The sequence below is a fragment of the Camelus bactrianus genome, chromosome 7 (genome assembly GCF_048773025.1).
Source record: "Camelus bactrianus isolate YW-2024 breed Bactrian camel chromosome 7, ASM4877302v1, whole genome shotgun sequence".
Classification (NCBI taxonomy): domain Eukaryota; kingdom Metazoa; phylum Chordata; class Mammalia; order Artiodactyla; family Camelidae; genus Camelus; species Camelus bactrianus.
In genome coordinates, this window is record NC_133545.1 from 91,234,262 (window position 1) to 91,293,492 (window position 59,231).

Sequence of the window (59,231 nt, forward strand, 5' to 3'; positions counted from 1 at the left end):
ATCAGATTCTTCCAGTCCTGTAAATGGGTTCCGTGGCCCCAGCCCCGGGAGAGCTGGTCATAAGGGCCATATCGTGAGGGGTGGGATGGGAAGGCAAGGTCTAAGAGCTGGCATCACTGAGATTCCACACTCGCTAAACACAGACCCCAGAGCCTAATTGTTGTCAGGTTCTGTTCTGGATTTGAGAGTGTGTTCAGACATCATTCTTGCCCTTCAGGGGTCACTGCCTGGGTGGAAGTAACCTTTACATAAATCTGGGGAGGATGACAATTAAGTAGATGGGCTGTTATGATTCTCAGTGTGCCCAGGCTCGCTCTTCCAGGCACTCGTGGGACTAACGAGAGTCATGTTATTCACTCATACACTGATTTATTACCCTTGAATTGATCATTTGTCCCACAGTAAGTGAAACAAGCGATGAGGAACCTGAGTTTTGTCCCCTTTCCTAGCACTGATTGTATCTGTCAGTCAGGCGCCCTGCGTATGCATTGTGAAATGGTGGTATTTCTTGCCCAATGGGACTGCACTGTCAGTTCTGAGAATCAGGGGAGACACGTGGGTAGGACAGCACACTGACACATATGGCACCCCCCCCACCCCATGAGACAGCATTGTCGATGCTCAGGTGACCCGATGTAGACCCGCGGTGCTAAATCTGAGCATGTTTAGTGATCTTGGTGGCTATGAAAATACAGACTGCCGGTCCCTAATTCTGGAGACTCTGAGGGTGTGCACCCCAGAATTCTGCATTTTAAGAAGCACTTTAACTAATTCTGATGAAGATGATCTGAGTGTCCCACTGAGAAACACTGGTGTGCGATGCACCAGTATTGAGGATTCTCAGGGAGCGATGTTTTTTCAGGATGGTCCAAGGGCCCTCACGAGACTTTTGCCTTGGGTGTAATTGTATGTGTTCGAAAGTGATGTCTCTCACTTCCAGTGCTTGTCAGCATGCTCTGTGCAGGGATTTGCTCTCAGCAGATATCAAAAACTATAAGTCTTCAGGTCACCGAGCTAGAGTGTGGGCGATCTTTTATTTTGGTTTTCTTTATTGCAATGCGGAGTCTCCCGAGAAGAGATTCAGACTGAACAGCTTTGTGTCGGACTTTGGAAGACCGCTGGTGCCCAAGGGGTTCTCTGGCAGCACAATGACGAATCTAGGTCCCTCTTTCACTGCTACGTCAATGAAGTGGACCGCATGGACAAGGCCAAAGCTGGTATCCCAACCACAGCCCTTGACAGTGATGTTCGGCTCCAGGAAGCCATCAGATGCAGCAGGTGGCCAGAGAAGGAGCCTAACGGGCTCATGAAATGTGACACCCCCAGCTTCATCAACACGGACCAGAACTCTTCCTTTGGGGAAGATGATCTCCTGATTTTGGAACCACCGATTGTTCTAGAAAATAAGCCAGTTGCCCAGACCTCACACAAAGACTTGAATTGGAAATGTGCTTTGTCAAGTGTTTCTCTGAAGATGTGAAGTCTGTCTTTGTATGGCAGGAAGTCCCCTTTCACAAAATTGTATGTGTTTGTGTCTGAGAGAGAGAAATGGAGACAGACAGAAAGACGGAGACAGAAGAGAGCCCCCTCAGAAGAGAGCTAGTTAAGGTGAGTTTTTGTGCCTTAGTAAACATTTGGGGTTTTGGGGGGAACAAAGTATTTACACTGTCTCATTCTCCTCGTTGGAAACCTTGGCCCCGTCCTCAGTGTCAGCGGCCTTGAACGGGGTTGCCATGGTGCTTTTCATCTGGCACCGCCACTTCCACGCTCTGCCTTTAGCACGTTGCTTTGCCTCCCAGGGCTGCCACCCTTTAAACTGTAATGTGAGGAGTCTGGAGTAGATGATCCATCCCAGCTCTGCTGTTTTGCAAATTTCTGATTTCGTATTCGGATGAGGCTGGGATACACCCAGAGCAGCATAAACCAGGCCCTACCTCCTGTCTCTTGCTGGGGCATCCCTCAGGTCTGTGCCTTCTACTCAAGCCTTTACTGAGCCCAGCTTTTGTCAGGAGCCCAAGTGCCTACCGGGATGGCAGGAGACCTGTCTCTCCTGGTCACGGTGGCAGACATTTCTATTGGTTGTGCTGAAACAGCTCTTCTGAGATCCTCCGGCCACCCTTGCTCCAACCTGAGGACAGACCTACCGTTCCTTTCCTAGGAGGAGGATCAATCCATGGTGCATTTTATGACAATCCTGTCCCCAGGAATGCACGGAAGGTTATCAGCTGAGTGAGGGGAAGTGCCTCTGTGTCTCTGTGTCCCTGTATCTCTGTCTGCTCACAGTGCCCTGCCACCGGCTACTGAACAAGAAAAGTGCTATTCACCATGCTGTGTCTTTTGCAGATGTGTAGGTGATGGTCTTGTGGCTCATGTGTGGGCTTTGTGCTGGGATGGTGAAGGGCTTATAAATACCTCATCAACATGTATTCGAGATGGCCTGGTGCCACACAGACTTGATTCATGAAGGCATCAAGCCTGCACACTGGTTTGGAAACAACTTGGTTTTGATCAGTCACACTGCATGCATGACTCACTGCTGATCTCTGGGTGGTTTTTTCATTTTAGATTTATTCACCCAGTGTCTTGCTTAAGCTGAAAAATACATTTATTTCACTAGAATATTCTCAGATTCTTTGTTTTCACACATCCAGTTGTTTAATTCCTTTAAAAATCATTTTGTGTTTATAATGCCTCCTAATATCTATCATCTCTAGGTTCCCAGTGGCCTGAGCCATGCACCAGATTTGATGTAGGAACTGTTCCACCAAAAGAAATCCCTTTGCCATAATATCTTTTGAGGAAAATATTATTCTTTAAGGCTCTAACAGTAAATCGTAGAACAAAGCATGGAACATTTATTGTAGTTAATACATGTTCATGCAAAAAGAAATGATATTTTCATTAAACAATGTTGATTTTAATAACTTTTACTAATGTGAATATTATTACTCATAATTTAAGTAACCAAATAAAACCACAGTTATTTATTATGAAGTTTGAAAACTATTTACACTGTCTCTCAATTAGAGGTAGCTTTATTAGAAGACTGAAGGGTATTTAAAAGATGGAAAAATACCCATGATGACACCATCATTTTTATTAACTAAATATCAAGAACTGTGCAGGGTTAAGATTGAACCCTCTGCAAGCTCTCAAGTTAGCATGAGGTAGTTTGTGGATGCTGCCAGAAGACAGGAGACTCCCCCAGGTTCAGAGACAAAGAACTTCTTGCCAGCACAGCAGGCAGCTTGGGGTTCATGTTCATGTTGGTTCCTGAGTTTCTTTCCTTTTGCTGTTCTAACAAAGGACCACAGACTCAGTGGCTTAAAGCAATACACATTCATCATCTCACTGTTCTTTTGTGCAGAAGTGCAAAGTCATTGTCAGTGGGCTTAAACCAACGTGTGGCCAAGGCTACGTTCCACACCGAGGCTCTAGGGAGGGATTCGTCTTCCTACCTTTCCCAGCTTGCAGAGGTGTTCACACTCCTTGGCCCAGGGCCCTGTGTCACTGTGACCTCTGCTGCCACTTTACATCTCTGTCTCTGACTATATAGATATAAAGGAAGAGTCTTCGACATCTGGTATGGACCCTTTTTCCTAAATGGACATTGTATCTCTATTTATGTGCAGATTAAAACCCCTTCCCTCCAGGGTGTGGTGGCATCAGCTCACAAGATTACCACTCTGGGCTTTAAGTGTCCTCTTTGTATTGACACCTGGGAACTTCTCTTTCCATAGTTAGCTCTCTGTTACATTTGTTGTTGTATTTTACCCGGCATTACTGAAAGTTTTACTTAAAATGGATCCTAATTAGCTCTGTTTACCTGTTTCCAGAGCTGAAGGCTTCAGTTCTAGATTATCTGTTTGATTTCTCTTAAAAATACATTCCAGTATATTTCTCTGGTGAAAGTCTTTACCCTGTTGTCTATTCTCCCATAATTTCCTTATTTTCTTGAATATATTAAAAGTATTTTATAGCCTTTATTGGTAACTCTGATGCCTACATCACCTGGGGGTTTGCATCCTTTGTCTAATGTTTCTTATTCTCATATTATCCGTTATATAGTCTTGACATGTTGCATGTCTTGAAATTCTTTATTACATGGCAGACATTGCAAATGAAAAATCCATATGTTATTTTCCGTGAGAGGTTTTCTACCTTCCTTTTAGGCAAACAGGGTGAGGGACTGATCATGTCGCTCCAATCAGGCGCTGAGGTGGATCAGGACTGAAGTGCCTTTTTTCTTAAAACAGCTTTGAGGTATACTTGGCAAAGTAATTTTCACACGTATAAAGTGTACAGCTAATACGTTTTGACATAAGTATATCCCCAAGAAACCATGACCACATTCAAGAGAGTGAACATACCCATCACCCACAAAGCTTCTCTCCTGCCATTTGTTGTCCCTCCCTCCCTCCCCATCTCTTCCCCTGGAAACCATTGATCTGCTTTCCATCACAACATATTGGTCTGCATTTTCAAGATCCTTGTATGAATGGATTAATGCAGTATCTACTCTATGTTGTCTGACTTCTTTCATTCAGTGTAATTATTTTGAGAGTCATCTGTGTTGCTGTATTAATAGCTTATTTTTCTTATAGCAGAGTATTGTTTAGTGCTGAGTTTTTACTGAAGAGTTTGTTGTGAGCAGTGTTTGGATAGACCATCATTTGTTTCTCCATTTACTTCTTGATGGATGCATGGGTTATTTACAACTTGAGCTATTATAAATAAAATTGCAGTGAATATTTGGTTACAAGTCTTTATATGGACATATGCTTTTCTTTTCTAAAGCACCACATGAGGAATATCTGGGTTATATGGTAGATAGGTATTTACCTTTTTTAAAGAAACTGTTAAAGACTTTTCCAAAATGGTTGTACTATTGTAAATTCCTTGTGGTGTGTATCAGCTCTGGTTGCTCTACTTCCTTACCAGCACTTTGTAAGGTCGGTCTTTCTAATCGTATTCATTCTTGTATGTATGTGTACTAGTATCTCACTGTGGTTTTTGAAAGCATTTCTCTAATGACTAATGGCATCTTTAATCAGCATCTTTTCATATGCTTATTATCCATCTGGATATCTTTACTGAAGTGTGTTTTCTGGCCTCATTCATTCATTCAGGTGTTTGCATTATTATTGAGTTTTGAGACCTCTTTATTCTGGATCAGATACAAAGAGAGACCTTTATCAGATATATGATCTGCAAATAGCTTCTGTCTAAGGCTTGTCTTTTCATTTGCTTAGCAGTGTTTAGAACAGCTTTGAAGAGTCTTCATTTTGATAAAGTTCACTCTATCAGTTTCTTTTTAAAATAGATTATACTTTTGGTGTCATAGCAAAGAAATATTTGCCAAACCCAAGGTCATAAAGCTTAAGCCTATGTTTTTCTCCTAGCTGTTTTATAGTTTTAGATTTCCTATTAAGATCTATGATCCATTGTGATTTAATTTTTGTATATTTTGTGAGGTGTGGATCAAAGTTCATTTTTTTTTTTTTTGCATATCACTATCTAATTCTTCCAGCACTACTTGTTGAAAAGATCCTTTCTCCACTGCATCCTTTTTGAGAATCAATTGTCTATATAAGTGTTGGTTTAGTTCTGAACATTCTATTCTGCTCCATTATTCTATTTTCCTGTTTTACACCAACACCATACTTTCTGATTACTGTAGTTTAAAAAAAAAAAAAAAAAGGCTGAAAATCAGATAGTGCAAGTCTTCCAACTTTGTTTTTCTTGTTCAAAATTGTTTTGGATATTTGGGATCCTTTGAATTTTTATATGAATTTTAGAATCAGTTTTAAAATTCCTTACATCCTGTTCTGCCAAATTTCCACCCATGTCTTTGGCCATCTCCAAAGCCACATTTTCTGAAGAAGTCTCTCTAGATCCCAGGTGAAAGGAATTTCTGTTTCATCTGTGCTCCAATCACATTTGATAATATTTGATTACATTTATTCATATTTGGCTGGATGTACTTGTGTGATCTTTCCTGCCATATAGTAAATCTCTCAAGATTTGGAATCTTGACTTGGTTCCCTCTGTCTGCTGAGAAAACTAGTTCTATGCTTTGCAGGAGTGAGCCCTGCAGTAAGAGGTATCTGCAGCACACATCTAGCTCATTGCTTGCATATCGTCAAGGAATCCTGCCGATTTAGAATTGTTTATTGATTGTTGTCTCCAAGACGGCTCAGCCTTTTTTATTTCTATTGCTACTGCTGCAGTTTCAAAGGAAAATGGGCTAATTATTTTCCAAATATCAAAACATACTGTAATTGAGCTGTGACGCAAATTATGTGCTGCTGTTTCTTAACAACCTGCTTAGTGTTCACAGGTACCTTCACTCATGGAACTTTTGGGAGAATGTCATATCCTCAGAGATAGCAATGCTGTCTTTGGCAACCTGAGCGGTAGTATCTGAACTCACTCCTGCTGTTTTTCCAGTGCCCCCTCTAGCCCTCCTCCAGCCCTCCATGGGGGGCCTGCAGTCCTTCCCTCGAAAATCCTGTTGTTTCTCAGGAAGAATTCCCTATGAAACATATTCATGTCCTTCTTGTGGGGACATTCAGTCCAGAGACCTGACAGCAGGGGAAAATGTTTAGACTGCTTTTGGTAGAACGTAAATTCTTCCATACTTGTTAGAAGCAAATCCAATGAGGAAACTGTGTTGGCATCTAACAAATCAGGATAAATGTCTGATGAGGAAGATCAGCTTCCCCATCCCACTCAGGCGTCATGTTGATGTGACGCTCACCTTGGCTAACATTTTCTCCTGTGAGCAACGTGAAGTTCAAGACGTTATGAATGGCTTTTTGTTTTTCTTCCTTAGTCTTTCCACATTCACTGTGTCTGGTGAGATTATATGAATCCTGCTTATTTTCAGCCCAGCACTAAGCTTTTTAAAAGGATCACGTGTTTAAAAGGCTAGTGGACAATTTGTTAGAAGATTGAAATCCTTAGACTTTGGTCCTAGAGTTGAATCTTGGTTACTGGTGAATGAGAATTCCCGTTAAAATTTTAAATTCAGTGATATAAAGTTTTAAAAATAGTTAAATATTAGTCAATTTCATTAAACACTACAGCAGTTATTTACTTTTAAGCCTGTCTCTGGGGCAATTTTGCAATGATTCCCTCCCTTTATTAATTCCCTCTTTATCAGAATCCTTGAGAGGTCCCTGTCATCATTGTCAGTATCATCATCATCATCACCATCATCATGGAACTGATTCCTCTGGGAGATTCTAGGAAAATAAAGAGCTGGACGGGGTTATGTGCAGGTCAGTGTGTGCATATACAGTAAGAACAGTTGTCAGACATTAGATTCAAGATACCCATTCCATTTAGAGAAGAATGTGGTCATGAAATCCTGATGTGCTGAATGAAGGAAGCGATGGGAACAGGGTAGTCAATGGAAAGGAGGAGGAAGTGAGCGAAGCGGGGAGCATAGGTCCTTGGTTAGGTGATCAGCACATTGGTGAGAATGAGGGGAGTGTTATGGCAGAATCATGTCCCTCCCCGGCCACAGGGTAGCCACCTGTGACATGTTACTGTACATGGCAAAATGCATGACAGATATTTTAGGACAAAAATCTTAGAGGATTTCTGTCTTCTAAATTGTCTATCAGTTAGCATTTTAAACCCATGATACATTATTAAAGATTAGTGCAGGGGGACAAATAAAAAGGATTCATATAATCTCACCAGACATACTGAATGTAGAAAGGCTAAGGAAGAAAAACAAAAAGTCATTCATATGTGCCTTGAACCATAAAATGCCCATGAGAGGAAATGTTACACAAGGTGAGTGTCACAGCCACATTCATAATGCCTGAATGGGATGGGACAAGGGGATCCTGAGATGAGACAATAGGGCGAGTAGCCTGGATTGTCCAGGTGGGCTGAATGTAATCACAGGGGTCCTTGAAATGGAGGACATTTCCCAGCTGAGTTTAAAATCAGAGGGAGGTGTAGCCATAGAGCAATGTTCAGAAAGGCTGCTGACCATGAAAATGGAGGAAGTCGTGGGGCACAAGCTAAGGAAGGTGGGTGACCTCTGGAAACTGGAAAAAAACAACAACAACAAGGAAACATTCTCTTCTAGACCCTCTAGAAGGAAGGAACCCTGCTGCTACCTTGAATTTAGCCCAATGAGAACTGTGTTGGATCTCTGACCTCCACAGCCATAAGCTGATAAATCTGTGCTGGTTTAAGCTCTTAAGCTTATGGAAATTTCTTACATTGGTAAGAGGAAAATAACATAGTGAGCCGTAGTGTAACGGATTAAAGGTATAGGATGGGGTGTGGAGAGGATTCTGACATTTACAACTAAAAAACAACCAGGTGAAGTGGAAGGTGTTTTAAGGAAGACCTACCTGGCAGGGCTATTAAGCAGACTGGAGCGAGGGGAGCATTGGAGTTAGAGGAATCAATTAAATCTCTACCAGAAAAATAAGGAATAAAATGTAACAGGGCTTCAGTGATAGTGGATGTAGGAATGGAAATGGGCAGAGAGACATAAATATTACTTTGAAATTAGCTACAGGTTTGATGACTGCATGTTGGGGAGATTTAGCCGATGTGTGGACTGAATGTTTGCATCCCCTCAAAATCCATATGTCGAAACCCCATCTCCCAGGGTGATGGTATTGGGAGGTGGGGCCTTTGGGACGTGATTAGTAGGATAAATTGAGGTCATGAGAGTAGAGCCCTCATGAATGGGATTAGTGTTCTTATACAAGCCCCCAGAGTGCTTGCTTCTCTCTGCTCTCTGGGATATGAATATATTGGGAAGACAGCCATCTTCGAGCTGGCAATCCTCTCAAGGATACATTGACCTTGAAAGTCTCAGCCTCCAAACCATAAGGAATATGCTGGTTGTTTAAGCCACCCGACCCACGGTAATTTGTTACAGCACCCCAGACTGACGAAGACAGTGGAGAATGCCTCTGAGTTTGGCACTGATTGCCTGGAGAATGCTGAAACCCAGGGAAGTGGGCAGCACAGACGTTTACTCATTTAATCCTGCCAACACAGTAGGAGATAGAGTCTACATATTCCTCGCTACTTAAAAGGTAAGGAAAAAGAGGCACAAATAATAACAACGACAACAAAAACAACAATAATTTGTCCAAGATTCACACAGAACCCCCTGGAGGCAGAGTGAGAATTTATACCCAGGCAGGCTGGCCCCAGAGCCCCTGCTCATAACTAATAAGTCAGATCACCTTGCTTATGTGGATCAGTTTTTTTCAACTGTGATATGAGGGTACTGTGTCCAGTAACTTATAATTTCAAAATACTTCACTGTAACGGAATCATTAGTCACAGGCCTTACAAACCACAGAAACCTACACATACAAAAATATCTCGTTAGGTCAAGATAACCAATAACGTTTTTAAATATTATACCTGCTGGGCCTTTGCAATAAAATGTCTTTTTATAATTCTGTCTGGCTACAGAATAACTTCATAATCCTGCATGTTGCTGGTGGCTCCCATGTTGGACAGCACGGGCCTAGAGATTTTAAATTACTTGCCCAGACTCGCCCAGGAAGCTCGTGGTGGGATCCGAGCTATAGTCTGGGACTTTTCCTTCCTATCCAACAAGTCCCTCATGGAAGTTTAGAAGCTTCTCCTTTGGTGCCCAGCTGTCTATCCGTACTTATAACATCTTGTCAGGTGTTCCAGCCTGCTCCTGAACATCAGCCAGAACCCACTTCTGCTCTATTTTGTCCAGGTAATACCTTCTAGCAACTTCCATTGCCTTCTTGGCATCAGTTCTTACCTGGAAGGGTAGTGGCTAGAGGTGGAAATGTGTCCACATGACAGGTTTTTCATAAACATAGCAGGAGTGGTCAAGAGAATAAAACGTCAGGAAGATGAGTAGAAGCAGGTCATTTAATATACCAAATGGGTACTTTCAATGTGTGTGTTTCCGAGTCCAGGCTTGTTCTGCTCGTGCATTACAGGCCAATAAATCAGGAGACCAGGTTTTGGGGACAAGAAATAGCGACTTTAATTTGGAAAGCCAGCTGAGAAATGGTAGAATAATGTCCTGGGGAACCATCACCCCAAGTCAGATTTCAGGCTCTTCTTATATTAAAAATGGGAAGTGGGAATGCTTGGTTGTTGCAAACTTGGTGTATGAATTCTTTGTTGTTAGAATCCTTTGTTCTTGCAGCTCTTCACCTGGGTCACATCCGTGTAAACCTCCAACAAACAAATGTTGTTTTCTATTCTGTAACTTGTTATCTTTATGTGAATAGAAAAGTGTTAATATCCTTCAAAGTCAGAGCCTTGAGAATAGGGTCTCCTGTATATTTCAGGCTCTAGGCAACATTGTTTTACAAAAGGTGCAGAACCAACAAGACTAAGCCTAGGAAACAGGGCACAGGGTTAAAGTCAAAGGAACAGATCTAATATGGAGTCAGATTTTTTCTTTCCTATTTCAGTAGTGCCATGGAGAAGGCAGTTTGGGCAGCTTTTTGTAGGGTCCTGGAGGCTTTCTCTCTCAGCCTCTGTGTGCCTCTGTTGAAAACCCTTCATAGCTATCTGGCCTGCTGGAAAACCACTCCGCCTGTTTTGCCCTGAAGATGTGTTCTGTTTATAACTGATCTCTACTTCTTGGAAAACAACTCAATAAAAACTCAGTTGGTTTTCCACCAGCCATGGGCAGGGGTGAGGAATAGCACTTTATTATTTTATGAAAAAAAATAAAAGAAGTCTTAAAACAGCACTGGGCACATAGGAGAGAGTCAATAAATGCTTCCTGGCTGAAATCAAAAGTGATGGCTCAGTGATTCCATGGCTGCTTTATTTGCTGAGCTTGCTACTCCTTTGCTCCATTACACATTTTTTTTAACTGAAAAAGAAATACATGCATGTGGTTAAAAAATTTCAAACAGAGCACAAAAATACACAAGTGAAAGAAGTTTTCCCTCATCCTCTCTTCTTTCAGCCCTCCCTGGAGATGCCACTGTTTACAAACCTTTGTGTGTTTTCCAGATATGCTATGCACATTCCGACCTATGTATGTAAATTCCTTTAAAATATTACTTATTTTTAACTTAAAGGGATTTAAATCCTCAAGTGTCTTCTGCCCTGGTAATAGAAAAGAACAAATCTGACTCCATATTAGATCTGTTCCTTTGACTAAACCCTGTGCTCTGTCTCCTAGGCTTCATCTTGCTTGTAAAACAATGTTGCCTAGAGCCTAAAATATACAGGAGAGCCTATTTTGAATGCTCTCACCTTTAAGGATATTTAACACTTTTCCATTCATATAAAGATAACAAGTTACCTAATAGAAAATAACGTTTGTTTTGTTGGAGGTTTACAGGGATCTGACCCAGGTAGATAGCTGCAAGAACAAAGGATTCTAACAACAAAGAATTACTACATCAAGAAGATTGCAAAAACCAAGCTCGTAGGAAAGGAGCCTGAATTCTGACTTGGGGAGATGGTTTTCCAGGACATTAGTTTGCATCTAGGTCTACAGAAAGTTGCTATTTCATGCCCCAACACCTGGTCTCCCAACTTACTGGCCTGTCCTGCATTAAGGAGAATGAATTTGGACTCAGTAACACTCCTATCTTCCTAGCAAGATGGGCACTGGAATTGAGGGCAGCTATCCCACACCCAGGGACATACTGTGTGCCCTTGATGGTTCCCCGAGTGTGGGGAGTGGTTTACCCAGGAAGGATGGGGACTATGCACCAAAACTCAGGCAGTATGCTCCTTTTGGGATCTGACCTTGTACCTCCCGCTCCCCGCCAGCACAACACCTGGGACAGTGGAGGTAAGGCAGATATATTGCCTGCCTGTGTCCCAGCGTGTAAAAGGGGAATATGTACTCTTTCCAAGGTAGTTCTGAGCGACAACACCTGCGGGTGCTTGGTTCCCAGAGCAAAAGGAAACCCAGCTCCGCTTGGGGGCAATGGGTGTGATCCCCGTAGGGGTCCTGCAGAGGCCTTGGGTGGAGGGCTGTGCCAGGGAGTTAAAATACGAGCTGCGGGCCTTGAAGGGTTAGAGAAGTGTGCAGAGGCAGGACTGCTGCCTCCTTCAGGATGCCCCCAGAGTTAAAACTATTTCTCTCCATCTCTGCTACTCTCCTCCACACTCCAGATCCCTGCCTTCTCTCTGCTCCTCCTGTCCATGTCTCTCCCTCCACTTTTCCCCTTCTCCCCTCCTCCTCCCATCTTCTCCGTCCCTCCCTTCCCCAACTTCTCTTGCAGAACACAGAGAGGATCGCTGGCCCTCCTGCGCATGCGCAGTGTGTGCCAGCTGGACCGAGGGTTGGAAGCTGCAACTCCGAGCCGGGGATCGGCCCCAAAGGCTTCTCAGCTCTTTCGCCCGGTAGGACTTTGGCTCCTTCCCTGGCGCCCCGGCCACAGCTGTCCAGGGCCAAGTGTGCACTTGCCGCCTCTCGCCCCAGCCGGGCTCCCCTCAGTCCGCGGCTGGCGTCCCCTTCCCCTCTCCCGCCCGCGAGTCCTCTCCTCCCGGGCTGCCTCTCCTCGGCCGCCGGCCCGTCCCCGCCCCTGGGCTGGCTGTGTCCCGGGCGGGCGGGTTCTGCGGACCCGGACGGGGGCGGGCGGCTGGGGCTGGGGCTGGGGCTGGCCTCCGAGCGGGGCTACAGCCCGCGTCTCCCCCCCCGCTTTCCCTGACCCGCGACCCCGGGGCTGCCCTCCTCTCCCTTTCCCGCTACCTGGGGACCAGCTCAGTGGTGTGGGCGCTGCTCCCCGGGCTGAGAGCCTCCGGCTGTGAACCCCAGCTTCTCCTGTTGGAGTCGGGAAAAGGGAGCGTCAGTGCTGAGCGAGCTTCCGTCTCCTCCCTCAGTGTTTCTGCCCCAGGTAAGTACCTTGAACACTTTCACGTGTTTTGATGGCGGTGCTTGATGATGTCACTGTTTTCATAGTGAGAGGGATTACAGTGTTGAAAGCAAGGCTTGGTTCAGTTAAAAATGAGCTGAAGGCATGAGGCTGTGACATCCTCCATCCTTCCCTCTCCCAGGGTGAAACGTGTGGCCGTCTTTCTTAAAAAGATAGTTACAGTCCCTAACTAGCCCAGCCCAGCTAGGGTGTGTTAACAGGAACAGCACCACCAGAGGAGTTGGAGACTCAGGGACTTTGCAGTCCTAAAGAGCTCCTGGCAAAATTTGGTTTGTTTTGGTTTTTTTGTTCTTCTTAAATTGTGGGGCAGACTAGTAGTATAGAGGGAAAAATAATTGTCAAGAAATATTTTTTCATTTAACATCTTTATTGTGATATTGTTCACACACCATGAAGTCCACCCACTTAAATGCTACAATTCAGCAGCTTTAGCATATTCACAGTGGTGCAACCATTAATATTCCAGAACGTTTTCATCACTTCAGAAAGACCAGTGGAAATGAATGACCTATCCACCCCTTCCCAGTGCTGGTTCTAAAGAAGTTTCTTGGTTGTTCCTGACCATAAATTATCTTGTTACCCATAAAAACTCTGGTAGGAAATCTAAACAGAATTGTATTGAATCTGTCTATCAAAGCAAGAAGAATTAATGTCTTTATGGCATAAATTTCTTCTACCCATGAATATATCTCGGACCCTATATTTTCATATTTCCAGAGCCTGGCCCATGGGAAGTCCTCTTTAATTGTTGGGTTTGTGAATGATGAGATTCTATACATCGTTAGTTGCAACTGAAGCCTTTCACAGAAGAGAAAATAAACTCACTGAAGCCAAGTGACTCTCTGATGGTCAGAAAGAGTGACAGCCAGTGCTGGAGTGACCCAGTGGACTTGGTGTTTGTAACCAGATTTCTCTAGCACCTACAGCTAAGGGGATCAGAGTATTCTTTTATTTTTTCTAAATGGCGTTGCTTTTATTTTTACTTATTTTTTAAAATTACTTTTTATTGAAGTGTAGTCAATTTAGAATGTTAGTTTCAGATGTACAGCAGAGATTCAGTTATAAACATATGCATATGTTTCTACATATGTTTTAGATTGTTTTTAGTACAACTCATTACAAGAAATTGAATATAGTTCCCTGTGCTATATAGTAGGTCCTTGTCATTTATTTTATATTTATTAATGTGTATCTGTTAATCCCCCTTTTCCTGCCTGCTAACCACAGTTTGCTTTCTATGTCCATGAGTCTATTTCTAGCAGCACCGTATTTGCTAGTAATATATGCTGGTTGGCTGCTTTCAGTTTCAGTAATTCCACCTTATCTGTGGGCATTTTCCTTCTGGTGGGCCTGTGTGTGGTTTGCACACGTGATATAAGAGTTGTGTATTTGGGAGAACTCCAGGCCTCATGTAGTGCCTGGTACAGAGTGCCCACTGAGCTGATGCTTGAACTGGGAAAAAAACATAGTAAACGTTGGAATTTCCACTATGGTTGAGACTTCCAGGTTTCCATAACCTGTTTAGCCCACCTTAATGTTGGCTGCACCCATACTGGGTAATTTGGTGGAACTTCATGGTATGGTGGTGTAGAGACGGGGCCTCGTATGCTTCTTCTCTTTCCGTTTTCTAAGACTCATTCTCCTGGGCCTTCCAGATCCTCCCCCAGAAGTGCCCAAGGCTGGCTTGGTGCTGCGCTGAGGCAATATTTGTTAATAAGACCCTTTCCTCATCTCTTCTGAGCCTCCGTTTCCTTCTCTGCACAATGAAGACTTAGACTAGAAAAGTGCTTTTCAGTTTCTTTTAAGCCATGTTTCCTTTGAGAAACCGAATATACAAATCTCTCCTCCCATTCAACATACAGATTTTGACACATCCTCCAAGGAATGACATAGCTCTTTGTGGAAAATTGAAGTGATTGTGATTCCAGGTGGCACAGAAAAGACTCTTCAGACATTTATTGCAGGGAGAGGGCAGGAAAGGGGCAGTATATCCCACTTTCTAGTGTGAGCACTGGAACAGGGGCTTGGGTTTAAATACAGTGTCTGACGTGGGCTCAGTCTAATCTTTTTTTTTTTTTTGCCTCTCTCTAATCTTGCACAATGTGATAAACCTCTCTCCCTCAGTTTCTTAATGCATCAAGTTGGGGTGATAATAGTTTAAGTCTTTTGTGAAACATTATACACATAAGACATTTGTTTCTCGGTAGAAACAAAACCTGCGAGAGAATCAGGGATTTTTTAAAAAAAAAAAAATCTTGTCCACAGCACTCTGTCTGTGTCTATTTTGAAGTTCCTTGAGGGTGAGTGTTGGGTCTAAAGTCCATCGTGGGACAGGTGGCCCATGGGTCTGTGTGCCGCAGATTGCCCCCTCCTCCCCAGTCCTCTTCCTCTCAGTCCAGGATGAAGTTCCCTAGTAGATTTACACAGAGATCTTGTGGAAATGGCTTTTCATTTTATTGTTTCATGAAGAAGGGCTGCCATCATGATCTCTGTAGTCTGCTTTTGGTGACCTGAAGGCTATGCAATTACGTTTTTCTATTTAATAAATAGAAAAATATTACAAGTACAAAATTAGACCTACGGTGGTGGCAGGGGCTCTTGAAAGTGGGGACCATTAGCTTTGTTAGTTTCAGGTGCAGGGGCCTCTGGCCATGAGGACACATCATCGTGCTCTGAAGTTTGAGGGACCAGTGGGCTCAGTGGCAATATTTACTGAGTGTATCTCATGGGCTGGGCATTGACCTATTTGTACTGTGTGTTCCTTATTTGAGACAGTGAGCTCATTTAACCTCAATAGCCTCTTTAATAAATTAGACTTTTTATTTTGAGATATAATGTAGATTCCCATGTAGTTGTAAGAGATAATATGGAGAGGGCCTACGGACTTTTTGCCCAAGTTTCTTTAAAGGTTCCATCTTGCAAAGTTGGGATACAATTCAGTAATGACTCACTAACCCTTTGAGGTTTGTGTTATTGCCCTCATTTCTATTCATGATTAATCTGGGGTTAAGAGGAGCACACAGGCCTGCCCAGGTCACACATGGTTAGTGTAGAGTCGGGTGAAACGTGGGCTTGGGATTTCCAGGCAGTACCATCATGATGCTCTGTGGCAGGGAGCAGCATTCACTTTGCTTGTCCATTCATTCAACAAGCATTTATTGAGTAAACTCTGTGGGTCAGATGCTATCATAGGTTTATCTGATTCTTCAGCAGTATGGAGAATCCGGTAATGTTTCCTTCTTTTTTTTTAATCTGAGAAAATTAGCTCTGAGATGTTATAAACCGCCCAAAGGAAATATAGCTCATAAATGAGGGATAGTAAATTTGTACAGTTCCTTCTTCTTATGCAGGTGGTACCCTTGGCATTTTACACTTGTAAACTTCCATAATCCAGATATATTCTTGTAAGGCAAGTATTATTTGTTTAATTGAAGTATACTCATGTTTACAATGTTGTGTCAATTGCAAGGTGTTTTTTTTTTTTTTCTTGAATTTGGAATTCAAAAAATATTTTTTGAGGGGGGTAAATAGGTTTATTTATTTGTTTCATTTTTTTTTTAAATGATGTACTGAGGATTCAACCCAGGACCTCATACATGCTAAGCATTTGCTCTACCACTGAACTGTACACTCCTCCCCAAAGCAAGTTTTCTTATCAAGTATTCTGCAGCTTAGGAGTTCAAATAAATTGGAGTTGAAATCCAGGAATTTTGATCCTACTGTGTTTCTTTGCATTATATCCTGCTGAGGGGTGTGGAAGCAGTTCCTTTATTCATTCCTTTATTCAGCAGTTTTGAGCACTGACCTTGCATCAGAGCCTGGCTAGGTGCTTGGAAACAGAAAACAAGAAATGACCCTTTTCTGCAGAGGGCGGAGGCCTAGACCAAAAGCTGCGTAATGTGATCTGAGCTGCGGTAGCCATGTGCAGACGCTGAGGACAAACTGTACCCCCGGCTTTGCTTGGGCTTCCCCTGCCTTCTGACTTGTACACACCAGGTCACCGCAACCCAGTGAGGCCCGCAGCCCGCAGCACAGTATGTACCTCGGTCTCCTCTTCCCTCTCGTCAGGGCCTGCAACATGAACATCCCTGACTACGTGCAGTGTGCTGAGGACCACCAGACTCTCCCCGTGGTGGTCCAACCCGTGGGGATCATCTCAGAGCAGAATTTGTTATGCATCTATAAGCGAATCTCCTTGGTGAGGCAGATCAGCCCGTGCGGCTCGCAGTGGGCACTCTGTATCCACTAAAGTCACCACTATGCGCCCGAGAATGGGTGGAGCGACTTCCAGACCCACCACAAGGTCGTGGGCCTTGTCACCATTACCGACTGCCTCTTGGCCAAGACCTTCGAGAAGCTCCACGTGCAGAGGAGCTGTATGGCACCACGCTCTATGACTCTCGGCTCTTTGTCTTTGTGCTGCATGGGGAGGTGGCCGAGCAGCCGCGCATGAACGTGGCCGTCAATTTACGAGGACTGCAGGGTGGTGGAGAAGAGGATCGAGGACTTCACTGAGTCTCTCTTCATCATGCTCAAGTCCAAGTGGCTGGACGTTGCATCCGACAAGTCTGGGGACAAGATCCTCCTGCTCTACATCCTGTTTGAGAATGAGGACTTCGTGGGACTGGACACAGAGAACAGGAAAGTCTACCTGGATGCCCGGCCACCCTGGCTATGTGAAGGGTTGCTTCCCTACATCCAGAAAGGGATCAGCAAGGAGGAGGGCTGTCTTGTAGCCAAGGCGTGAGGGAGGAGCAACCCGCCGGTTTTCAGACGTTTAAAAGTGAATCCGCCTTTGTTTCGGAGAGATTCTTTTAGGGTTATTATGGACACTTACTCCCGCTTTTCAGCCAATTACCCTGGTGTGACCCCTGGAGTTGCTGTCCAATAGATTAGCCAAAGCCACTGATGCTAGGAGAGCTGGGGAGGAGGCTGCTCTGAGCTGAGATGTGCTCTAGGTCAAATGCACATCAGACGCTGAGACTTGTCTAGTAAATAGAACGTAAACTATCTTGTTACTTTCTTTATTGATTACATGTCAAAATGATAGTATTTTACATACAGTAGAATAAGTAAGATATGTTCTTAAAATCAGTTTCTAGGGGTTTTTTTGGGGGGGTTACCTCTTTAAATGTGGCAACTGGGAAACTTTCTTTACATGGCTCACATTTCATTCCTGTTGGACAGCCTCTCCTGGGACAGTCTCATCCCTGTGCTTATAGATGTCATGCTGAATCCTGAGATGCAGAATGAGGCGCTGGTTGAGCTGGGGGTGGAGCCAGTGTCTCCTGCTTCCCAGGTCCAGCACCTGCACGGCTCAGGCCCTCTCTCCCTGCCTGACAACCACCATGCCAATTGAGGACAACGGAAACACTGCCAGGGGCTTCCAAATGAACTCCTTACGCAGGGAAAGGCATGTCACGGAGTATGGGGCACAGCAGGGAAAGATTCGTCCTCACTTTGTCCCTGTGATTAGGTCAACGGACCCACTTTGCCTTGGAAGTGCAGACGAGTTCTTCTGGGCTGCCTACCCCCCCACCTTCTGCTCTGTTTCCCTGTGTATCTATTGAGATATCCCTCGAGAAGAAGAGGGTGAGATGCCTTTGCCGAGAGGTGGTCCCCATTTGCTGGGGAGATTGTGGGAATCTGTGTCCCCCCGGCCTACGGCCTCGGGCCTTGACTCTGGAGAGGGCTTATGGCGGTCCCACAGGTGACGGTCGGAGGACCTGGCACGTGCTGCCGGGCCCGAAGTGGAGGAGGTGTTCTGCGATTCTCTGTGAGTCTAAAATCAGATTCTACTTTCTGGTTGTTGGTAAGTTGGAGGAGAAGATGCCAGAGAATTGATAAAAAGATAGTCCAGACCAGTCCTGTGAGTGACAGGCACAGGGGACCCGAGTCCCACCTGCTTGTGGTGCCTGGCGGGCTCTGGATGAATTTTCACTTCCTCCCCGGACATACCTCTATGGCTTAAGGAAGGGACGAGGCATATCGTGGCCATGACCTGTACTTGTCCTCGCAGGGCCCTGTGATCTACATGGCTTTCTCCCCTTCTGCTTCTTGTAGATGAGCTGGCAGATGTAGTGGTCTGGGCAAAGCCGAGGGCACAGATGCCAGCACCGTGCCACTCCCAGGCTGGCTCCATTCCCGTCACCTGTCACCTCCTGCTCAGTCCCCAGGCGTCAGTGAATGTAGGTGCATCGGTGCAACGTAAGCAGGGACCACATTATCCCCCTGGACAGAATGGTGGGTGAGCAGTGGAAACCTGGAGCCCTGCCCCAGCCCCCTGGCCAGTGCCTCCTCTTTTGTCACAGGAATCACTTGTGATATGTTTGCTCAGCAACTGCTTGGCTCTGATTCTGCAGACCCACCAGAGAATGCCAGCTTGTTTTTGCTTTTTGAAGTGTGTCCTTGGGATTTGGCGGAGTAGCTGGTTGTGTGCTTAGCCCATAGTGGTTGACACTGTCACCATTGTTTACCCAGAACCTCGTTTACCAGGCATGGCTCTCGGCATCAAAATACAGCAGCGCATTAAACCTCCCTCCTGGTGGGTCTGTCTGTTTTGGTACCGTAAGGGCTCAGCCAGCATCTGAACGTCAGTGAGATAACGCGGCCAGTGAGCTCGGGTCAAGTACGCTCTCCTCCAGTCACTTTTACTCCATTGTTGCTTTTACTATTCCTCAGTCGTTACTTTTTTTAAACAATGCTTTCGTGCAGGAACAGAGCCTAATTCTCTCCTGTTACTCTTGGTGGGAGTGAGTAAAATTGTCCAGCTTGAAATGCGACCACATTTTGTAGCTCAAAAGCTGTCTACACGCATCTAGGTGAAGTTTAGGTTTGGGGCGCTGACCACGTTGGGGTCCCCAGGCAGCGCCGCTCGCCTCAGGCCCCTGCCTTCCCTGGAACAATAGGTGAGGGTGGGTCTCACCGTCCCCTCGTCCCTGTCCTCACCAAACTCACCTAAATTCTTGTAATTGCTGTCAGTTATTTTTGTTCTCATGTGTTTCTAATTTTCGCTGTTCCTCTTTTCCTTTTTCTATTTCCCTTTCTATCTTGTACCGCCCTGTGAGCATGTTGTTGCGTCTGAAAAGTGGACTGTGCACACCCTGCATTGGAAATAGCCAGATTGTCCTCCGTGATGTCCCCATCGCTTTAAAAAGCAAAAACCTTAACAGTTGCCTTGATCCATATATTATCCTAGTCATCTTTTTATTTTCTAGTTTTTTGGAATGTTTGCTTTGTTAGCACATCACCCACTGGGGTTTGATACCTGTTAAAATCCTTGCTTTGAGGAACCAGTTTGGTCCTCCTTATGTTTGGTGACAAATGCGCACTTATTAAATTTGTTTGATTGTTTTGAAGAAGTGAGATGCGAATTGATTTAGGCGGCTGCTGAGGGATTTTTTTCATGGAGTATTTAAACTTGGAAAGTCAAAATCTGCAGCATCTTCCTTGATTCTGTCTTTCACACAAACGTGTTTGGCACGCGGTTCCGGGCTGTCGCTGTGTGACGTGCGTGACGGAGATTCCTGGCCGGTGGTCACTGGTGAGAAAGTGGCAGGCTCGGAGATGAGCAGCTGCAGGGGATGCTGTTGGAGGAAGCAGTCACCGGTTTTATGTTTTTTTTGTTTTTTGTTTTTGCATTCACCTTCCCCGTGCCATTTACTTTACTTTGCCTTCATAGAGAGGCAGGAGCGGGTCTAAACTCCATGCCACTCTTATTTTCCCTTTACGAGGCTGGTTTTTCTGAGTATCAGAACAACATGGCCTTCTCCTAAGTAGCTGGCTCACTTGGATCTGGTGGACACAGGGACCGCTAAAGGGGACCGTAGCTTCCTCTCTGCTCCAGCCAGTGGGCATTCAGAGTCGGGTCTGTGGTTTGCCTCAGCAGCCATGCAGGCCTCCCTGTACCAGCCTTTACTATTAACCCATGTTGGCAGTAAATAGCTGACTCCGTGTCTGTTGCAGCTGACGTCCACCACTGACGGCCGTGTCGTTAGTTTGCGGTAGTGAGTCTCCAACACCCCAGTCAGCCGTGAAGTGACCTTGCATTCTCACCCACACCCTGGTTCATCTCACCCGGGGAAAGGGTTTGGCCACCACCGTCATGCTGGCCATGAGACCTTGTTTCTCCTTTCATGCCCTGGTCCAATTGTGGACACTTCATCCTTCACTGACTTGGTCTCGCTTGAGACAGGCCAGACTTTCTGAAAGAGTCCATCACATTCTGGGGGGGAACAGAACAGAAGGAAGAGTAGCAAGTAGGTGTCTAGGCAATCTGGGTTGGCAAATGCAGGCTGGGATCTGTGAAGGCTGGGCTGTGCCTTGGACACAGGCCTTTCCCGTGGCTCCCGATAGCCCAGGGGTCGGAGTGAGAACAGCCTTGCCTGGGTTCCCCCATCCTCATCTGCTCACTGGCAGGTGTGTCTGCTAACTAGGAACTGCCCCAAACCTCGGGCCCTTCAAAGTTCAGACCACAGGAGAACCTTGAGTCCCTTCTCCTGGGCCTCCTTTGTGAGAATCCAGTGCCTTCTGAGATGACCAGCGGCAGGAGATGCCTCCCCCTCCAGGGAGCTCTCTTCGGAGGACTGTGACGCACTGTACCTTGCTATGAGCTTGTGGGGTTCCATCCGTGGTCCTTGCAGAACCAGACTTGAGACTGGCTTAACGATAGAAATGACAGGAGTGATTCCAGGGCAGGGCCGGGGGGAGGAACAGGGGAAATTGAATGTGACCTCAAACACCTAGGTGGGTTCTGGGTCTGTTACTAAAATCGGGAGCCTGGGAGGTACCTGCCAGGAATCGAACTCTAGAGTAAATGGTGGACATGAGGCATTTTTAAGATTCCATTTTTCATCCAAGTTAGGACTTCAAAGAGGCACTCGGGTCTATGGCCCTGGGGCTCATGTGAAGGAGCCGGACCACAGATACACGTTGGGAGTCATCATTCTTAGCTGGTGTTCACAGCCGTGCAGGTGGATGAGCTCATCTCGAGAGGTGCAGACTGAGGCTGAGGCGGGGCAGGGCTGTGCCTGGGTTGGAGGAAATCCCAGACCATGCAGCTTTGGTGTGTCAGTCAGTGGCGTTTGGGATTTTCAGAGCAATGGCATTTATCCTTAAGGGTCCTGGGGGTGGGCAGGGCCACCCAGGAAGAAATCTGAAGGGAGGGTTGTGGCCACGCGTGCGCGTCTTGGGATGATGCAGAGGCTGCATGGTCCGGGAGAGGAACCTCCTCGGAAGCTGGAGTCGGAGTGGGGAGTGGGGAGAAGGTAGTCACACTCACCTGTGAGGGAGGGACAGAGGCCTAGGGAGTCTCCACCTTAGCGGACTCTCTTTCCCACGAACAAAAGGCCAGCAGACAGAAGATTTGAGGTGAGAAGGGACGGGCGCTGGGAGAGGAGCCAAAGTGGAGAATGGTGGTTGGACAGTTCTGGAATAGTCTCCCTGCAAAATAGAGTTAAAAAACCCAGACTCTTAAGAATATTGATAGTGACGTTGGAGGAGATAGTTCTTTTTCTGGCCTCCTAAATGTAAGGCATGTATCCGGGGATACACAGAAGAATCGGGCAGTCTGGTCCGGGGGCTTGACCCTTACCAGGGGGAACAATGCAAGTTTAAAGGGGGAGAAGGGCAGCGGAGGGAAACTAGCCAGGCCTCGTGTCAGGTACCAGTCGGCCGCACTACTTGCGTGTTGCATTCACATCCATGTCTCCCAGGTGGGCGGTGGCAGCCCCCTTTTGCAGATTGGGAAGCCTTCTCAGAGGGGTTAAGGGATTGGTCCGTTTAGCGGCTAGTCAATGCTGTAGCAGGATTCAAGCAGGGCCTTGTCAGACTTCAAGGGCATGTTCTCTCTACTAATTCCGGTACCTCCCTGTTGTACCTGGATTGGTGAATTGGGTCAGTTTTGGAGCCTTTCACAAAAAGTACGATTTAAGTGCCTCAGGACTGTTTCACAAAGCTCAGTGTTCTTTGATGGTTCAGAAGCACCGCAGTGCTTTTCGCCCCACAGAGGTAAGGTCTTACTCCTTTGACGCTGACGTGGTTGCAAATGACGTACAGGTGCAAAACCAGACTTAGCAGCTTCTGAAGGGAAACTCTCCAGTTCTCCCTTGATAGGCTTTCTTCCACGGGATGTAACCTGCTGCAGCGTAGATCTGAGCTTTCCGTATGGAGTGAGGGTTTGATATCCAAAGTTAGCAAAGAAGGGTCAGATGGAGAAAATCGACGTTAACAATTTATTTTGGGGTTTCATTAGACAAGATGCACTATCGCTTAATGGCCCATATAACGTATGTAATTGAATACAGAATATTGCATTCCTTAATTTCTAATGAGAGCTGTCTTGCAAAGTAAGGTTGTCTGCTTTGGAACTTCAGCTTAGCCACTAGGGCGCCTGTCAGTGTGTTGGTGTGATTGTATTTACACAGTGCATGTAATCTGAGCTTCCTCAGCCCCAAACACTCCAGTGCAGAATCATAGGCTGTAGCCATCACTTAGTTACACAAATACTTCTACAACTATATGATACAAAAAAAAAAAAAAAAACAGAGAGAGAGAGAGAGAGAGAGAGATTGCCTTTATCAAAGTTCCTTTGATTTTAACTGCAAACTGTTGTTGAGCAGCTCTGGTTTCCTTTGGATATGAATATGTACATTTCTTTGCATGTAACTTGGATTTTAGACTAGAACACCAACCTCTTGCTTTCCATGAGCCACAAAACTCATAGCCAAATGACATACGTATGAAATATTTTATTCTTTTCTTCTGAGACAGAATCCTTGAATCTGGGACTTGGGCTGTGATTTTGCTTTTTGCTCTTCCCACCCCTCTTGTCGTCTCACTCCTTTTTCCCACGTGGCCTCCAAGATGTCATGGTCTCCGAGGAGCAGGTGGACAAACACCAGTTGGTCGCCAAGCAGTCCTGCTGTAGAGGGAGCCCAGCCAAGAGCTAAAGGACATCATCAGAGAGGGCTTCCTTGAAGAAATGGGCTCTACATTCAGTTATGAGGACAGAGTAAGAGTCAGCCAAGAGAAGGAATCAAGAGGGTGACTCAGGTGGCAGGAGCAGCCCGGGTAGAGGCCTGGAGGCTTGTGGGGTGGGGACTCGGTGAGAGTGCACTGTGTGGTCCAGGGTGGAGGGTGCCCCTGCTTGGGAGGACCCTGGAGTGGGCCTAGGGATGGAGGGATTTGGAGGAGCTTGCTTTTTTACTAGAACTGACACAGAAGAGGCAGTGAAGTGTGTCAGCAGAAAGTGACCCTCAGGAGAGGTACTCCTGGTTTTGTTTCTGATGTTCTACAGAAAGAAGGGGTCGGGGTGGGCGAGAGCAACTCTGCCCGTCCCTTTGAGACCCACCCCTTCATTCATTTATTCATAACACATGCAATTCTGAGTGTCCAGGGGAGAGAGGGTGGACTCACAGTAGTAAGAAAAATGTATTGCTTCTTGAGAGCTTAGCAGTGTCAGAAGTTGTCTTAGCATAGAATGTTCTAGGAACACAGCAGGGGCACCTAACCCAAAGGGCAGAGGTTCGAGGGAAGGAAGGCTTCCTTGACAAACCGTCAAAATGAGCCTGGAGGCAAGTGGGAAGTAGCAGCAGGTCAGGGGGCACCTGAGGTCATTGTGGACCTGGGTACTGTGGTGAAGGTGGGCGAGCAGGGTCGGGGGTGGGGCTAGAACTCTACCAGGGAGCCTCTGAAGGGTTTGAAGTGGGGGTGATGTAATCAAATTTGTGCTTTGGGAAGGCTGTCCTGGCTGTGTGTGTGTGTGTGTGTGTGTGTGTGTGTGTGTGTGTGTGAAGCGGGGAAGAGGGGGAGAGTGCCAGCAACTGGGAGGGTCATTAGAAGACCATTGACAGGCTGGGGGGCCACCAGTGGGAGAGGGGCGTCGGGGCTGCTTGGGGACGGCAGGGGCAGTGTGGATGCCGGATTTCCTCATGGGGAGGGCTTATTAACTGTGACCCCCTAGCGGCACCTTGTGGCTGGAAGAAAACGGATGCAGCCAGGTGGACTTTTCTCTTCTTCCCTGCCTTGTGTGATGATCTTAGCTCAGCCAACATTTGGAACAGAAGAGCTAAGTTTCAGGGTATTCCAGGACTTTGATGAGCTCGTTCGAGTGAGATCTGATAGGATTTAGGCTTGTGTTGAGATCTGCATGTTCACTTAGCTAGAAACGTCCCGTCTTTTGGATTTCCATAGGGGTATTTATTCTTGATAAAGATTGCTTTCTTGGTGAGAGGAAATTTAATACAGCTGCTGTCTTTCTCAAAAAAAAATCTTATCTTTTAAGAAATTTAATATTCAAAAGAATAGCAAAATTTAAAAATGATAAAGTAAGGCTTTGGTGTAGTTTCTTTGGATTCTGAGTTAATGTAGAGTTAGAGCCTTTGCATTACTTAAATAGCACATCCTTGTCAGTATTTAAAGAGCTGTTAGTGAGCGCCCCAGGCCCCACTTCTCAAAGCATCATTAAATCTTGCTCTGAAATACTGAAGTCATAAAGTTCTTGTTGGCAGAAGCCAAACAGTTGGTTTATAATTTGCAGCATAGCACCCTTTATAAAATAATAATAGGTTCAAAATTAAGAAAGTGGAAGATAACTGATTTTTTTAAAGCTGAAATATAAACTCTCTTGTGTTAATGTTGCAACTGGAAATTTCGAAAAAAAAATCCTACTGTAATATCATCTACGTGGAATACATATATGTCTATCACGTTTGCAACGTAACTGCGCAGTGGTTTTTGAAGACAGGACCATTCCAGCTGAGATACTGGCAGTGATGCTTGCTGGTTTTCAATGGAAAACCCTAAATTTGCCTACTTAGCTTTATTCTTTTCTTTTCTGTTCTCTCTCTCTGTATCTTTTTTTTTTTTTTTTTTTTTGTAGTGAGAGGGCTCAGTAGTGCTTTGCCAGCATGATTTTGGGGCAATTTGGGGGCAGATATCGTGCACAAGCAGTGAGATATTTCCATGCATTTTACTTTCCGGACATCACCATGGAACATGTGGGGGTTTGTGCCTGCAGGCCGGGATGCTGCAGGACTCCCTGGTCCATCACCTTTATGTCTTGGAGCTGCTCCAGTCAGTGAATGACTTTCTGTGGCTTGGAGGTAAGGTGATCTGATGCAGATGATCAGATGTGTAAAAAGTACTGTTACTTGAAATAGAAAACCTATCAAAAATGGCTCTAAAATTCAGGATGAAGGAGGAGAAATGGCTGAGCTGCTTGCATGGGGAATATTCTCAGGTGACTCCCTCATTGTGTCTCCTGTCAATCCCCCCACCCAGCCCTGCACGGCAGTCATGCTGAAGCAAGCATGCACTTTCTCAGAAACACGCTGAATTTCCTTGTGCCTCTGTTTGTTGGCTTTTTTTTTTTTCAAAGCACATCTTGCCCTTTGTTTAATGCCATCCCTGCCTAGTCACCTCTTACACTCATTCTTCTGGACCTCGTCCGTACAAAGCTGCTGAATGGATGAACAGAATGTAGTATCTCCATGTAGTGGAACATTATTCAGACGTAAGAGTGAATAAAAAAGAAAAAATAAATAAAGGGGAATATGAAAAAGCCACCTGCTCTGGGAAGTCCACCCTGACTGCTCAACCCGCCCTTTTCCCTTTGAAACCCAATCACTTATGCTCCTCTCTACTCTTTTTGATAGTACTTACCACCTTCTAATAAACTTTAACACTTTCAAAAAAAAAAAAAGAGAGAGATGCTGATACCACTTCAACATGGACGAGCCTTCATAACAGCACGTTAAGTGAAAGGAAGCAGACACAAACGGCCACATATTGTTGACTTCAGTGATCTGAAATGCTCAGAATAGGCACATGCAGAGGCAGGGAGCAGGTGATGGTTGCAAGGGGATGGGTGGAGGGGGGTTGGGGAGTGACTGCTAGTGACAGGGGTGTTCTTCTGGGGTGATGAAGTGTTCTGGAAATAGATGGTGGTGAGGGCTGCACAACCGTGAGTGTGCAGAAAACTGCTGAGCGCTGTCTCTGGGAGTGCCTGTGGTTGGGGGCGGATTTATTTTGTTCTCATCCGTGAAGAGTCATCTTGTGCTGAGGCCATTCTACTCCTGTGAGTGGTGAGGCTCAGAGACTTTGCAGAGTCATGTGTTATTTTCCCCCTTGCTGAGTGTAAGCAAAAAATTTTTAAGCCTGAGGAAGTGCTCTATCTGCAGAAATGTCTTTGAGTTTTGCATGGTGTAAAAATCTTGAGAGATTTTTAATCGTTGAGGAGAGCCTGTGGGGGGAAACAGCCCGTGAAGCCTGGGTGACACTGGGAAGAGCCGCGCTTCCATCCCTGACAGGGGTGAGGATTTCACCCCCGTTCAGGCAGTGAAGGGCCCAGACCCGTGAGCGGAGTTGACAATCGTGAATATTTACGTGTATCCGCTGCTTCATCTTGGATATTAATTTCAAGCTGAGTCAGTTTGTGGCGGCAGCCTCATCCTACATCAGGAATCTATACTATCTGCTCTTTGAGGTGAAGACCTGACAGACTTGATTATTTAACAGTCTCCCTTGAATTGATATCTCAGATTCCTTTGTCAATAGTAAAACAGCAGAAATATAGACGTCCTTTTATGCCGATGTGACCTGGAGCAGGTTTAGTCTCTGTGCCTCAGTGGCCTTATCTGCGGGTGGGGAAGATGATAACAGTGCTTCCCTCAGAGGGGCTGGTGAGGGGAGAGGGAGGAGCACAAAGGGAGGACTTACACGAGATACTCATGAATGACAAAATTTAGTGCTCTCAGCCTGGTGAGGCCTCAGGGCCGAGATGGCCGAACAGAGCAGTCCTAGCCGGAGCTCGATCCGTGTTGGCAGCTGTTATGATCAGTATCACCACTGTGGGTTATCAGGCAGTTTTAAGACTTGGTAATAGGAATTCATGAGTAATGTTAAAAGATTAGACAACTCAGATCCGGTTTACATAGTTCTCAAGATTTCCTATGAGAAATGGATTTTTTTCCCCCATCTTTAATCTGAGTTGAGTCTCTAAACAACTTCTGTATTCCTCCAAATTTTATTTAATTCTCCTTTTCTTGAAAAAAAAGTCTTTAAATGGAGTTACTGGTGTCTGAACTGAGGGTCTCATGCATGCTGAGCACATACTCTCTCAAGTGAGGTATAATCTCCCCCGTGATTTTTTTAAACTTTTCTTTCTTAGTATTCAGAGATTAGAGGCCTCTAATTCTTTTTCTGGAGACATGTCCATGAACCTGTAAATCTATAATTAGTGGACAAAATTTGGTTTATTAAAAAATTCTATAAAACATTCTGCAATCCTTTCAAAAGTAAATGCTCATTGACATAAAATGTTTCTCCTTTATGGTGATTTCTAATTTTTTGTCTGCCTTAACTTATTAAAAGTAATCCTCATCATCATAATGACCAAGCTTGCTCTGAGTGGACACCTCCCTAAGGCTAAAATGCTTTCCTCATATTTTACCTCATAGCAGGTGTTTAAGGGTAGGCATCAGTGTCTCCTTTTTTGCAGCTGAGGGATTGAGAAATGGGGCAGCTTGTCCAAAATCTCACACAGCTGGCGCTGGCAGACTCAGGGCTGGAACCCAGGCTGCACAGGATGCTTTCTCAATGTCTCCTCTGATCAGCCCCGTGTTGAGTGGTTTCCCGAACTCCTGTGAGTCCATAAGTGAACAATTTTAGCGGTCTCAGTTTGATGAAGCCTTCAAAGGAGAGACACCAGTGAGAATGTGAGACAGAGTGGCATAAATTGAAATTGTACATTTTCACAAATGTTGCATTCTCAGGCAATGGCTTAAAAAGTTTATATTTTTTTATTTTAGTGCTCTGTAAACACTAAAAACAAAATATTAAAAATGATTATAGTGCAAAATAGGAGTGGGCTTTGAAAGTCCAACCATTGCTAATGATGTTGCTTGTTTTTCTCTAGTGGTGCTTATTGACAGAAAAATTTACAAAGACTGAATTGGTTCTATGTAGTCTTAGTATGGAGGAAAGTTTTGTCAGTGAATATTGTAAGTAAAATCTTTACTCTTTTCTTTCCTGATGATGAATATGTAAGTTGTTTTCATGGCTTAAGTACATTTCCTCATTTGTGAAATTTGAGTGATGCCGTTTACCTTGTTTGACTGTGAGATGTAGACGCCTTGTATACGAAGCACCCAAGAGCTGCTTAGTAAAAATATGCTGTCACAAGGACAGATAGTTTAGAAGGATCAACTCTGAATACTAAAGAGGGTGGCTTGTTTCTGATGCATATTCAATATGCATATATATGAATATATGAATATGGCTTAAAGTAACAAGGATTCAGGGTTTTGTGTGTGTGCGCAGTATGAAGGTTTAATGAAATCTGTATCATTCTAGTGAGACAGGGACTAGTTAAATCACCTTAAGCAGACGGCCTTGAAGATTATTTACACAGAATGTGTGTTGTTACAACTCAGAATTCATGTTGCCGTGTAACCATCCACTCAGACATTTAAATTCGTAGAAATCTGACCAGAACTATTAAGTTTAGAAAAATCCACATTGATTATTTTAAGGGAATAAGCTTCTTTCTTTTGTGATTAAAGAAATTTTGATTTATTTTTCTGCATGCTTAATAGGTTTTAAAATATCAAAACATTGATTTGACATGTCACTTTTTTTAATAGAATAAAGCTCATGCTGTTTTAATGTGCAAATAAAAGTTTTTGTATTTCAATACACTTGTATGATTTCCTGGCTCTTTGAGAAGTATTTTGCAAGATACTTAGATTACCTACTGTTGGAAAAATACAGACGTGACTTTTATGAATAGAGGTCTAGTACAGATCTGTTGGTTTTTGCTACAGTGCATGACATGAGGCCTAGGAGAGAGAGCTTTGCTGCTGATTGCCGGAAGGACAGATCCCAGATCTCAGTCTCCCCTCCTGTAAAATGAAGTGGCTGGACTGGATTCTTTCCTCTTCTAAGATGTGTTTCCATGAGCCTGTGTCTTTTGTTTATATTCAAGAGTATTAGCAATGTCAGATTAAATACTGAATACCCCTCCCTTCCCCGAAGCAAACTGCAGTATGTGCTACATAAGCTTTTAGTTATCTGATTCTTGTTTCTGATTCAACAAGCAATTTTTGTGTTGCATCTTTCCCGGCAACCTGGAAGGTCTTTTTAGCCATAGGAGGCGCTGTTGCACCTTCATACATTCTTAATTTTCCTGTTTGTAAAAGAAGGCTTAACAAATATTTTTTGCTTTGATTCCTTTGCTTAGTGCTTCAGAATAGCACAATGTCCATTATGTCTGTCTACCTGGAAAAATTATTCTGCTTATATCTTTGTTTTATTCTGTCATCTCGCTGTGAACATTTCAGACTTGCTGTGCAACAATGGCAAAATCGGTCTTTTATTCCAGTGTTAGCAACCAGTGAGCCGGGATTTTATAAAGCAGCTAGAAGCGGCCTCTTGAGCACCTTAAAGCTGAAAAGTGTACTGAGTTCCCTGAGTATTGACCCAGCCGCTGTGTGTCATTTGGTGGGAGGTGATTTTGTACATAGAAGAAGGGGTGTACTGATTTGACTTGGGTTTGCGTGCACACGCTGTCACTGAGCCACGTGAGCCTGAGTCAGTTTGTTCTGAGTTTCTCCCTCGTCTGTGAGATGGGGATGCTCGTATATGCTTTGCAGAATTGTGAGAATTAGAAATTATGTAAATTGTTTAGCACAGTGGGAATGTCAAAGGGCTCATAAAGTTTAGCTCCTGTTTTGTATGAAGCCATCATTTTACAGTCTTTGGCAATTACTAAGAAACAGGAAAATAAGAAAAGCTGGTTTTATGATGAAAGATATTTGAGGAGGTTCCATAGTTCCTATACCCATAATTTAGCATCAGCAAAGTCAGGACCGTTACACAGTCGCCCTGAACCAACGTTAAGCCACAGAATTTTTTGGTACTTCATATATATTGGGGCTTAAGTGGACCCAATACTTATACACATGTTTTCTCCAGCAGCCAACTGAGAGATGACACAGAAGAACAGACAGGCGATAAATGTCTCCTTTATTACTGATGAAGCCACGTTCTCCATGAAATTCAGGGCTGTGGGAAAATGCATGTCATGATACTGTGTCCCAGAATTAGAGACTCACGCAGTCCCAGGTAACTCTGGGCCACAGCGAGCCTTCCCTTAAGATGATCTGCCCCATCCTGCACAGGGCTGCCCTGCCATGGAGCTGAGCATCCCGGGTGCTTCCCAAGGGTGGCCAACACTGGAGGGAAAGGAAAGGTTTCATATGCCCTGCTTGTCTCTCCGGACTCACACCTCAATCTGTTATTGTGAAGAGTGCTAGCCGTTGGCCAGGGGTCAGGGGTGTGAAGGGGGAAGCACTCTCCATGGACCAGAGGAGTGTGGAGGAGGCATCCCTTCTCTCAGTTTAAACAGGTGGTGAGATGCAAGAGAAGGGTGCTCTCCAAGAGTTTATAAGAGGGGAAATAAGGATTTCCTTTGGGACTCAGACTAGCCATGAAACACAGAAGATGATTAGTAGGGAGACTTGTAAATCACTTTCTTATTAAATTCACATTTGTTGAGCACCAAAAATGTGCTACATTCTTTTCTGAGCGTTTTACAGAAATGAATCCTTCAATCTTCACAACAAGTGAGTAAGGGAGATTTGATTGTTATCCCAGGTTTACAATGTGGAAATTGAGGCACGGAGAGAGTAAGTAAGTTGGCCAAGGTCACAGAGCTAGTAAGTGGCAGAGCTGGTATTTAAACCCTGGCTGTCTGGTTTCTAGGCTCCCAGGGATGGGCTTTGGGTGTTTAGAGGTATCTGCATCCCTGGATCTCTGTACCTCTGTGCATCACTTAGCCCAGAAAGGACAGGGAAAGGAGAGTTACACAGGTGCTCACAGTCGTGTCTCAGCCACTGTCCACGGACAGTGCACCGTGATTGGCGTTAAATGTCTTCTGGGCAGCAGATCTGTTCGTATAACAGAAATTTAGTCCATTGAGTTAATCTAGAAACCCTTCCTGCTCTGCTTCTGTCCATGGTTTCCATGTGACTGCCTGCCCGTGATTGGGCCGTTGAGGAGAATCTGTACTCATAGTTGAACTCTGATATTTCAGTCTGGTTCGTAGTTTCACATCTCCTGTTACATTAATAAATTCAATTTCTGGTTTCTTTGCATCAGTCTCTCATGAGTTTGGTTAATGTGACATCAGTCCATGGGAGCCTAGTGTTGCTGACGGTATATTTTCTGAGCACGTTGTGGCACTTCTACCCGTGTGGACCTGGGTGGAAGATTTCCGCCTTCCGCACTTATTTTCCCGAACAGCAGGGTCCTCTCCCACCCCCGGATGTGAGGCTGGGAGCTCTCAGAGTAGGCCAGTCAGAGGCCAAGTCCACAAATCAGAAAATAATGAAGTCCTTGGAAGTGGGTTTAATAGAAAAAAAGGGCTTCCAGGTATTCCGATGGGCTGTTCGAGTCCATTTGGTGAAAAGCTATCCACTGTTACTGGTTGAGCTGCTTCTTTGCTGTTGAAAAGTCTGGATTACATGGAGGGATTTTAAAAAGCAGAAAGGTGTGATTTCATGTGGTACATCCACACCGGTGAGTAGTGATGGATGACCGCCTGTGTGAGGCATAGACAGAGTCTTACAAACTTCATAAAACAGCTTTAAAAGCTCTGCCATCTGAGTGCACTTCATATGGGGTCCAATTCATGACTGGGCATGCTGAGAGGGCAAATAATTGATAATGGCAGAAAGGACACGGAGGCATCAAAAAGGTCTCAGTCATGTTCCCTGTTTAAAGGATGTGGCACAATGTAATATATTTGAGCTGGTTCTTCACTGAACAGTTTTGAGTGTTTTCTGGGACTCCCCAGTGCACCAAGGTTCCGTGCAGCTGGGTGTCCCCTCAGTGCAGCTCTGTCAGCGCTCATCCTGGGCTGACGTGGTGTCACGGGGAGCAGGACAGTCAGCGTCCCCGGCTCCTCCGAGCTCCGTTTCTTCATCCGCAATGCTGGGTTTCTCTTCGGTGTCTACTTAGTAGGGTTGCTGAGAATCACACGTGATGGTTGTCAGGGGCGATTTGTGGTTGTCTCTGTGATTGTCATATAGTGAATATTTGATAGAAACTCTTGTTTTTTATTAAAATTATGGCTCCTAGATTGCAGTGGTTTTTAGTCTGCATTTACTCTTTTTATAAATTTATTCTTATTTTTAAATAAGCACTTATTTTTATTTATTTTTATGAAGGAACTGGGGACTGAAGCCAGCACATTGTGCATGCTAAGCAGGTGTTCTACAACTGAGTAATACAGACCCTCCTTGTCTGAACTTAAAAATAAATATTTCAATACACAAAATAGCTCTTAAACCCCATCATGGGCCTATTTTCTGTATAGACAATTGAATACATAGGCTAATTCAATAAGAATAAATGTTGTTGGGACATAATTTCTGAATCTGTTTATGTGTTTAAAAACGATCATAGGTAGTGATAAACACGAGTCTTGGATCCACTACTTAGGGTCTGTTTTGCCATCATGGGAAATTATATTTTACAGAGAAGGCTAATTGGGTCTCGTTGATATTTGGATGATTTAGCAGATGATGAAGGCTTTCAAAAGCTGACAGTTTTGTATTTTAAACTAACTACAAAGTTATCTTCTATAAATTGGAAGTCCTCAGCTTGTGAATTGCCCAGTAATTCAGTGTGTACATGTCTGTGTCTCTGTGAACGTGTGTGTGTGTGTGTGTGTGTGTGTGTGATTTCAGGAAGGTAGAAATAAGTTCCATATAGCCTTCTGATACCTTTCTCTTCCAGTTCAAGGTGTAGGCATATATTTATACAAATAAATTGATACTCTTTTGTCATTTGGCATATTGGTGGGTATAAAAGTTTCTCATACTTGTTTCAGAAGGGTTGGGGAGAATGAGCTTAGAAAATAGGAGGAGATAGAGGCAGGAAGGTTCTTTACACTTTGTGCAGGATGAGAAACAGTAGCTTTTCTTTTTTCTACTAAAGCAAACTGGCACTGAATTGTAACATACTATTACTCAGAATTGCTTTTCTGATCAGATACGAGTGCCTCAGATTTTTCAAGGCAACATGAATGATGAAATGTGTTTTAGCAATTATCTTTAAATGTAGTTTTATTTTTTAAGTAAAAGGCTATAGCCTGTTCTTTCTTCCAGCGTTACAAGAAGTTCCCATTGATCCAGGTACATGATAATTGTGCTTAGTTTCTTCGGGTTATTGTTTTGTTTTTTTTTTTAAGTGCTTGTTTCATTGTGGTGTGAATGAATGTTTAAAATTTCTGGATTTTGATGTTTAGAACATGCTGATTTATCAGAACTGTTAAAAACCTGATTGTTGTTTGGTCCTCGTTTGGTGGGGCAACCTATTGATTTCTGTTGTCTGTTAAAGAGGGAAATTCTTCCTCTAGCCTGTAGATCATTAAGTGAATGGTTTGCAGTGTGCCTTTAAAATTCTTTGAATGCATTGAGCATGTTTGTCCAGTGAATTTTGAATTGACTCATAGTAATGACTTTGTTTGATTCTGTGGCTTTTGCTCCTCTCCACATGAATTTGAATTCTCTGTTGCATTTTGTATACGTGTTCTTAACAGGGGAAGAAATTTTGCATTTTTTACATAGGTGGGTTTTCCTATCCCCTCTGAATGCCTTCTGTAATTGATACAGCGAAAATCTGTTATTTCAGTGCTTAATTATTTCATAAACTATTTTTTGGCTTAATCAGAAACAATGACAAAGAATGATAATAAAAAACATGAAAACCTTCCTTCCTTTGAAGAATAGAAATGAGGTGGTCAGGCTCACGCGTGCTTTGTACCTGACACCCGTACTTTCATGTCATTGTGTATCATGATTCGGAGATGGAGTTGCTTCAGGTTTGTAGATTTTTGTTTTAACATTTGTGTTGAATTCATTCTCTAGGCTGATGTTTCCTGTTGCGTTTGTGGAAAGTGTAGGTGAAGGGAAACAGATGCTACGTTTTGTATTCAGGAGGCCTGAGTTGCTGAAGAGTATAGAGTAGAGGGTGGGCTGAGGAACAGAGTGACACTCCCTCACCTCCAGGCTGAAATTGATGAACAATGAAATCAATTAGGTGTATCGGTATTTATTTGACCAATAGAAGTCAGAGGGCCCAGACTGTCTAGTTATGCGCAATGGAAAGTACTGAATTCACCTGCAGAATTAGGTGATTTACCAAGTAGAAGCAGCTTAGAGCAATCAGAAAAATCAGTTCTATGATGAGATATAAAAAGAATATAATATCTATTATTTCTGAAACTTTTCTATGTTAAGTTGTGTAGAGCTAAAATTAAGTTCCAAGCACCAGGAGTTAAGAGTCTGGGTGGTTCTGTGGGATCGTTATTCAGGGATGTGTCTAGACCCTGCTGGAATGGCCGAAGCTGGCAGGAAAAGACGCAGAGGCAGGATTTGTCATCCTAGGGTGTCCTCCATAATGGTTCCATGTGATAGCCCATGATTGGGTTAACAAATTTAACAGACACCAGACGCATGTCAACCTTAAGAAGAAAAAGTGTGCTTAGTAACTGCTTTCAAGCAAGCACCTGTGCATCCTCACTCCTGTCTCCTTGCCATAAAAAGCAGAGACAATGCCTTGCTTGCATATTTGAGGTTTTAGATAGCACTCTGTTCATTGCACAGCAATGACCCAGGCCCTCAGCTATAAATGCTGGGCGTGCGTGCTGTTAGATAGTCTATTATCCCCAAAACACGGACCTGGCTGGACTGGTGGTCTGCTTTGTAATGAATATCTAAAGAATTTATCTTGTTCCCCTCTCCCCATGACTCCCCTAAAGGTAAACTAAGCCTTTTTACTCATTGTGGATTCTACAATCTCTGTCTCATCCTGTCTTTCCCCAAGTTCCTGTTTACTATCACACAACTGTTAAAGACTATTTTCTTTGATTATACACAATAAATATGGGAGGATTTGAGAGGCTCTTGGAGTTGGCTCCCTACTCCCTCTCGCTTTCTTTCCTTTTTCCACAGTCTTGAGTCATTCATTCCATGTCGGTAAGACTTCTGCCAGCCAGAACCCACAGTTCCAGGTGAGAAGGATGCAGACTTTATCTCTCCTACCCGAGGGAGAGAGAGAAGAGAATTGAGATCTGCTCCCCCGTGGTCCCTTCCTGCCCCAGGGCCACTCCAGTTCACCTGCAGCCTTCTGGCCTCTGCTCTCAGGACCTCTGTCCCAAGACTGACATCAGCCTTTTTTTCCCTTGTCAATATTTCCTGTGCCTTTCAGGAGTTGGTCTCTTCTCTGCAATTCCACCCTGGCAGATGTGATGGTGGTCAGCGTGCTGGTGGGCAGTCATTTGGGGACTCCCAGGAACCATTCTGATTCTCCTGAGTCTCTCATTCGGGGTTACAAAACTGTCGAGAACCGGAGGAAGCCCATTCACGTGAGGTCAACACAGTATTACATCACTTTCTTTTTATTTTTGAATTTTCAGTGGAGAAATTATTTGTAACAAACTGTTCCAGATTTTCGGCCGCCTGCTTTCCTCACCACTATTTCCTTGTTGGCTCTGGTGCTTGTTTAAAGAACCAGGTTTCTTCTCTGGTCATTTCTAGCAGCTGGGCTTGCCGAATCCTTGATCTGCATTTGAAGCAGAATGCTTCTTCGTGATGTCAAACTGATTTTCCTTGTCATGTCTTAATATTTTGTGTACACTCAGCAACTGTTTCAAGTGAAATGCTCTTGTCCAATTTCGATTAACTCACATTTGCTGAACTCCTGCTTTCATGCTGAGGGCAGTTTCTTCTTCCTGTAATAAAATTTAGCAATTTGCATTTACTATGGGAAGGTACTGGCCCGAGGTGCTCTCGTTCTTAACAGTTTTAATAACAATTCACCCATTAAAATGTACAGTGGTTTTTACTCTATACCCAGAATTGTGCATCCCATTCAATCTTAGAACATTTTCATCCCCCCAACAGGAAGCTCCTTACGCATAAGCAGACATCCCCATCTTCCCCATCCTCCCACAGCCCCAGGGAGCCACTTTTCTCTCTCTGTGGGTTTGCCTCTGCTGGAAATTTCATGTAAATCGAGTTACTTCATGTAAGTGGAAGCATCTATTGTGACTGACTTCTTTCACACTGAGTAACGTTTTCAATATTTGTCCACGTTGTGGCCTGGGTCAGTACTCAATGCTTTGCTATTGCTGAATAATATTCCTCTGTATGGCTGGGCCCCTCTGTTTACCCATTCATCACGTGATAGGCATTTTTGTTGTTTCTGCTTTTTGGCTGTGATGAGTAATGGCTCCGTGAATATTCCTGTAGGAGTTTTTATGTGAACATTTGTTTTCAGTTCTCTTACGTGTGTGCCCAGGAAGCAAAATTGCCTGGTTATTCAGAAACCAAATGTTCAACTCTCTAAGGACCTGCCAGGCGTTTTTCCAAAGTGGCCAGGCTGTGTTACATCCTCACCAGCAACGGTTGCGTCCTCTGCATCTTCTGTGTCCTCATTAGAGCTTTTTACTCTTTTTTTGATTATAACCTATTGTAGTGAGTGTGAAGCGGTTTCTCCTAGTGGTTTTGACTTGATTTCCCTTACAGCTAATGATATTGAACATCGTTTCATTGTGCTTATTGGTCATTTGTATATTTTCCTTGATAAATGTTTTTCAGATCCTCTATTCATTTTTTAATTGAGTTGCCTTTCTATTGTTGAGTTGTAGGAGGTTCTTTTTGTTTTTGTTTTGTTTTTTTTTTTTTTTTGGTAGATACAAATTCCTTATCAGATAAATGATTTGAAAAAATTTCTGCTGTGTGTTGTTTTTTCACTTTCTGGATGGTGTCCTTTGAAGCAATGTTTTAAAATTTGATGAACTCCAATTTATCTCTGTTTTCTTTTTCCTTGTCCTTTTTCCTTGTCCTCTGTTTTCTTTTTCCTTGTCCTTTCCTTCAGTTTACCTTGTCCTTTTGGGGTAATATTTAATATCTGAGGTATTTTACTTAAACATTTATATATAAAATAACTTAATTATTAGGAGAGTTCTAGGAGACGGGTGCTGTTGTTGTCCCCAGTCTATGGATAGGAGACTGGGTTGCAGAAAATTTCACTGACTTATCAGTGTCAAAGCTACCCAGTGCTGTGGGAGTTCAGACCCTCATGTTTGTCCCCAGCGTCTGTGCTCTTCACCACCATGCTCCACTCCTTCCTGGAATCGTTAATGAAAAAGTCTTTACTTTTTTGATTTCTTGTTAGTTTTTGTTTTTCTCATTGGGGCCTCATCTCCTCATTTTCCTTAAAGAGATCAGTGTAGGTTTATTTTAGGTCTCATGTAGGCAGAAGCATTGCTATCAGTTAACTTCTTTATTACTCACTCCCCAGTGATGGCTGTTGCTAATTGACCTAATGAAGTCTTGCTTTAGTCTTTCCTTCTCATGACACTAACAACAGAGTCATGACTTACAGAATGCTTAAAGAAGAAAGTACTTGATTGATTTTATTTTGCTACCCAATCAAACCAATCAAATAAGAACCCCAGAGTTGACACAGACGGTAAGCCCTCCAGAATAGGGTCACTGTCTTCCTTGTGTTTCATTTGTTTGGTCACAGTGTCTGGATAGTGCCTTGCTGTCCAGCAGTTTTGTTAGGATACAGTGTTCGTGAATCATTGTAAGGACAGAATTTTGACAACAGACTGTGCTGTTCATTTCACGAGGGAAAAGTTAATATAGAAATACTGCTCAGATCTATTTTAAAATTAAGCTTGGAATTTTGAGAAGAGTTCAAGAAACCATACAAAGATCTTTTTCACTAATTTTAGATCTATCTTAGACACATTATGGTTACATAGCAGAGTACCTTATCAAGTAGATTTGACAAGAGGTGTGTATTATTGATTATTTGTTTTAGTTGAAATATTCTACCTGGGATAAAATATTCAGTGCCCATAAATGAACAAATATGTTTGTATTTCTATGCAACATGGGAGCAGACTTCATATGTTTCTATATAATATATATGACTGTGTGTTTTAATCTGTCTTTCAGTGTTTTTATAGTTTTTCAGCAATGTTGTAACTTTAGAATTCTTCTAAGAAAATCACCCCAGATTCTAGTGCAGTTTGTACTGTGTATCCTGTCTTATGCATGGGATTCCACTGTCCCCACAGGGAGGAATTTCCTCTTATATTGAGTTAGTATCAGAGTTAAAGGAACTGTGATTTCTAGGCCTTTGCTCTCCATGTGTTTGCAGTTGGCTGTCAATCGCGATTTTCCCTTTCTTGAGTTTTCATTGTTCAATTAGAATTTTTGAAAATAACTATTAATATGTTGCATCGATCTCCCTAGAAACTTGATGTGTTTGTGCTTTTCAGTTTTCAATTTATGAAAAATGTAAATACACACTTGTTTTTAAGTAGTCCTTTTTCACTAGATATTTGGTTACCTCTTTATAGTTAAAATATTTTTTTCCCAATGTATGAATCAGTGTGCATGTTTTAAAAGATACCTTACTTTTTATTTTTCTTATTGTAACAGTTATATTCATTGTAGAGAATTTAGAAAATACGGATAAACACATTAATAACTTAAAATGGCCTCTAATCTCACCTAGACATACAGTTGTAAGGTTTGAAATTGAGAATTACAAGTCCTCTCACATTGTTCTTCTTTTTCAAGTACGTTTTGGTTACTGAGACCCTCGAATTCCCATATGAATTGTAGCAGCAGCTAGTCAGTTTCTGCAGAGGAGACCGCAGGGATTGTGATCGAGACCACGTTGAATATACGGATCGTTCTGGGGAGCACTGCCATTCCAAAAGCGCTGTCTTCTGATCCAGCAATGTGCGTGGTTTGTCCAGGTATTTAGGTATTGTTTAATTTTTTTTTTAACAATGCTTTGAGTTTACAGAGTTATTTTACTTTGTTTTTTTTTTGCCTTTATACTGAGGACAATTGTGCCAGGTACCGGGATCAGAAGTGTATTTGAGCCCCGCCACTTGCTGCCACCATGGTCACTGCGCTCTTGCTTCACCCGCTCTACAATTTTGCACAGAATAGGACCTCAGTAACTCTCTCTCTCGAATGATTATATGCTTGTTGGATGATGCTTGAGAGTCCGTGTGATGATTTTTTTTCCCCAGCCTTTCCCCACTTCTTTACTATGCCCTTTCTCTTCCTTTCCTCCAGCCTGGGTTTCAGTTTACCTGTGGCATTGATTTTTCTTGTCTGTAGACACTTCCTTTCACTGGTTCACGATAATTTTACATGTGGGCTGTGGAAACTTGCTAGATGTCAAGAAAGAGCCAATCCATTGCATGCTAGTATTTTTAGAGTGCATTATTGTTTTATCGATTGAAATTAAATCAGGGTGACCCCCTGAGCCCTCCTGTGAGCTGTTTTTGCCATCCTACAGGTGATAATGCTCTGGCTGCTGAATGTGCCCTTTCCCCAGACTTGGTTTTGGAGTTAAGTCACCATCAGTGGAGCCCTCTCTTTAAAAGATGAAGAAAACATTTGCTCCTTCTCCCTGGTTGGGGACTTGGATGAGATGAGGTAACAGATAAAGAATGGAGCCCCACCTCATTCTAACACCCGCTCGTTCCGTTCCTTTCTCCACGGAAAAAGAGTACAATTCAACACTAAAAAGATTGATTGTGAGCAAATGAGATAGACAGGACAACCGATCATTTATTAAATATACTTTCATGCCAGAAACAAATGTATTATTCACACAAAAAGCACACAAAGCACGGTAGTACCGTGATTACCAACGTGGGTCCGAGTTCGAGTCCTGCTCTGGAGTGACCAGTCCTGTGAGATGGAGAACTGGTAGGTCGGCTTAGCCTCTCCCGGGCTTGTTTTCTGTCCTGCAGAGATGGGGCTCGCTAGGCGTCCCTCCCCCATAGAGATGCTGTAGGGTGCAAATGATGCGCATGGGCAGCCCGAGCATAGCTGCTCATTCCTCGTAAGTGAAGGAGAGCATAGCTTTTGTGGTGAAGGCTTTATAACAGCCCCGTGTGGACTTTCAGTGCTCCGAAGGAATGCCTTGTGGTTTGGAGATGGGATTCTCATTTCTGTAAATACCCAAGGATTGTGTAATTGGGCCCTGCTGATTTGAATCTATTCTTTAGAAAGTACATATTGTAGATATATTTTTCAAGCATGCATGCTTTTTTCTTTTATCATTTATTGTTCTACCCTCTCTCTTGGTGGGACTTTTCATGGAATCCAGGAAACAGCCCTAAGCCACCTGCCTCTTCACACGTCTCCGTGGCGGTTTTCTTCCCTGACTAGAAGAGGGTTCTGCATAGGGAATTTTCTTTGTTCCCCTTTTCTTGGAGTCTCTCTGTCTGTCTGCCCACCTCTCACCTGTCCAACTGTCCATTTCTCTACCCACTCATTCTTCTGACTTGTTCCAAATAGCATTTCAGGCAGCTTACAGAAGAACAGATACCAAATAAACAGGTGAGATAATGGGACCAAGTTCAGACAGTGAGGCTAGGAGGCGAGCCTGTGTGAGGGTGGCAGGCATGAGAGACACGCGTCTGCCCTGTGACTTATAAGATCGACAGCAAGAGTGTGCCTGAGGCTCCCAGCAGACACAGGTTAACAGGGTTTGTGGGAGATGCTCACTGGCTGTGAAATAAATAAGTGGCTGAGGAGAAGCCCAGCCTTTCCAGCTACTAAGGCTTAGGAGAATATTTTGAGTGTCTTCAACATCAGAGTATTTCATCTTTTCTTTTGTCAGAGTTCTACATATAGATGGTTACATTCTGTACCTGGAAATTTCTACAAAATTTCTTCCCACTTGAGTCCCATGACTCGGGAATGGGGTGGTTCTGCTCATTGACTGGGGTTGGCCAGAAACCAAAAATGACAGCTTCAAAGGAGCCTGGGATTTGTCAGTTATGTTTTGTCAGTACTGTAGAGTTCAAAAAATGCTTTCACAGTATCTCTCCATCTGAGGCGGCAGCATGCTCTCTTACCAGCATCAGGAGCTCAGGGCCATGGGATGGTGGGGGCTGACTGCTTTGCCGTCAAGACAGCTGAGCTAGTCACTGCAGGTTTGATTCTTTTACGTAAGGCCTTTCATGTTCTTTACTTGAATGTTTCAACAGGGAGTTAATTAACTGAGTTAATTAACATTTAATAAATATGATTCTTTGTTGAAAAGACAGTTATAGACAGAATACAAGCTCTGAAGCCTTTAAAAACGGTTTCATTACTGAAATTTCAGTAGGGGAGATACACAGTTTATCTTATTTATGCCTGTCTTTTAAAGTAACAAAGAAACAAGACAGAAAAGGCAGAGGATTGTTTCTGTTCTTCCTTTCTGCTTGCAGGTGCCCTCACCTCCCGTAGCATCCATCCAGACACCGGAACTGACACTGGCCGTGCTCCGAACTGCCTCAGCCCTGAAGACACAACTGACAAATAGAAGGGGACCACGCCCTGTTACAGCAGGTGCTCTCACTTTGTGGATCCTTATGTAACTGAGCGGTGTTAATCAGGATTGCCCGTTCTACATTGTGTGGCGCTGCTGCGGTGTCTCCTAGTTACTTGTTTCTGTAAGTATTCATGTATTATTCCCCACTGAGTGGTACTACACGTCTAAAAATGCTTTTTTCAGATGAAAAATAATGTGCATTTAATATAATATGTCTGAAAAAAGGGGCAAAAGATTCTATCCTGGTCCCTCTACTCAGAGATAATAATTAACAATTTAACATTTATTTTCTGTTCTTTTCGTTAGTGTGTATCATCTCTGTCATAAAAACCAGTGAGCACTCTGTCCCTGTTTACTGTTCGGAGACCTCCATTTTCCATTCGGCTTATTACATGTTTTTCTACAATATTCTATCTCCCCTGGCATGATTTTTAAAGACCAGTGTAGCATTCTGTCTTATGGAGGCATGGTCCATTTTACTTCGGACTTAAATAAACTTTTAAATTCCAAGTGTACTTAACTGAAATACTGAAAAGAGAACTGTGGTGGTAAAGGAAGGCCCCTAACTCCCTTCTCATTATTTCCTGAGAGTAAAAGCTGTTGAAAATTTGGTATATATATTTCATGACCTTTATGCCTATGAGATACATATATATACACATATGAGAAATCAATATATAGGTGTGTGTATATATGCTTTATTTAAAAATGAGACCATACTATATGTTTTTCTGCAGCTCGCTTTATTCACTCAGGGGTATATCATGGACGTCCTCCCACTCCAGACTCACCCGGCCCTTTCAGATAGATTGGAGGGGTCTCCTGATGTGCGGGTGTCGTCTCTTGTCCACGGAAACATTTGGTGGGAGACTGCTGTGGACAAGGCCCTGGACCACGGCGAAACGCCGGCTCCCTCAGCGCCCGCAGCTCGCCTTGATTTACCGCATCATTGTCTTGATGGTGGACAGTTAAGTTTTCTCCATTTTCCACTGTCAGAAAGAATGTTTGAGTTGCATCCTTCTTGTACAGAACTTCCTGTGATCTTGTATGTGTATTCCTTTAGTTAAGGCTTCTGGAAATTTAGTCCCTGGATGTGACATTTACATTCATCACAGACTCCTTTCAAGTGACTAGAAATTCCTTCTCCATTGGGGAATGAAAAAATGCACAATTACTTATGTAACCAATTCTCTATCGCTGGATATGATTTCACTTCAGTTTTTCTTCCCACCTTTGTAAACAGTGCTGTGTAAATGCCCTGATGGGTACATCTTTTTGGACTGATTTTTTTTTCCTAAAGGAAACGATTCCTAGAAGTGGAGTTGAGTCAGTGTGTATGTACGTTTTTCAGAGCTTACAAATCCATTGATATGTCATCCTCTGAAAAAGTCGCTCATGATTTGTTCTCCCACAGATGGACACTAGCTAGATTATCTTAAAAATATTTGCCAATATGATAAGCAAAAGTGCTTTTTCATTGTTTTTTTTGCATTTGATGACCAGTGAAGTTTTGAGCATTTTTCACTCATTAGTCATTTGACTTTTTTAAAATGAATGATTCCTTTTGTCCTTTGCCCACATTTAAGTGAGGGAGCTTCTTGTTGCTTTGTGACAGCTTTTTGTATGTTATGAAAATTAACTTCGTGAATTCATCAACATGTATCACAGAGCTTTTTCTTGTCATTTCTTTCCTTTCATTTTGTTCAGGAAGTTTTCTGATTTTTGTTGTGGCTCAAACTATTCTTAGGATAGTAAATGTCTTCCTTATGGGTTTTATCTTTGACATTATTCTTAGAAATACTCTCTTATAATGGAATAAATCTCTTCTGTAGGTTTTTTTTAATCTCTAAGATGGAGATTATAATAGTACATGTTATAGTGAGGAGAAGTTGAGTTAATAAGAGCAAAGAGTTGTATTTGCTGTTACTAGTACTTTTTAATATTTACATCGCTATCTGCAATTTATCTTGTGGTCATTATGACAGGAGTAGAATTTATTCTTTCCAGGTGATTCTCTGTCCCAGGACAATTATCGAATTCATAATTTTCTCTTTGATTTGAAATCCCACCTGTACAAAATACTTACATACACTAGAGTCTTTTTTGAGCTCATGGTTCCCTTCTGTCAATCTCCTTTCCTTACTCCAGCACCATATCTTACATGTTGTAAAAATTTATTTAATAACTGGCAGTCTGATTTTTTTTGATTCTTTTCTTCCATCCCAAATTTTCTTGTCAAGTATTATGACTTTATTATTCCTGAAGAATTCCAAAATATTTTGTTCAAGTTAAAAAAAATCAGATTGGAATTTTCATGGGATTTTTTAGTAAGTTTTGAATTATTCTTAGGAGAACTTACATCTTTACAAAACTGCTTTTCTCCATGCAATATGTTTATGTCTCTACATTCATACTTCTTACTTTAACCCTCAGTACAGTCCTGAAGTTTCTCCATTTAGAATATGGGCATTATTTTTGAATTTATTCCAGATTATTGTTTATGTTTTTGTTAATTTTGTAAGTGAGAATTTTTTGCTATTATATTTTTAAATGTTTAAAACTGACATTTAGAAAGGAAGATTCGGTTTGTCAATACTCACTTTGTAACTTGTCATTTAAAATTGTAAGTATTAAGTACTTGTTCCAGAATCCTTTCTTTTCTGTTTTTTAAAATTTGTTTCCAAGATTCTCAAAATGTTCATAGCTAAGTAGTATAGGTGGGGACACAGATGGAGAGAGGAAGTGTGGCTCACGAACAAACTGTGAGCACTTTCATGGCTGCCTTTAGGCTGGAGAAGCCACAGAAGAGCCCAGGTTAGACCAAGGGTGGCTTTGTATGCACTTGAAAGCCAGCTTTCCTGCCTGTATGGTGAAGCCTGGTGGGCGTGGCAGGTAGATGATCAAGGTCTGATCAAGGTCATTGGCTGCACAGAGCACTGTGTCTGTGAGAACTGGAGACCATTACCATGGGAAATGCTTGGCGCCAGGAACACTGCAGGGGAGCTGGGGAGCCTGTGTGTTAAGGATTTTCCAGCCCTGGGAGTGGGAAGATGAGACTCTGCATTCAGATCTGAGTTTGAATTCATCCTCTCTTGTTTACTGGTCCTCTGACTTTTGTCAAGTTATCTACCCGCTTTGAACTCCTGTTTTCTTGTCTCTCAAAACAGGAGAATTACAGCCTGCTGCTAGAGTGTTTGATCAGGGTAAATGATTTGTGTCTATAAGATGCCACGTACAGTCACAATCTCAGTGAGAAATGGGCTGTCGCCTCTTCTTCTGCAACTCAGTGCTCGATAAGACATCGGGGAAAAGCCAGTCCCTAATTTGTATGTGATGCAATGAGGAACAAAATTAACGTCTTGCCTTTCCCTAGCAGGATTCTTATTTCTTTGCTTCATTTACCTCTTTCCTCCTTTACTCTCCCCTTTCACCTCCTCCACCAAAAGAGACTGAGTCTGTCTCAGAACACTACATTCAAATTACTTTAAATGTTGGCTCATCCCCATGAAATTACAGTGAAATTAAAAATAATCTGTACACGTCCCAGACATGATTATATTTGATATACACACACACACACACACACACACACACACACACACACACACACACAATCAGGCTACCTCCCATTTGCTGAGGGAGAAGGACCACTTTTTCTGAGTTTTCATTCACTGAGCGTGAGAGCAAAGTCTCTTAAGCAGAAATTCGCCTGGCTTCTTGCAGGTTTTTTAAATTGGATTTCTGCTTTGTGTCCACAGAAATAGACTCCTATTAGAAGAGGGGAAGTGGAGACATAGATATTCTGCTGAGATATTGGTGTCATCATATTTGAGTTGGAAAGGACTTACGACAGCATAGAGTCGTACCTTTTTATGGGTGAGAATCCATGATAGTGTAACTTGGACAAGAACCCGGGTCTTCTGTCTTCATGTCCACGCGGATGAAGAGGCAACTGGGTGGGGGATGGCAGGGATCCTTACTTGAGTTCCGGGGTCTTGCTAGTTTCCATTGTTCAGCTGCCTTTAGTTTATGTCCATGTGGCCTCTCATGGGAAGGTCACTCTATCCTGATAGATTGAGTTTCTAATCAGCAAAAAGGTCTGGACCCACTCATGTTTCCCAGAGATTTTCTGCTGACCTGCTGACAGTTTATATACATGAGATCTTAGAAACTGCTGGATATAAAATCCTTATTGTTATCATTTGCCCTCGAGTTCCACAGGAATGGGGTGCTGTCTCAGGCTGTCTAAGGCCAGCTCTGAACAAAGATAGGGTGATAGGCTGTGCAGCTGGACACTCCCCAGTCGAATGGGATTTCCACCTTAGATTTTAGAATCAGGCAGATGAGTTCAAATCTTACCTTTACCAGTTATTAGCTTTGTGACCTTGAGGAAGAAACTTTACTTTTTTGGGGACAAATTTTCTTTATCCGTAAATAAGTTCAGTATTTATTTTAGGGTTTTTGTTTTAGAATTGAATGAGCTAATTCCCTCATTTATTCCTAAAATACTGATCACATGGTTCTATGCTGGTGACCTAGTGGTTGATTACTAAGGGACTCAGTAGTGAGAATGTGGGTGAGGCTCCCTGGATAATAGAGCTTATATTCCATGATATGCTTGTAAAAGACTGGATTGCAGTGGATTTTTAGTAAATGTCCATTCTTTTCCTAATCCCCATTGATTGTGTATATATCTTTATACTAATATATGAACAATTTTTTATTGCAATATAAGTCTTTTTGTAGTATTTAAAGTATGTAGCTATAACAAAAATACGTGAAATAAAATGATTTGACTTTTATTTTCTTTTCAATAAACAAAACAAAATAAAATAGAAAAGAAAAGAAAAAGTTTTGAAGGAGTAGAAATAATTTTATTTCCGTGTAATCGACTCCCTATGTTAGGTTTTTCGGTTGTGTTCTTAAACAGCATATAAAATTGACAGGTTTTGACTTCAGTGTTGATAGCTGGGTGAGTATAGTTTCTTTTTGTGGTTGTCTTTGATGAATTATTTGCACTAGATCATAAATAATGTGCATGTTACATATTGGAAACGAGGAAAGAGTGGAGACATACTACCTCCAATGCAGTCATTTTGTTACCGAGTCCAAACTCATTCTGCTCACCAAATGACAGGCCAATAAACTGGGAGATGAGGTGTTGGAGCAAGGAATAGTGACTTTATTTGCAAAGCTGGCAGACCCAGAAGATGGCAGACTGATGTCCTGAAGAACCATCTTCCCCAAGTCAGAATTGAGTCTCCTTTTATACTAAAAAGGGGTGGGGCTGCAGTTGGTTGTTGGAAACTTCTTGTTGTATGAATTGCTTGTCCTTTGAATCCGCTGTTCTTGCAGCTGTCCATGTGGATCAAATCATGTTGCCATTGTAATACCTCCAAAAGTAAAACAAAGTTATTCTCTATTTTGCAACTTGCCATCTCTACATAAGTGCAGATTAGTTAGCATCCTTCAAGATCACGGCCAGGAGAAGAGGCTGTCCTGGATATTTCAGTCTAAAGGCAACTTTCTTTTACAAATGGTGCAGAGATAGCAAGTCTGAGCCTAGAAAACAGGGCACAGGTTTAAAGCCAAAGGAACAGACCTAACATGGGGTCAAAATTGTTCTTTTCTATTACAATTCCCTTTTCCGCTTCATAGATAATTTTAGTAAGAAACATGAGCAATTTTGTATTTTTGCTTCTTAATAACCGATAAGTGGGCCAACTATATTTTTGTGAGCAGGGATGCTGTGCGGGCATAGGGGTCACAGCAAACTCTTGTTGGGGGTGGCCGACCCTGGAACATGTCTGATGCCCCGTGAGTGTTGGTGAGGGTCCCCTAGCCAGCGGCTCTCTTCAGGAGGCAGCATATGGGCATTGATATCTGGAGACCTCATTTTCGGCTGCAGGAAATTTTTTAGATACTGCGATTGAAAAATCACTCCAGCTGGGGATAATTAGGGAAAAAAGGAAAAGTAAAAGGGTTTGGAGTAGAGTAGAAGAGAAGGACATCAGATCACGGAGCCTGAGTGCTTGGCAGCGGGGCTTCGGGGGAGAGGGGAGCAGACGTGGGGAGGGGCCTGGCACCGGAACCAGCTCCTGCACCTGTCAACATGCCCAAGCCACATAGCTTTTAATTGGGCCACCTCTCTGGGCTGGATGTCACCCTGTGCAGAACCTTGAGAATCGAAGGTAAGGGGTGGGCAGCACTCACCTAGGGGTCACTGTAGATTTAGGTCAAGTCCACAGTGCCTTTTCTGTTCATGTGTCTTCACTTGTCCTTTATCTCAGGATCTGAGGAGGAGGAGAAAGGAACTCAGATAGAGATCCAGGAAGATATCCGACTGTGTTAAGAGAGGACAGACACAGTGACACGGGGAGCGAGGACACTTGCAGCAAAGTAAAATGACTTCACAACTATTGCTTCAGAGTTGCAGGTGTGAGAGAGCCTAAGCCTGTTTCAGAGTGCAGGGGACAAGCGGAAAGGAATGGCAAAATTTCCACTGAAAATTGAAATTTTGTTAAATAGCCTGCTACTGTTGCTTGTATCACTTGAATGAATGCAGGCATATTTCTGTGGGCATTTATAGGTTCACTCAACCCCACCAGCCCCTCTTGCCCCCATCGGGGATGGGATTTCTCAAGCACAGTGCCCCTCCTGCTTGGGTGGGCCACGCTGCGTGTCCTCGCCTGGGGCCAGGCTGCTGCAGGGCACTGAGTCCCCGAGGCGCGGCCTGGGAGACACGACAGGAATATCTCTGCTCTCGACTGAGGGCCTCCTTTTCCCCCTGCAGTGTAAGAATGCCGGTGACTGAGTTAGAAGCATGCTTCCAAGCTGTCCGTGTCCTTGCCATTCAGAAGCGGACCCTGGAAGCTTCCGAATTTCTCCAGAATGCAGTCTACATTCACCTTCGGCAGGTGAGTGTATGTCCTTACACAAGTGGAGGAATTACTGCAGTTTTCCTGGAACTTACTCACCACTAGTCCATCTGATTTTTCTGTGCTAGGATTCAGTATGGCCTGCTAAAAAATCTGGAGTCAGATTTTGAAACCCTGATGAAGAGGATTATTTATTTTATTTCACTATATGATAATCTTTTACTTTCAAAATTCAGAATTTTTGGTTCTTTCAGGCATTTTTGGGGGTGTTGGCAAAACAAATTTGCTCTTACCGTCTTTGCGACCTGTTGCTTTGTGCCTCTCACCTGTCTTCTGTCACTTGTGAGGCAGTTCCATTTGTGACCCTGTCCGTGTTGTTCATGTTATACAACATAATGTCTGTAAAAGTACAGTCCCTTTTACTCCGAAGACATTCCACAAATAACTCCTTAAATCTGGGTGTTGTTTTAAGAAGACAGAATCATTAGAACATGTAATTGCAGGTTGCTAGTGCAAAATCCCCAAATCAATAGTCTAGCTCAACATCTAAAATCTTTCTAATCTACCTTGGATTTGTATGGATAAGTGAAGCAATTTGCTAAGAATTGAACACCAGGGTTAGAATACAGGATGGTGTAGCTCAGCAGGTCCTCCTGAGCCAGCGCTGTGCCAGAGGGCGGGGCCGAGGGAGAGGGCGGGGCTTAGGGAAAGAGGAGGGCCAAGGAGGAGGGGGGTCCTGCCCTCCCTGAGCTGACAGTTTCATGGCAAACACCTTCACCATGTGAAGAACTTGGAGTTTCTTCTAAGAACACTAGGTTTGAAAAGAGTCTTAAAAGAACGGGAGTGACAAAATCCAATTTGTGTCAAGTAGGGGAGAGCAGCTGGAAGGCCACTTGGGAGACTCGTGAGTCCAGGTGGGCAGTGTTGGTGGCTTCTACCTGAGCGGTGGGACAGTCAGTGGGACAGTCACCGGGAAAAAACGAACAGATTTTAGGCATGTTTAGATGGTAAAAAGGAAAGGATGAATGATGTCTGTGAAGGTAGGATGGAGTAAGGCCCAGGTTTCTGGGTGGATTAATGAGGTAAATGATGGTCCTGCTGTGCTCTGAGCAGGGAAAGCTGCAGAGGGAGCTTTGGGGGAACGCTGATGAGTTCAGCTGTGGATAAAGTGAAAGGCTGTTATATGTGTGGTCTGGGAGCTCAGGTGAGAGCCAGTAGCGAGTAGGGGGAGGGGAGAGAGACGTTCAAATCATTTTGTCTTGTGAGCATACAAATAATTATGAGTAATGATACACTTACGCCTCTATATTCTGGATTTAACACCCATTAACATTTTGTTATATTCACTGCAGAGGTTCCTAATATTTTTTAATAGAAATAAAATAAATAGAAACAAAATAGTGGAGTTAATAAACATCTTAGAGTTGATGTGTGTCCTTCTATGTATTTTGATACCTCATCTGTTTATAACCATAATCTATAAAAAGTTAACTAGTTTAGCATAAGTGTTAAACAGAGGGACGTGACACACAGTTTTGGGGCTTGAAGTTGATCTTCTCGGGCAAATTATGTAGCCTCTCTGTACCTTTGTTCCATCTTCTGTGACTGCCCCCGGGCCCCTCATCACACATGATTTCCTAGACTAGATGATGGGAGGGAGGCTGCTGAAGGGGCTAAGAAGTGGCAACTGCTAGGGACACTTAAGAGAGAGACAAAAAGAGATTAAAGTCAATAAACTCAGTACAAACAAATACTCTCAAAAGAGAAAGAATCCTGCAGTGTTTTGAGCCACTTAGCATAAGGGAAACGAAATCACGTGGACCCAAAACTCTTGAGCATGTGAGTAATGTGGGTGGGAATGTGTCATCAGAAAAGGGTTGAGAAAAGGTCTTTTGGTTTCCCTTGACGTTTCCATTAAGGATGGGGAGCAGAAGTGAAAACCCTCAGCTTCAGTGGAAGCTGCTGTTTTGTGTGAAACTGACCAAACTTTGGAGACCAGTCATCAGCGGTGCTGGCAAATGAAGAGATTTCGGGATTGGGTGGGGCACTTGCTGTGACTTCCAGGTGACCTACTGGCTGGGGGCTGTGAGGCGGGCAGTAGGTTTGCAGGGAGACCCGGGCATAATCCCTTGCTCTGAGGCTGCTGGTCTGACTAGCAGACCTGGGCACAGGCAGTCCTAATGGGGCAGCTCGGGATGTGGCCTGGGACACCTGCCGTGCTGAGGGGGAGAAGAGCGCTTCCCAGAGGGGGTGTCCCTGCGGAGAGTGGAAACGTCCTCCTGCAGGGAAGGATGAGCCTCTGAGCAGGGTGCTGGTTGCACAGGCAAGACCACCCTGAGCACTGAGGGTTTGGGGAGCCGGAAGTCACACAGTGGCCCGAGCAGCCTTGTTCCTGAGAAACTAGAGGGAGATGAGGCTGAAAAGTCAGGCTAGGGTCAGACACTGTGGTGGGTTATGAGTGACAGAAAAGGACTGGTCAGGCAGGCACGAGAGAACCCTGTGGGTGTCCCAGCTGGAGCGTCACGCCAGAGGGTGGAGCTGAGTTATAGACTTTGCAACTTATTAGCTGTGTGACTTTGAGCAAGATCACCCCACCTCTCTATATATACCTTCATCTGTAAAATGACACAGTGACAAGCTCGTGTCATCAGAAGGCTTAGTTTAGCTCTGATCCTCTGTGTCCAGTCCTGTCAGTGCTGCCCTGCAAGTTTCTGCAGTGGCTGCTCTTACCCTGAGATGGGAGGGCATAGAGGGACTTTGTAGCGCCCGAGGGCAGGAAGGGGTTGCTTTAAAAACAGACATGTAGCAGCCTGCAGCTGTAGGCCTGCAGGCAGTTTGGTTGATGGTCCTGGAGAGGACTTTGGAGGCCTTAGCATCGTCATAAAACTTGTTTTCCCTTGGAGGCTGGAATTGCCTATGCAGATTAATGTGGAAAATTTGGGCTTCTGGCAAAGCTGTTTTCAGAAATGGTAATATACATAACATATCGTAGAAAATATAATGCTTTTATTTAATCTGTGGGACTTTGCAGCTGTTGGGAACACCTCTGTTGGCCTGGTCTCCACGGAGGACACTAGGGGTCGGCAGAGCGTGCGGGAGGGCAGGTAGCCTGCAGTGCTGCTGCGGGGTGTTCTCCCGAGTAGAGCACTCTGCTGAGTTGACTCTTCTCTGAGTTTGGTTGCCAGATGAGCAGACAGCAAATTAATGAGTTCTGGTGGGATTGTATAATGACAGAAAGAAAGAGGGACCCGTAGTTTTTCTGGACTAGAACACGCTTTTGGTTCCTGATCCAGTGTGTTCCATTACAGAATTGATGAGTTGTGTCTATTCTGGGACTTGTCGACTGAAAGAAATGTGTAGCCTGAAAGTTTAGAGTTACACTTTATTAGGCGGGAGGACTCGAGGCGGGATGACAGCCTTCAAATCTGTCTGAGGGACTGCTCCCAAGAAGTAGGGGAGGAACTAGGATTATATAGGAGCTTTACAACAAAGACCAGGGAGTTGGAACAATAAAAGTTTGCTTTTTATCTAAAGAAATCCAGGCATCTCAAGTTAAAGAATTTAGTGCCTTTGTATGTATCATTTGACCTCACTGGATTCATTCTTTAGACAAGCACCTAGCTATCTAGGGCAATTATCCTGTCTTCTTATTCTCAGTCTGTTCAGAGGGCAGCATTGTGAGTGGCTGTAGAGGCTGGGCTTCAGGTCTGTCCGCACTGGGGGGTGGCGGCAGCCTTGATGACTTGGTTTCAGCATTCTTTGTTTACTGACATGGTTGTAGTATTTTAATTCACATTGTAGTATTTTCATTCACAGACTGATTGTGGATAATCTGGAATCTTGCAAAGGAAATGAGATGGAATTACTGCAGGTACCTTCTACTTTAATAAGCTGTGTGCAAACATAAACATGGAGGAAGCATACATTTGAATTTGGTGGTGTAGGGAAGGGTTTCTGCACATTACAGGAGAACGCAAGGCAGAATATCTCTTCTTTGTTGGCAGGGATGTGGGTCAACCTGTCTTTTCTGTAGCGGTTTCTGAGAGCACTTTATGGTAATTAACAAACATTGACAAACGGTGGCACACTTTGCATTTAAGAGCTGACCTGTGCAAACGTGTATTGGACAGGTGGATTTCATAGGCAAGTGGTGAGGTGGATTGGAGAGAGGTGTAGCCCAGGCCTGGGCTCAGATTCAGGTTTAAATCGCCATTTCCTCACCAAAGGACCTTGGACTAGAGTGTAACATCCATTAAACTGTTGGTGAATCTGTGAAATATGCATTATAATATTCGTTTCTTCCTGGGTTTGTTGTAAGTTTTAAACAGTATTATAACACACATGAAACACTTAACAGGCACTTAGCAGTGTTTACTGTGTCCTTCCGCCCCGCTTAGCGTGTGTTACAGCCGTAAAGGTTGCATGTGCCTGTTGAGGACGTACTGGTAGCCGCTTGAATAGGTTGTGAATTTGGTGATTTCCTTTAATCCTTGAAACTCTACATGCCATGGGCAGTTATTTTCATGAACAGATGAGGAATCTTAGGGTAAAGAAGACGGTGTAATTTGCCCAAAGTCAGACCATAATTTTGGGTGCAGGGGCCTCTGTTCAGCATGGGCCCCTGGGATTTCTGCCCTCTCCATTCAGCACCAGAGCCAGACGTGGAGTCGCCTGTCTCCCAGCCCAGAATATCCGGCAGGCAGCAACACAAACCTGGACCTGTTCTGCTTAAGCAAAAACTCCGGAGGGGAGGCAGGTACTAAAGGGATAAATGTAAAAACAGACGACTGCAAACTGTTATCAGCTCAGAGAAGGAAAGGAACACGCCTCGCCGTGCAGAGCTGGGAGCTTTCCCTTCAGGGCTGCTCTGGGGGCGTTCATTTCAGCTAAACAAACTCAGCTCCTGCACCAAGGCATGAAGGCATGGTGCATGTAACCAGGCTGACTGTGCCTCGTTGATCATATTCATTCCTAATCCAGTGTCAGCTGTCACGGGCACTTACCTAGTAAACAGATGTCGGCCATAATCATCAAGCACTTTGCTTGGTAGTTTTATTGGCCCCACTTTTGAGATGAGGTAATTGAAGCTGGGGAGTTTGCTGCATGCCCGTGATTACCTTGGAAATACCCCTACTGGTCTTTCAACCTAGACTGGTGTGGCTGTTACATCCCAGCCCTGTGAATGGCATCGTGTAGCTTCTACCAAGTGGCCCAAATGACTGACATTGATTTTCTTAATCCGTAGGAAATGGTATGTGACAATAAGAGAAAAGGTGGTAAGAAATTCTTTGGAAAACTAGAACAAAATCCAATACTTCCCCAGCTGGGGTAGCGTACCCAGTGTCACTCATCCCACTCACAGCCTGGCACCTCCTCCCTCCCGACTCCGTGTTCAGAAGCCACTCTGAGCCTTCGAAGAACATTTTGCCTCGTGACACTGTTGACTAAGACCTATGACCTCTCTGTCCCTGGTTTACTCTCTCTTCAAGGCCATTTAAATTTTATGCAGGCTCCTCCACTCCGATGTAAGAAAAGACTCTTTAAACTTCTTGATGAAGCTCCTTAATGAAGATCTTGTGAAGGAAACCTAGTCAAAACCTGGGAGGTATGCACACAGTGACTGCATGCAACCTCAGCACTTTGTGAAGTTCAGAATCAGAGGGGTGGGAGACTCAGGAAAGGCTTTTTAAGGTAGAAAGGGGAAAGTGAAAGGATGCAGGCTGTGTGAGACTGAAATATCTCGGTCCCAGCCAGCAAGGCACCTGCGTTCAGGATGGTGTATGGGGAGTACAGAGTTCTCACAAAAAAGAAGTGGTGGGATGGGAGGGAGGACAGATAGATTCTTTACTAGGGAAGGAAAAAGTGGGCTGAAAATTTCCTGGTTGAATAAGAGGACTGTGACATGATGTGCTTGCATTTTGGAGATAAGGGTTTTGTGGGGACAGGCCTAGGAGAACGCTCTCTGGCTGGGGAGTCAGCACAACAGAGAACAACAGAGAACCGGGCTGACATCAGGGCCCCTGCTGGGGGAGGGGCTGCCCGCCATTTTGGTCCTGGGGGCTACTTCTGTCCCTTAGCTGGGGCCTCAGAGCTCCCTTCACATCCCAGTCCTGTTGATACAAGAAAACATATGTGGGGCATGGGAAGGGCTGTGTCCCAGGCTTTGGTTGAGCCCCTCGAATGTGCCCCACCAGACGTGGGTCCTTGGCTTCATGCAGGAAAGGTTTCAAAAGCAACTGTTGAGTAAAGGTAGATTTATTCACAGAGACACATTGAAAGGCAGGAGAAATTCCACGAGGTGTGGGGGTTGGGTGCTCAGATTAAAAGTAGGTACACACTCCACAGACAAAGTGTGGGCCTTCTCCGAAGAGGGAGAGAGAGTGATGACCGCGAGGTGGCGCTGTGTTGCTGGTTTTCATGGGCTTGGTTGTTTTATATGCTAATAATTAGAAGGAGCAGCCTAAGGGCAAGGGGCTGGGATTCCCAGGGAGTTGGCCATTTCCCACCCTTTGACCTTTTGTGGCTAGCCTTGGGATGGCCATGGTGCCTTGGGGCGTGTTATTCACCATGTTACTATTACAACGGGTGTATAATGAAGCTCAAGATCTGCTAGAAGTAAAATCTCTTCATCCTGAGCCTCAAGGCCTACTGGGGGTTGAATCCTTCACCATTTTGATGTTAATTGCTGTGGCCTTCATTGAATGGCTGTGCTCTGGCCCCTTCCATCCTGTCTCACTGTGTTGACACAGAGAGAGCAAAGGCCGGGCCCTGCCTGTGCTCCTGCATTTAACAGGGAGAGGGGTGGGGTGGGCTGAGGATGACTCTGAGTGGTGAGAAGGATGTTTCAGATTTTCCCACGTGGGACATGGGGACGTGCCAGCAGCCACCGCAGATTTATCTCACGGGCATTATCGCTTGTGTCACTCATCTTTTTCTATTTTTCTTTCTTTTTTTTTTTTCAAGTATTTAATCTAAATTTAACATCAGGTTTTCTTAGGAAAGAAATTTCTCTTTTTCTTTTCATTGGGGCTCTTTTGGGGGGGTAGGTAATTAGGTGTATTTATCTGTTAGAGGAGGCCCTGGCGGTTGAACCCGGGACCCCGTGCACGCTAAGAACATGCTCTACCACTGAGCTCTACCACCCGCCCCATCATCTTTTACTTTTTGCTTTAGCTGCCAAGAATCTTACGGCTGAATTTCTAGTTGGCCTTTAACACTTACCCTGACTTCATGGCATTCGTTTTTATGAGTTTTCTTCCCCCTGGTTTCATTTAAGTATTGAATCTCCATTTTCTCTTCACTCTAACTTTTGTCTTTTTGTTGTTATGGTTGTTAAGCTGTGTTAAAAATTGTTTAATTTCTCTTTTAGCAGGAGGCTGAAAGTAAATAAATATGTAAACAAACTTATCACACTTAAATGTTTTATACATTCTAAGCTGTTTATTAGTTACTTAAAAACCGAATTGAATACTGAAATGATAACATTTTAAAATTATTTTTTAACATTTTATAAAATTATAGCTGATTTACAATATGATATAAGTTTCAGGTGTACAATAGTTGCACAATTTTTATTGTTATGCTCCATTTATAGTTATTGTAAAACATTGGCTATATTCCCTGTGTCGTAAGATACATCCCTGTAGCGTGTTTATGTTACATGGAGCAGTTTGTATAAGAAAGTTGGGTAATACAAAGTCTGGGGCGTGGCTCTGTCTAACCCATGTTCCCGGTCACCCTTCCTGTCAGAGCCCAGGCCCTCACTCCTTTCTGCAGGGGAGCACCTGGAGGCAGCCCTCATCAGCGCTGGCACCACCCTCTGAGTGGCAGTGACAGCAGTGACTGTGTGTGGACGTGCAAAGTGTTGTTCCAGGAGCTTTACATGCATTTCTGCATTTAATAATTAAAGCCCTCCTGTGAGGAATCATTTTAGGTTTTTAATGAATAATACATTTTATTTTGATTTTGAGAGTTCAAACTTCCAGAAAATTTACTGGAATAGTACAATAAAGGCTTAGATACAGTTCACCTAAAAGGGCACTGTTTGCCCTTTTGTGTCTGGCTTATTTTAGTATAAACTTTCAAGGTTCATCCATGTTGTAGCCTCAGTCAGTACTTTAATCTTTTGGTTTTATAATATCCTTTTTCTTTTTTTTTTTTCGTTTTTTCTCTATTTAAAAATATTTTCATTGAATTCTAGTCAGTTTATAATGTTGCGTCAGTTTATAATTTTGCATCAGTTTCTTGTGTACAGCACAACACTTCATTTATATAGGAACATACATGTATTCATTTTCATATTCTTTTTCAACATAAGTTACTATAAGTTATTAAATATATTCTCCTGTGCTATACAGTATAAACTTGCTGTTTACTCTATACATACTCAGTATCTGCAAATCTTGAACTCCCAATTTATTTCTTCCCACACCCTCTCCCCTCTGGTAACCATAGTTTGGTTTCTATGTCTTTGTGTCTGTTTCTGTTCTGTAGATAAGTTTATCTTTTTGTTTGTTTGTTTTTTTAGATTCCACATGTGAGCGATCTCATATGGTATTTTTCTTTCTCTTTCTGGCTTACTTTACTTAGAATGACATTCTCCACGTCCATTCATGTTTCTACAAATGGCATTATTTTATTATTTTTTTATGGCTGAATAGTAGTCTATTGTACAAATATACTACAACCTCTTTATCCAGTCATCTGTCAGTGGACATTTAGGTTGTTTCCATGTCTTGCTATTGTAAATAGTGCTGCTCTGAATATTGGGGTGTAGGTATCTTTTTGAATTACGATTCCTTCTGGATATATGCCCAGGAGTGGGATTGCTGGGTCATATGGGAGGTCAATGTTTTGTCTTTTGAGGAACCTCTGTACTGTTTTCCACAATGGCTCCACCAAACTGCACCCACAGTGTAGGAGAGTTCCCTATTCTCCACAGCCTCTCCAGCATTTATTGTTTGTGAACTTCTGAATGATGCCTATTCTGACTGGTGAGATGTGATATTTGATTGCAGTTTTGATTTGCATTTCTCTGATAAAGATATTGAGCATTTTTTCATGTGCCTATTGGCCATTTGTATGTCTTCATTGGAGAAAAGCTTCTTTAGGCCTTCTGCCCATTTTTGAATTGAATTGTTTGTTTTTCTTTCTTATCAAGTGTAAAAGGTGTTATATATTCTGGGAATTAAGCCCTTGTCAGTCTCATTTATTGCAACTATTTTCTCCCATTCCATAGGTTGTCTTTTAGTTTTGCTTATTGTTTCCTTTGCTGTGCAAAACCTTGTAAGTTTAATTACATCCCACTTGTATATTTTTGCTTGTATTTCTATTGCTTGAGTAGACTGCTCTAGGAGAACATTGCTGAGATGTATGTCAGATATTTTGCCTATGTTTTCTTCTAAGACGTTTATAGTGTCTTGTCTATGTGTTTAAGTCTTTAAGCCATTTTGAATTTATTTTTGTGTATGCTGTGAGGGAGTAGTCTAACTTCATTCATTTACATGCAGCTGTCCAGTTATCCCTACACCATTTGCTGAAGAGGCTGTCTTTACTCCATTGTATGTTCTCACCTCCTTTGTCAAAGATTCAATGACCAAAAGTTTGTGGGCCTATTCTTGGTAATTTTGTTTATCCGTTCATTGATGGATGGATATTGTTTGTAACCTTTGTCTACTCTGAATGATACTGCCATGAATATTGATGTGCAAGTTTTTGTGAGAATATGTTTTCATTCTGTTGGCTGTAGAGTTGGCCCGCCATATCTGTAATTTCCACTTCATGGATCCAGATGGCTGATTGTAAAGGGACTCGAACATCCTTGGATTATGGTATCCAGGGTGGGGGGTTCCTGAAACCAACCCCCCGAGGATACTGAGGGATGACTCTACATGTAGGAGTGGAATTGCTGAGCCATATAACTCTAACCTTTTGAGGAAACACCAGACTTCTCCAAAGAAGCTGCACCATTGTCCCTTTCCACTGGCTGCAAATGAGGTATCTCTGCCTCCTCAACGACACTTGT

General features: G+C 43.5%; 2 long non-coding RNA genes across 5 annotated transcripts; both read left to right on the top strand.

Annotated features, from left to right (window-relative positions):
• The first annotated feature begins 670 nt into the window (after positions 1-670).
• On the top strand, positions 671-40,435 carry LOC141578223 (uncharacterized). 4 transcript variants are annotated; one of them, XR_012508374.1, is made up of 7 exons: positions 671-1,608; positions 8,918-9,077; positions 9,466-9,742; positions 12,130-12,360; positions 12,721-12,854; positions 39,560-39,741; positions 40,296-40,435. It is a non-coding gene; the product is annotated as an uncharacterized LOC141578223 (long non-coding RNA). The 4 variants fall into 4 exon arrangements; XR_012508371.1 differs by lacking the exon at positions 9,466-9,742 and having other exon boundaries at positions 673-1,608; XR_012508373.1 differs by lacking the exons at positions 9,466-9,742; positions 39,560-39,741; positions 40,296-40,435 and adding an exon at positions 16,962-17,820 and having other exon boundaries at positions 675-1,608.
• Positions 40,436-42,236: 1,801 nt separating this feature from the next.
• On the top strand, positions 42,237-44,170 carry LOC141578224 (uncharacterized). The gene is made up of 2 exons (XR_012508375.1): positions 42,237-42,450; positions 43,067-44,170. It is a non-coding gene; the product is annotated as an uncharacterized LOC141578224 (long non-coding RNA).
• The last annotated feature ends 15,061 nt before the right edge of the window (positions 44,171-59,231 follow it).